The sequence below is a fragment of the Carassius carassius genome, chromosome 15 (assembly GCF_963082965.1).
Source record: "Carassius carassius chromosome 15, fCarCar2.1, whole genome shotgun sequence".
In the NCBI taxonomy this organism is placed as follows: Eukaryota; Metazoa; Chordata; class Actinopteri; order Cypriniformes; family Cyprinidae; genus Carassius; species Carassius carassius.
Window position 1 is genome coordinate 18,313,150 of NC_081769.1, and position 68,236 is coordinate 18,381,385.

The 68,236-nt window shown below is 37.1% G+C and overlaps 4 protein-coding genes across 5 annotated transcripts in view; 2 read left to right on the forward strand and 2 right to left on the reverse strand.

Moving 5' to 3' along the window:
- Window positions 1-916: 916 nt before the first annotated feature.
- Window positions 917-3,932, reverse strand: LOC132157752 (serine/threonine-protein kinase pim-2-like). Its single transcript, XM_059567040.1, has 8 exons — window positions 3,313-3,932; window positions 2,904-2,963; window positions 2,527-2,621; window positions 2,365-2,415; window positions 1,845-2,223; window positions 1,565-1,741; window positions 1,352-1,440; window positions 917-1,209 (listed from the first exon to the last, which is right to left on the reverse strand). The coding sequence occupies exons 1-8, from the start codon at window positions 3,614-3,616 to the stop codon at window positions 1,198-1,200; spliced, it is 1,167 nt and encodes a 388-aa protein (XP_059423023.1). The 5' UTR covers window positions 3,617-3,932; the 3' UTR covers window positions 917-1,197.
- A 4,101-nt stretch (window positions 3,933-8,033) lies between these two features.
- Window positions 8,034-33,395, reverse strand: LOC132158352 (cingulin-like). Of its 2 annotated transcripts, XM_059567731.1 has the most exons (22): window positions 33,199-33,395; window positions 33,058-33,118; window positions 24,613-24,891; window positions 21,938-22,595; window positions 20,431-20,531; window positions 20,282-20,351; window positions 16,693-16,808; window positions 16,441-16,573; window positions 15,645-15,857; window positions 15,334-15,482; window positions 14,352-14,472; window positions 14,059-14,271; window positions 13,759-13,980; window positions 12,788-13,036; window positions 12,516-12,686; window positions 12,272-12,433; window positions 12,101-12,190; window positions 11,079-11,162; window positions 10,792-10,910; window positions 10,200-10,308; window positions 9,955-10,118; window positions 8,034-8,797 (listed from the first exon to the last, which is right to left on the reverse strand). In XM_059567731.1, exons 3-22 carry the CDS (start codon window positions 24,888-24,890, stop codon window positions 8,653-8,655), a joined length of 3,567 nt encoding a protein of 1,188 aa, XP_059423714.1. In that variant the 5' UTR covers window position 24,891; window positions 33,058-33,118; window positions 33,199-33,395; the 3' UTR covers window positions 8,034-8,652. The 2 variants fall into 2 exon arrangements, with proteins under 2 accessions (XP_059423714.1, XP_059423713.1); XM_059567730.1 differs by lacking the exon at window positions 33,058-33,118.
- A 1,773-nt stretch (window positions 33,396-35,168) lies between these two features.
- LOC132158353 (SH2 domain-containing adapter protein E-like) lies at window positions 35,169-46,531 on the forward strand. The gene is made up of 6 exons (XM_059567732.1): window positions 35,169-36,185; window positions 38,398-38,521; window positions 43,206-43,424; window positions 43,656-43,857; window positions 45,060-45,179; window positions 45,280-46,531. The coding sequence occupies exons 1-6, from the start codon at window positions 35,715-35,717 to the stop codon at window positions 45,461-45,463; spliced, it is 1,320 nt and encodes a 439-aa protein (XP_059423715.1). The 5' UTR covers window positions 35,169-35,714; the 3' UTR covers window positions 45,464-46,531.
- A 4,997-nt stretch (window positions 46,532-51,528) lies between these two features.
- Window positions 51,529-68,236, forward strand: part of LOC132158354 (neuronal acetylcholine receptor subunit beta-2-like) — a 31,597-nt gene continuing 14,889 nt past the window's right edge. Inside the window, exons 1-4 of the mRNA XM_059567733.1 lie at window positions 51,529-51,856; window positions 62,646-62,791; window positions 63,928-63,972; window positions 65,203-65,312. Of these exons, the coding sequence (XP_059423716.1) occupies window positions 51,811-51,856; window positions 62,646-62,791; window positions 63,928-63,972; window positions 65,203-65,312 (347 nt within the window). The 5' untranslated portion in view covers window positions 51,529-51,810. The remainder of the gene's footprint in view (window positions 51,857-62,645; window positions 62,792-63,927; window positions 63,973-65,202; window positions 65,313-68,236) is intronic.

A 68,236-nucleotide genomic window follows, 5' to 3' on the forward strand; every position in this document is an offset into this window, starting at 1 on the left:
GTCACCAATGAATGACAACATTTAGGTCATTATTATTGTATCTATAAATTTGTTTTGAAACAATGCAAAGTGCTATATATATATATATATATATATATATATATATATATATATATATATATATATATATATATATATTGAGGTGGTGGTTAAATGAATTTGACTTCATATAAAAGACTCTGACCTTTACATTTTAATAAAGCTGCTATTAGAAGATACAGGAGTTTGAAACATGAAATCTGAAAACACTTTATCATATCCAGACGCTCACTGCAGGACAGCTGAACTCTATGGGCGCCGGCCACATCACTTCAGTTGTTTTCAGTTACTGTAAATGTAATGCAGAAGTAGAAAATATGGTCTAAGCCTATGCTCATATAAAGGCCTTTATTAGACAGATGCTATTAGTGTATTTAGAAGATGGGAATATGAAGACTAAAACACTTTGACAGTTCAGAGCAGCTCAATGCAGTACAGCTGAATATGAGAACAGGCCACAAGAACTTTTACATTAACACAGTTGTTTTTGAAGTGCCGAAGTATTGGAAATGTGATCTGTGTAAATTGTCTGAGACGTGCAATTTAGAACAGGTTTCAAAACAATGAATCAATTTGCTACATAATTTGGTATTATAAAAAAAACATAATAGTGTGAATAATAAATTCAACATATTTATATATAAAGTATAAACTAGCCCAGAGAATAATTTAAGTGTTTTAGTGGGGGAACAGGCAGGGCAATGAAGACAACGAAGAATTACAATAATCACTTTAATAATCCACTAAGTACAGAGAGACATGAGGATAATTAATCAAACTCAGGTAAACACAACAATTTCTAATAAATTAAATTATATTTCAAATATTAATTATCTGTAAATTATACTTATCTTTAACATCTACACCAGTCTACCTAATACACTTAAACACTTGTCTGTCTTATACACTTATCTTACACGCTTATGTCTTACAATTTTTTTTAAGAATATAATTTTAAAGACTATGCAAATAACTGTTACAAGCATTGCTGCTTCATGTCAAGGAGGCAGACACTGTCAGGACATGCCGGCTTTCACAAGACGCTAAGTGGAGGGATGGAGAGGCCACTCATATCATCCCGCCAGATGCAAAGCTGACCGAAGATCGAAAACTACAGGTTGGCCATGACAGGAGATATTTTCTTAGATTCTTCATCTCTTACTCCATGACCTGATTAAAAAAAAAAAAAAATCAGCATTAATAGTCTAAATACATTATCAATTTGATTTGGCAAATTAAACCAAAAATGTAAATAATAATAATAATAAAAATAAATAAAAATAAAACATTTAACTCATTTTAGTCTTAGTACCTTAAACCAGTCATGGATTTGCATCTTCTCCAGATCGATCCTCTGCTGTGGATCAGACTGCAGACATGAAGAAATCATCTGGCAGCATTCTGTCAAAAAAGATGAAAGATGTTTAATTTATTAGCTCATTCTTTACACCTGTTCTCTTTCAAGCTATGGGTCTTGTTTGTGTGATTTAGAAAACAGATTGTTCTTCTTTGATGAAGATCTTACCTTGTGACAGGCCAGGTCTGGTCCAGCTCCTCTTACTGATCAGATCCAGGTCGTATTCTGTTGGATAATGTCCGCACACCATCATGAACAGAAGGATCCCCAGCGACCACACTGTTGTTGGCTTTGCATGGTATTTGCCGTTCACGATGACCTCTGGTGGACAGTACGCTTTTGTGCCTGGAGGAAAGACATTTTGTCAATTTAACACATTTCCAAATCATGTTGACTATATAGGATGCAGTTCTGTGAGATAATTAACAAAGCAGTTCATAACACATACCACTGAAGACTTCATAGCCAAATCTCTTCATTTGCACACCACACCCGAAGTCAATGAGTTTCACCTCCATGGTGTCCTGGTTTAACAGCAGGTTCTCCATTTTTATGTCTCGATGAAAGACGCCACGCTTGATGCAAACATTAGCGGCTTCGGTGACCTGCTGCATGACCTTTCGTGCTGTCTCCTCATTGAGACGCTCTCCGTGGAGCTTTACGAAATTTCTTAACTCCATGCAGGGCATGGGCCGCTCCATGACCATAATGAAGTGGTCTTCGTTGTCCTCCCAGTCCAGAATTCTTATGATCTCAGGAGCTCTGGGGCTTTTATTGGCCATTAGTGTCAGGCCTATCTCCATTGGGATGCATTGGGGATGACCAGGCTAGAGAAAAGGAAATATAATGTTTAGATTAAGATGGTTTCCCAAATAATGACTTGGTTCACAAATCAGAACAGTTTGCCTACTGAGAAATCATTTGTAGTCTGAGAATAATATTAAATATAGAGAGTGCAGCCTACTCACCACTCTGATATATGGCATGTTTGGTGACTTCACTGAAAATTTCACAGCCACCTGATCAACAAAACAAAAAAATAACAATTAGCATGTGCACAGAGGTCATATCAGTCTAGCCATTAATTCTGAAGAGATATGCAAAGTTTTGTAAGTAAAACAAATTGAAACCTCAAGTTCATCCTTGCAGCGAGTCCCTTCGTAGACAAAACCAAATCCTCCTTGACCCAGTTTTGAGCCGATTTTATAATGGCTGCGGATGTGGCCTAATAAAAGATAAACAATTGCAGTCAGTATGAAATACAACTTTATATATACATTTTGTTTCATTGTAAAAAAAAAAAATAATAAATAAGTATAATAAACGTTATGTGTTTGTCACTTACAAATTAAATTACATTAAAATGAGTTGAATCTTGTATTACATAAAGAGCTGAAAGTTGCTTATTTTCATGAGTTAATGTAAAAACACGACTTATTGATGATTGTTTACAGTGTTTAGAATTCATAATAATATTTTATAATTCTCATAGGTTTATTATTCTTACCTTTGCCTGGGGCATTCTGCTCCAGCTGTTCCTCAACAGGGTAGACTTTAGGAGCTGGAGCTATAATATGAATAAAATAAAATAAAATATCAGAAGTAGAGTTGTTCTTCTTTTTTTGGGCACATGTGACTTGATATATTAAAATTAAACTTCTCTCAACAATGATTTAATCAGTGTTTAAGCTCTAACATACTGACTGGTTGGTAATGACACCTAATAAAGCTATTCTCAGATCATACTCTGATCAAAAACCTTTAATTTCATTTCTTAACTGTCACTGTAAAAGTTTGGTGTGATAATGACAGTAGTGCTTCTGGAATGTGATTCTTAATTTAAAAAGTAAGAACAGAAGAATTGTAATTGAATAATCAGCCTAAAATGAAACCATGACATGTTGATGTGATTGTACCATCACTAAATGTCCGATAATATCCGGCTTCAGTCTGGTGCTTATTCTCAGCTTTAGCCAGATCATATTTAGTGGCTCTCCTGTGAGGAAAGCGGAGAGCTGGCCACCTCCAGAAGCTCTTCTTTTTCTTTTTGTCTTCTCTTTCTGCCTCCTCTCTTCCATCAAAACCACCAGCAACCACAAGAGCCTCATCAGGCCAATGAGGAGGATGGTTCTCTGCGTTAAAGGTGTGTTTAAGAAGAACACATGGTTCTTGTACACACTCTTTCTCAATCATTTTTTTCAGTCGTGAAAATAATTTCATTATAACAATATCTGTCACTCGATAAAAGTCAGATAGCAATCAGTCGATCAATCTATACTCCGAAACTTCAACCCACAAAATGAGCAAGTTCTAAACCTAGGCGAGACGTTCTAAATGTGACGTCATAACAGCTTGCGCAGAGGATCTGAGATTAGACGAGAAAAAAAAACACTATTTAAAAAATGCATCAAGTGATTTGGTCTTTTGGGGTTTAGCCCTACTAATCGGTCAGAATTCAAGTCCACGTTCACACAGCATCAGAATAAATATAAGTTGACAGTCCATTTGAGTCTTTAATATGGTTACGTTCACACACACGACAGTAGCCTATTTACCGGCGTGACGGCCGCATTCACACACATATATTTTCAGGACTCAGAACATTCTCAGAAAACAGGCGCTGTGTAAACAGAAAAGAACAGGACTGGACAGTTCGGTCACATCATACAGTGCGAGAGAAAGTCGCTCTGCTTCACAAACGCGCGTCTAACGTGTGTTGCGTGTTTTCATGTGTGGTTTCGGTAACTTACAGACAGTGATGGAGAAATGAGCCGTGTTTTGTTTTCAGTTTTTCTCCAGCTCCTAAACGCAGGTATTGTGTTCTACATGTGACTCAAATGCTCTCCACCATAATATTACTGCTTGTTGGTTAATTAAAATTTGACGCAGGACTCGAGTCTCGATTGGAGTCGTGTCAGAAAGTAATGAGAATTCAGTTTTGGACGTCGCCATCTCTGACTGAAGGCTTTGGTTATAGGAACACGGGCTTGACACCCGTTGCTCGTAAAGAAAAGTAATATATTCACATAAGCTAAATGTGAAACACTGTTAAATATATTGAAGAATATTTTGAAAATATATATTTAAAAAATGTATAGAACATATAGCGGTAATTAAGGGACACGTGATCAGTCAGCCGTTATTAGAAGCTAGAATATCCTGCTATTTTAACATAGTATAAATATAATCTATATCCTAGCTATTTGCATTTAGTGTAAATAGCATATGGCTAAGAAAATATGCTATTTGCACTTAGCTATAGATTAAGCTATACTAAGTTAAGATAGGATATTCTACTATTTACTTGCAAATAGTGGCAATTATCTGCACCTCTTCATTAATACATTATAAAACAGTATGCAATAACTAATTGAGTGTAAATTTTAAATGTAGTTTTTAAATTATTTCAGGTGAGAATGTAGTTGTTTAAAACTCAAATCTGTGGTTTATTTATTAAGACAGCGCCTTTTTGAAAATGTGCTTTGCTGATTTCGGGCACGTGAGCTCCACACGATCAGCGGGCGCTCAGTGCTAATGTATCCCGACTAAAGCAGCCTCAAATCAGCTAGTCCTTCTGACATATTCCGCTGGCTCTGATGTCCCTGTGGTGGTTAAACATAAGATATAATTCATTTTGGGTAAATCTAACAGGTAATCTTTGGTCTTAATTCTATTATTCTATTAATCTATTAATATGGTAAAACAAAAATGAAAAGAGGCAATACTGTATGATATAATATTTATTTCATTGTAATGTTGGCTATGTACGTTCCCTGAAGAGGTCTACATTTCTGCGGCTATTAATATGTTTAAAAGAAAGTACAGTGAAGTATATTGCAGTAGCCATGGCGAGCTGACTGATGTTATCAAGTACGCTGCTGTTCGATTTGCAGAATTACTGGATTTCTGTCGTCCCGTCCCCAGGAGTTCACACTCCAGAGTCGAACTTGGGAACTACCGAGGATGCAAGTCAGAAATTTGCATACTTGGTATTGAGAAACTGGCACAGACCTACCTTCATCATTAGACTATTTGCCTAATATTCTCCAAAATTTAGAGAGCGCAGTCAGCAACAGGTCTGGGGGGAAAGAGCTCCTGGGAAAAAAAGTTCCAGGGACAAATTGTTCCAGGTAATTGTGGCGGGAAAGACTTTTGTGTGAATAATACTTCCTGTTCATTGGTGTGTCTTAAATGAGTAGTGCCACTGACAACCAGCTTGATGACTCAAACTAGAAATATGAGATGAATTTCCTTTTGTTCAAATGAAATAACTTCATTGCTAAAAAGCTAAAATGATATTAATCCTGCACATTTCATTGAATAAGTCATTTTGCAGTTTGATCATGGCATGCTTTGATAATCAAAACAATTGCCAATTATAGCATTAAATTTAAAGGCATGCTGAAAAAAAAATCAATTTATTATTGTTCTAAACCCATAATACATTTGTTCATCTTCAAAACAAATGAAATATTTTGAATGAAACCTGAAATGTCTGTCCTTCCATAAAAGTCAATGCAGATTTGCCCCATGAGGTTTGTTCTCACGCATTAACCAGATGTGGTTAAGCTTTAGTTGACTACAGTTTATTTAGTGTATGTGGGTTGATCAATGTTTGTATGTAAATAAAAGCCTAAAGTAAATCTGCTCATCATATAAAGTGGTCATGTCACTTACAAGAGACGTTTTCATAAAAGTTTTAAAGCAAATTATAGTTTTAGGAAGGGACTTTAAATGGTTAATGCAGCCAAAAAACACAAATTAAGATATTTTTGATGAAATCCAAGAGCTTTCTGACCCTCCCATAGACGACAACACAAATGACACATGAACACACGAAGAAAAGGCTGACACAGAAGAGAAGACATTGTTGAATACCAAGTAGTTATTTTTGTTTTTAGGGTCTGCATCCACTGTAAAATCCATTTGAATAATAATTACTGGAGTTTTTCTATTATACTGCTTTGAAACTAAGTCCATGCCACATTTACACACCCATATTAGTTTGTATGTTGGTTATATTAATTTGATTTCATAACGTTGACACTTACCTTTGCATTCAAATAAAGCTGCTATTAGAAGAGAAAGTAGTAAGAAATATGAAGAATGAAAACTCATCATATGCAGATGCTCACAGCTCAACTCTATTTGAGCGCAGGACACATTACTTTCAGAGAGTTGTTATATTATATTAGAAAGCTGCTATTAGAATATTTAGAAGATGGACATATGAAGACTGAAAACACATACATCACATGACATTAAAAATATCACTCACTGCAAAACAGCTGAATATGAACTCAAGCAACAAGACCTTTTACATTCCCACAGCTGTTTGTGATCGGGAAAAATGCAGACATACAATTTTGAACGCATTTCAAATCACCACATCAACTAGCTACATGATTTTATTATACAAAACAATATATTATATTCTACATGATTAAAGATATAAACTTGGCCAGAAAGTTTTAAAAATGTTTGGCATTTATTGTTGCTGTTGTACCAGTTGTCTGTACCATATGTCCATGACAGCTACAATATGTCCAAAATACAAGTACACCATAAGCACACTATAAAAACACAATGGAGAGGAACTACTAAAGTACTGAATTTATTTCTGATAGAAAAGGTTTTGCTTACAGAAAAATACAAACCTTTGATTTGATCAGTGCTTAATGCAAATTCTATTAAAAATAAATACAAAATACATGTACATAAATCATTCTCATTTACTTTGGAACAAGAACAATTACAAACAAATAATTATTAGATTTACAAGGCATTGTAATGGTGTACCATTCACATGAATCAGATGTTGTGTGCATAGATAAAATCCTATAGATATAGAAGAGAACAGGCAGCTTGGTATCAAAAAAAATAAAATTAATGTGTCTGCTAGAGGATTATGAGACGACTATTGTAGAAAATATCAGTTATTTTATATAAGATTTGCTTCAATGTTATTATATATTGAAGTAAAAACAGTAAATCATGTGCTGGTAGACTAACAAAATAAAATTAATAATTTTCATAGTTTTACCATCAGGAATGAACAAACACTGATTTGTCTTTAAGCCCGTCGGTCAATAATTAAGTTTTGTGGAAACACGAAGGCTAGTTGTGCATTTACCTAAAAAATATACAATAATTGCATAACTGAAAAGACTTTCACAGTGCAGTTGATTTAGAAACACTCTGCTGTTTTACAATGCTAAATTACATGGTACATCAGCACTCTTTCAGTTCAGGATTTGTATGGAAATAGAAGTAATGTAAATATGGCTGAAATGTAAATGTCTTTATTGTGATTATGTTGTTATAAATTGTATTTTAGCATCACTGATTCCTCTGTGTTGTGCTGATTCACTCGTACCTGGAACTTACTGTAAACATAAGGAAATAAGAGCTGGAGTCAAAACAGAGAATGAAATATAATCTTTCTTCAAAACTAAAACTTGATTTTCCTATTTCTCGTCTATTCACTTGGATCTTGGATCTGTGTTTTGAACTATTAACTGTATTTTTCTTTGTATTGCTATACTAATAATTTTACTACATTATAGTGACATATACTTTTTATTCTTTTCTTCCCCCGTTCAGATGACTGTTCTATTTCTCTCTCTCTCTCTCTCTCTCTCTCTTTCTGCTAACTGGATTTTTGGAGAAATCTCTGCTGTGTTCATTTCTTCTAATGCCCTGATATCCTTCAACTACCATCAGCCTCTTTTAACACACTTCTAATGAAATCATCAGTGCTCATAATCGGTCACAGGACCCTTAAAACAAAATTAAATCCTGTTTCTTTCCCTCCATCTCTGTTAATTCGTTTTATTATTTATTTCTTCTATTAACCCATAATTACTTTTTTTTTTTATTCTCAAATTGTCTTTGCTAATTTGAGCTATCTAAACAGCTTCAACTCTGAACTGATCTCCTCTAAAAATATACTTAAGTGATCATTAAGGCTTTCCCATAAAAAGTCTCTAAGGTGGAACTGATGTCTAGATAAATAAAGCAATGTCTGAAATCTATTTGACGCACTGATAGTGAAAATATCAGGTGTCTTAAAGTGTGTGAAAAGCAATCGTCCTGTTTTATAGATGCTTTAACCTCAATATATCTATATCTGATTGATAATTATGGTGCCGTGGTGTAGCAGTTATAGCCCAAAGTAGGAATTTTAGAGCAGCACTTGTTGTGTGTCCAGGAATGAAGCGTCAGTGATGAGGAATTCCAGATTCCTCTCTTGGTCTTCAGCAGGAACTGGTCTGTAGGTTGCTCTCAGTGAGGATGGAGGTTATACTTGAAGGATCATACAATCCATCATCATCATCATCATCATCAGAGCTGAGCACTGAAGACTCCAGAGCTGACTGTCGGGCCTGCTGGATCTTCCTCCTGAGGGGAAAAAAACAAAACACATTCATACCAAATATTTTCGATACAGGTCTTTCGGTTCGGTACGCATGTGTATTAAACAAATAATTATTTTTTTTTTTTTCAGGAAATTCGGACAATAATTGCTGTTTTGGTGCTCCGTGAAGTGCGCGACAGTTGTGTGACAGCTGTATAATCACCTCAGTTCTAACGGCAGCACAGGACGCCAGTGAGCACGATTATCACTTCCTCTTTATTACTAGTTTTAAAGCGAAGTAAACATGAATCTCACCCTTCACGTAATTGCTCATTTAACGTCATTAAAAGTCCTGCAGAAATACCATGTAGCATTTCATTTACTTCAGGCAAGTCAGCAGTGTTTATAGCTCATTATTTGCTAGAGAAATGAAGTCTAGTGAAGAGCATTTTGCTAAATATTGGACTTAGATTTCATTTTACCTGGTAGTGTTGTCTTGTTTAATGTATGTTTAAATAAATCGTTTATGAAACAAGTTATGGAAGCCACTTTAAATTATTATGCTTTGACAACAAACTGAAATTGTATAATTTAGAACTGCATTATGTGCAATTTGCATGTTTACATACTTTTTTTTTTAGTGTTGATTATTATAGTTTAATCTAAATGGTAATTTAATTTAAGCTCGGGCTCCGTTGGTTACTGCAACCTTATAGTAAAGTAAAATGATTCACTATAGTTTAGAGACCATAAGGTAGATTTTTATTATAATTTAATTTATTTAAAGAAATAGGAATTTGTTCAGTAAACCATTGATTAATTAAAAAATATATTTATATTTGTTTAGTTTTTTAACTCGCGCTGTACCGAAACCACACCAAACCGTGACATCAAAACCGTCATGTTTGTGTACCGTTACGCCCCTATTATAAATACAGTTTATTAGTCTTTCCATTATTTTATTTTAATACTATTATTTGGAAGAGTGGTCTCAACCAGTGGGCTATATTATATATTATTATTAATAGTATTGATATGAAAAATACTAGGAATAGTTTTCTTAACGCAGTTTTGGTTTGTTTTTTGGCCACTTCACACTGAACAAAACAGCAAACCAGCCATAACTGACAAAAAGCTTATTTATATGAAAAAAAAAAGGGAAATACTTCATCATTTTCAACTCTCAGTCAAACACACATACTTGAGTTCATTCTCTAGTCCCGTGACTTTGGACTGCATCGCCTCCTTCTGTTCCTGCATCTCCTCCATGTCTCTGATGGCTTTCCTCCTCAATCCCTCGAGCCGCTCCGCCTCGGCCTCTCCTTCATCCACCTGCCTCTTCAGAGCCTTCACACGCAGAGTCAGCTGAAGAAAAACACATGCATTAAACACATGAACACTCGTGGGTCTCTCACACACATGTTTTGTGACGTGTGTATTCTTCACCTGGTCTCTCTGCTCTGTGTGCTGATGTCTCTCCTCATCAAGGGTGATGTTCAGCTCCTTTAGTTTCCTCTCCAAACGCCTCTGAGAGGACACCACAGAGTTCTTCTCTCTGTAAAAACACACAACTATATGCTTGAAACTCAGGACTTCCTAAACTTGGCATGTATTGATTTTTCTTATTGCTTATGTGATGCAGCGATTTTTATTTTTTCATTTAATGAAATGTATTCTGGTACATATACAAATACATAGCTGGAATAAAATGTGAGCCAGTGAAAATATTGGTAGAGCAAATTAAAATCTAATCAGGCAAATAAATCTACTGACGTTTCCCCCAGCGTTATTTTATAAAAGACTCAGCATCCGAAATTAGTAGTAGTTCTGAAGTAAAACCAGTAGTTATTGCAAAGCGCTTTATGGCCTGCATTGGCTACAGTCTGTGTTTTCTAACAACATAAAGTGCTTTCAATTAAAGGAGAGTGCTTTTCTCAAGCATTCTGTAGTGCTTTGTGGGTAATGTAATTGTTTCTGCCACTTCATGGTAGTGGCAGTTTTAGAAGCGCAATTCAATAGGACTTCTTTTTTTATTTACCTCTCCTCTGCACGCAGTCGTTCCTCGAGGTCCTGGATTTTGCTCTCCAGCTGAGACACACCAGTAGAGGAACGTGACTGGCCCTCCATCTCAGCTACACGAGATTTATAATCCTTTATCTGAAAGAGATGCAGATTAGATGAAACCCTGTGGCCAATTTGAATGAAAGCATTGTACAGTTAAAAAAAGAAACACTTTTATCATGTTTGTTTTCACAGAAACTCAGACAATGCAGCGCACAGTATGACTATAGATCTGTCGTAGTGTTCAATAGTCATGTGGCAAACCTGTCTCTCCAGAGCGTTTTTGTCCAGCTCCAGGTCTTGTTTGGAGGATCGTTCTTGCATGAGCTCTCCACGCAGCTGTTCAATCTACAAAGGGAGTAGAATTACCACCACATTCTGATTAAAGCATTCAGCAGATCACAGACCTGAATGTCTTGTAGAGGCACAAAGAAAATGGAAGGAACTTTAATCGACTATTAATTATGGGCACTACAAAATACAAAATTCTAATAACATTACTTGTAAATTCCTAAATGATCATTCTTGTCAACATTTAACATCTCGCCAAGAATTTATTAATAAATATCTATAGAATTAGATATAATTTAAGCCCTTTGCTACTATACTAGCTAGTCATATTATGGTACATATATTTTCATATTTCTTTCTGTATCTTTATTCTTATTTTTTAATTAATATTTTATTTAACTGCATTTAGTAAACAAAGGCAGCATTACAGCTGTGTATACACTGCTTTTCAAAAGTTTGAGGCAAGTAAGATTTTTTTTTGGTAACACTTTACATCATGGAACACATTTTCACTATTAACTAAGAGTTTTCCCTCAATAAACTCCTAATTTGCTGCTTATTGATAATAAGCAAGGTAGTCTTGTACCAGTTTTCTTTAAGTATTGGGGGTAAGGGATCTAAAATGTGGTCTTTCAGAATAAGGCATTGATATGTGCTTTATAAGTACTCATGAACATCCAATATGTTAATAGTTAAAAGTGAATAATGTTCCCTAATCTAGTTTTATTGATTAATAATGACTGATATTAAATAATATTGACTGATATGTTTTTTTTACAGACTAAAAAAAATTTGAAAATACTCAAACATTAAAAATAAAAACATTTATCTTAACATTTATTTTATGTTTCTTGGGCACTAAATCAGCATATTAGTATAATTATTGAAGGATCGTGTGATGTAAAATTCAGCTTTGCCATCACAGGAATAAGTGACATTTAAATTAAGAATTCAAAAAATTAATACCAACCCCAAACATTTGAATGGCAGCGTACCTGATCTCGGCTCCTGGTGATTCTTTCTGTCAGCATCTCTGCAGTGTTCTTTTCCTCGTCTAACTCGAGCTCCAGGTGCTTGATTTTGTCCTGCAGGTGGAGACATAGAGTGAAGACTAGCTCCATTACACCGTTTCACAAAAAAAAAACATATGTGAAGGTGAAACACACCTCCAAGCTGCGGATCTCTCGCGAGCGGTCGTTTTGTGTGGTACGCTGTGTCTCGATCTCACTCTCCATATGTTTGAGACGGTTGGTGAGCATCTCTTTATCTAATAAAGCATTATCTCGATCCTCATAACTTGAGAACAGCTCCTTCTTTTGACGGGCCAACTAGAAACAAACAAAACTGTATGACCACAAATTGAAGACAGATTAAAAAAGGTTTGGATTTTTTATGAGGCCAGAGTTGCACCTCTTCCTGTAGGGAATGGATGGTGCTCTGAGCTCTCTCCAGCTCACTGAGCTTCTCTTTGGTGTTTTTATGTGAATCCTGCTGCTCTTTCCTCCATTTCTCTTTCTGTTCGTCCAGCTGAGCCTGCAGGAGCCGCACCTCCTCACGGGATGCTGCAGACAAGCGCTCCATCTGACATGGAGAAACAGAGAAAAAGGGGTGTGAAGAAGCAAGAGAGAGATAAGGACAGACAGAAAGTAAAATGATTCAAATTTGTGTCAATAAACACATACCTCTTTATTGAGTTTGTCTAGTGCTCTCTCCTGCTGCCTCTTCTGGTCCTCGAGCTGTGTGTTCTCCTTTCGGACAGCATCTCTGTCCTTCTCCTTCTCTTCAAGATTACGAGCCAGCTCGTCCCGCTCTACACCCAGTCTGGAGTTCTCACGTCTGGACTCCTCCAGCTGCTGTCTCAGTTTCCTGGTCTCCTCCTGCTGTTCCTGTTCAGCCTCAATACTCTGAGACAGCCGCTCCTGCAGCTGAGACTACAGACACACAGATAACGCATCAGAGAAAAACAGAGAACAAACAGAAACCTGTTTGTTTTTGAAGAAAAAATTCCAGGATTTTTCTCCATATAGTGGACTTCAATGGGAGCCAACGGGCTGAAGGTCCAAATTGCAGTTTCAAAGCAGCTTCAAAGGGCTCTACATGATCTCACCTGAGTGATAGTGAAACTATCAGTCAAAAAATACTAGTTTACATACCGTTTAACCACAAATGCTTGTTTTACACTAGCTCTGCAGTGCACATGCTTGACATCACACATTACAAAATAACTTTGGAAAAGTCTCTAATGATTAGTTCTTTGTCTGTGTACTTCAGTTCAAAAAGGTAGTGGCAACTTTGCATGCAATTGACAATTGAGCTAATGCAAGACAAGAATTTGTGGTTAACAAATATATATATTTAAGCACTTAAATATATAGTCCCATTGAAGTCCACTATATGGAGAAATATTCTGGAATGTTTTCCTCAAAAACCTTGATTTCTTTTCAACCCTCTCTGTCCCCCTCTGGTGTAACGTGCTGCCAATCTCCACCTGAGCCCCCAAAACTCCAGACCATCACATCTTTTAAAATGCAGCTGACCAAAAGCACTTAACCACCCCACACTCTCAAACCAATGCACTTACACATTTATTGTAGTTTAATAAGAGGGACAATAAGGCACATCATTATATAATTATGTAAATCTGCATCCTAACCTCCAGGCGTATGATTCTCTCCTTCATACGTGCATTGGTTTCCTCGAATTCCTTGTGCTCATGTGTCAGATTATTTACTTGGGTCTGAGCAGAGCTGAGTTTGTCTCTCTCCGCCTGCAGCTCTTCTTCAGTTGAGAGCAGCTGACTACGCAGTCGTCCCACCTCTTCTTGCATGTCACTCAACTCCTTACGCAATGCCTCCACCAACGAAGGTTCTGCTAGCTGCCGGAGGAAAATAAAAATTGTAAGTAAAACACAAATGGATGTTAGCTGCTTTGAAGCTGTAATACTGTATGGTACCTGTTTGGCCCTCTCATGAGCTTTAGTCAGCTCTTCTTTATCTCTGCGTGACTGGTCCCTCAATCTGTCAATCTCATATTTCTGCTCTGCTTCAAGCTCCTGTTTGCTCTTCTTTAATAACACAATTTCCATTGTCTTCTTGTCAAGATCTGTTCTTAATTTATCCATATCTGCCTGGGCCTTCTGTAGGTCAGCACGACAACGCTCTAGTTCCTATAAAAATACAATGAGTATTTTAAGTCTTGAAAACTTTTTTTAATTTAACCTTCATAAGCAAAAGAGTGTGTATATACCTGGCCGACTGTCTGGGTCTGTTTGGGATCTGGTATCTGCTGTTTCATTGTGTTGATTTTCTCCTGCAGATCTTTCAGCTCCTCCTCAAACTCCTCTTTCTCCATACGAGCCTGGAGTAACCTAACACACACATATATAGACACATAATACAAAGACGAACACCATTTGCAAAACACAAAATAGCTAAACCGTAAGTGTTTTAAAATGTGAGAATTTATTGTAATCAGACTGAACTCCTAATATTTCCTGATGATGTTAATTTAGGGTTAGGGTTAGGACAAACTATTGATTTAGTGTCCAGATCCAAGATCCATAATGTGAAATGATGTTGCTTATGTGTATTTTTTTATTGGACTCTGTTTATCAATTAAGATGCCATTCAGAGGTGGAAAAATTAGTTTGGTGTATTTAAGTTTGTAAATTAGCAGAATTTTTTCTAGAAAAAAACAAAAATCAAGCAGCACAATTGTATTTCTTGATGCACAGTATTTGTGATGATGAACTAGTGGTGTGGTAAATATAATTGTCATACAGAAGGTATCACAATTTTAAGTAATGTTTAGTAATGTTAAAACTAGTTACTTTAAATTAAGTAAGGATATTATATTTTACATTTTTGATTTAGTACACTTAAAAAAAGGCACACAAAGCATTCAATAATTTATTATTAAATCATTAAATGAATTGTTTAAAAAATTTAAAATAGTTTAAAATTATAGTTGTGGGATTTTAGACAAATCAGACTTACAAATACTAATTGGTTGAATCACACATCTACATTTAAATCTACTATTTTCTCTCAGCTAATCTGAGAGCATTTCTCACTCTGCTTTGGGTTGAACCCGTTGTCCACTGCCCCAATAAAATGCATACAACAAAAAAAGGAGAGACAAATACACAATAACCAAAAACACAATACTAGGGGTAATGCAAAAATAATTAAACCATATACCTAAACTTAATTGTGCAAATATGACTTACTCTTGTTTGGTGTTGCGTAGCTCTTCTCTGCTGGACTGAAACTGCTCTCTCCAGTGGGTTCCCTCATCTCTGCTCTCCTCCAATTGCTGCTGAAGAGACCTTACTGTAGAGTTTACACGCTGACGCTCGGCTTCAATACTTGACTGAGACTGAGGCACAGAGAGATAATCATGTTGTGCATATGTGCAACATAATTCCTATGCAAAGTGCTGCGAGTTTAATTACTTCTTTCTAAACTGCATTATAACAGGTGTTCAACAGGGTTCTGTCTTGGGTCCCATTTAATTTCCTGTACAACATTGGGCGTGTACCTGTGAAACCTGCTCCATGCTTGCTCGTAGTCTCTCCATGTCTTGGCTGTATTGCTCTCTGAGAGCCTCTATCTCCTTGTCATGTGTCGAGACCTCATCTTTCAGTGCCCCTTTTAGAGCAGTCAGCTCCCTCTCTCTCTGCCTCAGAATGTCCTCCTGCTTTCGACACAGCGATGCAGCTTCGGCCAACTCACCTCTCACTGCCCTCAACTCCTGTACACAAACAAATCATAATTATTTTTAAATACCTCAATACCAGAACAGCAATATAATTCTACTACTAGTAATTTGCAGTTTTTTTCTGCAGCCTAATGTGTGCAGTACAGTATGCATGAATGAAATATTTTAAGGGTTTTCACAGGTTTAAAACCACTTTGAACTAAGGTGCTGATTTGTCATTACAAATTAATTTGTTGCATTTGTGACCTTTTTTCATCTCAGTCTAGTGTGTGTGCTCTTGTTTTTGGGACATATCAGGACACAACTTTGTATAATGACATGGGTAGGACACAGGTATTACAAGGAGAGGGTGACTTATGAGGACATAACCCATGTCCCCATTTTTCAAAACGCTTATATATATCTTACAGAATGAGTTTTTGGGAGAAAGTAAAAATGCACAAAGTTTCCTGTGAGGGTTAGGGTTAGGTGTAGGGCGATATAATATACAGTTTGTACAGTATAAAAACCATTAGGCTTATGGGATGTCCCCACATTTAAAAAAAAACAAACAAGTGTGTGAGTGTGTGTGTGTGTGTGTGTGTGTGTTCAAGCATATGGGTCTGTGTGTGATCACCATGTGCATAGTGTCAGCCTGAGCTTTGTTGTCTGTCTCTCTCCTCAGCTCCTCCTGTAGTCCTGCCAGCTGATCCTCCAGCTCTCTTACATGCGATTCTGCATTCTCTCTGTCCATTCGTAACTGAGTTAGCCTGGGAGAAAGATAAGCAAACAGATAAAACTTAGTTTCACTATACATTACTTTGTAGATCTTATATAATTCTCACCACAGATGTGTTAATGTCCATTTTGGTATTTGGGTTTGTCTTACTCTGAGTGTGTTTGGTGCAGCTCTGTATTCTTCCGTCCCAGCTGTTCCTGCAGATGTACATTTTCATCCAAACACTTCTCAAGTTCCTCCTTCAAGGAGTCATCAGCTATGTTCACCTGAAATCCGAGGGAATGGTTATTCACCCATGCTCTTAAGTATACATACCCATTTTCTCGTAAGTTTAAGAATATTTAGAAATTAGAGATACTTTTTTTAGTTGCATTTGTGTTTCACATTGTATCATGTGTAGGGATGGGTATCGTTAAGGTTTTAATGGCATTACTACTCTTACCGATACTGCTTAACGGTCCGGTACTTTAACGGTATTCTTATCGGTACTTTGTGTTGTGTTACTTTGTGTTGTGTTTGGCATTCGAAAACTTTGAATTTCTCTGTCTGCACATAATGCTCTTTTAAAAGATGCTTTGACAGATTGCCTGTGTTTCCGCCCTTACATGCAAAAATTTTGTTGCACTTATGACAACCAGCGTTGTCTGCATCAACTCTAGTGAAGTATAACCATCCTGACCACTGTACTAAATACAGATAAATCTACGCCAACTTGAAGCTATCCTAACTGATGCAATATATGCTCCTAACTATGCTTCTAACAATACTAACGTTACACTAACAACTATGCTAATTAACTACACAGGCTACACAAAATAATCTAAACTATATAAATGCTATGCTAAATAGATGCTATAATAGTCTATCCTGGTAGTTTTCAATACTCGCAATTCCAACTCCTGACTCACTACAGTCAGTGATTTTGACGGAACAAGATGGTTTTATACTGCCAAGGGCGTGGTAACTCGTACAGAGGGGCATGGTGAGCTGGAAACTGCTTACGTCACCTGCCACCGCTTACGTCACCTGCCACCGCAACATCCAATAGGAAAAATCAACTGCAGTAGCCACCGTTCAACCTGAAGAGGGCAGCACTCAGACGTTTTTACACCATATATTGTATAATTAAAACACTTTATACTCAAATGTCAAAAAAGTTACTCGAATCAATGAACAGCACTAATAAAGCCCCATTCTTACAGATCATTAAGTAAAAAAAGTTGGTTTAGGGTTTAGTTACTCTTTAAGCGGGAGTTTTCATACTGTTATGTCTGTGCGTGCGCCGCGCTCGTTGTGGTGTGTGTGTGTGTGTGACTGACAGACAGCCTCCGCGGCACGCATGAGAGATCTCACAGATCTCACAGACAAAAGTCTTAATATGATCGCACATTAGAAATGTTGGGTGAGATAAAATGTGCACGATAACATTATTAAGCAAACATACATAGTACATTAATTTTTTTCCCTCCAGTACCGAAAGCAGAACCGATAGCGTCAGATCTTACTGATACTACGGTATTTCATAATTTAGCCCCGGGGCCACTTTAATACCGGGTTTCGGTACCCATCCCTAATCATGTGTTGCCCCAAGCATCAACTGTTTGCAGTCAGTTGTGAAAGTTACTATGGGGAAGAACCATGGGGAATAACTCAAATATGCAGGGCACGCTAGAGCCTTGAACCGGAAGTATGTAATTTTTTTAACAGGATAGCTTGTGTAAATTATATTGACAGTACTAAATTATAACTTTATAATTGTTACTTTAATTGCTAAATGGTTGCTTTTTATAATAGTTAGAATAAAATATAAAATTAAAAATACAATACAAATTATTACTTCATTAGGACAGTACTAAATAAAAACATCTTGCGGTAAACGTATGAGAAGAGCTTTACTGTATATGACATCAAACAGGTTTTCATGTAAACAAGGCATTACCAGATCATGCTCCAATAAGCTCAAAACACTATAATCCAAGTCCACCTCTATGATAGTATTTAGAAGACAGTAGTAATTAGTGGTTTGCTGCCCATGCTGAGACATATTGTAATAGGCTTGAGGATTTAATCCTGTCTACTAAGTAATTGTTCTCAGAAAGAGACAATACAGTCCTTACCTATAAAGCAAACAAGAAAGCACCTATGAGAGTTTTAAATAATTCTCAAAAGCTCAGCACTGAAGACAAAGAATGGTTATAATAATAATACTATGCATACACACACTACTGTTCAAGCATTTGTGGTTAGTACGTTTTTGAAAGAAGTCTCTTATGCTAACCAAAACTTCATTTTGTAAAAAAACAACAACCTTACAACTGTAATATTGTGAATCACATTTTAAAATAACTTTTTATGAGTCAAAATCATCGATTTTTATGCCAAAAATCATTAGGATATTAAATAAAGATCATGTTCCATGAAAATATTTTGTAAATTTCCTACCATAAATATATAAAAACTTAATTTTTGATTAGAACTTCATTTGGACAATTTTAAAGGCAATTTTCTCAGTATTTAGGTTTTTTTGCACCCCCTTTAGATTACAGGTTTTCAGATATCTATATTATAGTTGTATCTCAGTCAATTATTCCTATAGTCCTATCCTAACAAACCAAACATCAATGGAAAGCTTATTTATTCAGCTTTCAGATTATGTTTAAATCTCAATTTAAAAAGAAAATGGACACTTAAGACTGGTTTTGTGATCCAGGGTCACATATAAGCTATACAGAAGGCATCACAGGATTTTTTTCTCATTGCCCATTTACATTTAATTTTTCTGATGGTCACTTATTAGCATTTATAATTTTATATAATTTTATTACTTTAGATTGATCTATGCTGTATTTTTTTTATATTGTATAATTAATGAGCTTTTGTGTGGTGGAGGTAAACACTCCTTCCTCCTTTCGCTCTAAAATGGGCTCAGCTGTTGTAAGTGAGGTGGGATCCACTGCCAATTCATTATAGCTTAGCAAGAGATGCCAACACCTAAAAAGCCATCAAATATAATGCCCATTTTAGCAAGGCCTGTCTGCGCACTAAATATAGTGCCAACTGAGCCTACCTCCAGAGCTAGACTGGGTGATTTTATCACTAGAGTAAATCATCTCACACTGCGGACACTTGTTTATAACTGCTTTTTAAAAATGGCAGATTTATTTGCAGCTGGGTTTAGTCAAAGACAGATCACTCTGTGGCTATCTTGGTAACACCCCGGGCAGTACTTTTCTAAGCATATAATACAAGGATATATTTTATGTACTTGAATAAGGAATGATGGCAATATTCTAAACTGCCTGTCAAGATTATGCCTTAATAACAGCTCAAATCACCTATGAAATCAGCAATTCTATATTATATTTTGATTCTTTAGTTTAATGCACACTAAAAGGGCATTTTAAAGTAAAGTAAACAAACAAGCAATATTCTAAAAACAAGCAATTCCATCAAAAACACTCACTTGCACTTATAACTGAAGGGCAGGACATTACACAATAACGGTCTTTGATTTAGTACACTTAAAACACTTTTCATAATTTTTATCATTTAATATCAAAGCCTGAACAGAACACGGTGTCTTTTTTGCTTGAACAGTCATCTACTGTGTTTGGAACTGGTTGTGTCATTCTGGTGAAAGTATTTAATATTTTGTTACATGATCAGGTGTTGACATTTGTTTAATGTTCAAAAATGTAAATGAAGAAATAGCAATGCTTCGAAATGTGACAGTCTGTACCTTCAGTCCTTGAACTTTATTACAGATGACTCGAACTCTGTGCTTAATGACGGCATCTCCCTCTGTACTCCTGCAGAATTAGGAGAAACAAAAGGTTACTAACTGTTACTCTGTATGTATTGCTGTTATGCATCAAAACAATGGTTTACCCCTGACGTAGAACATCATAGATTATCTGCTGTAGCTGATCTTCAGTTGAGAACTCTGACCCTGAACTTTGACCTTGGTCCATCAAAAGGTCAGGAGTTACCTAAATGGAGATAACAGTTTATTAAGAATCAAACACAACCCATATAGAATATGTTCAAAACAACAAAGTAACAATTCAGTCTGAAGAGTGGGCTACAACTGATACATCTGAGTAGTAATATAAGTGTGTACTCTGTCAGCTGACACACCAACAAGCTAAATCAAGCTAAATGACATTCAATGCCAGAGAGAATAGAGTATCGGGTTGATGAATACTGTAACCTTCTCAAATTACACCCCTCCAAAACTCTGACAGCATTTTGAAGGAATGCATTTAGACAGCAATGCAACTACAATGTTCAAATTAATCGCGATTAATTGTTTGACAACACTAATATAAATACATACATGCACGCATGCAGTTTATTGTTTGAGCTACATGAATAACATTAGCATTTCATTTAAAAAGTGAATTAAATTGGTTTTCTATTTACTTAAGTTTTAATTCATTTAAAAAAATTATATTTTACACAACATTTGTTTATTATATTGTTTTATTCTTAGAGAAACAATGTTAATTTGCTAACACCAAAATCTATTGGAATCAACTGGGAGTTGAGCCTCAACATGTTCATCAGAGGAAAGCAGTCTAAATAAGATTGTAATGATGTTCTTCATCATTTAGGATGCTGCCTTTTAAGACAGTGGCCTACTGACAGCAAAGCACTTCACTAGATTTCAGAACAAGGCCTCAGAAGGGATGTTTGTATCTCTAATGCACAAATTTTCATCAGTTGGAATAATTCCAATCCGATTTCAGATTCTGAAAGTTATCAACTTTGTGGATTCGCATATTCATTTACATGTACACTACAGGCATTCAGTACAAAATTTAAGCTTGAAGTGCCCAGTGCTGCAGTCAAGAGCTGAGAAAGTCACCAAAAACATAACGTTACTGTTGCTACCACAAGCATGATGGTAGTTTTTACTTTAATAACATAACGCAAAAGAATGTCTACCAGAAAAGTTTTTTAGTAAATATTTAGTAAATATTCATTTTATTCCACTGACCATGAAAGACAAAAATAAACATTCGTAAGACCTACAGTAGATTGATTAGATGATAAAAGATTGTGGTGTTCAATTAATCAGTCTTTCTTCTAATGATTATCTGGTTGCATGTAAAAAAGCCAGTGAAAACATGATAGATGAGGCAAAGCTAAGGACATTTTATGTGAATGCAGAACTATCCAGAATAAGAAAATTGCCCTAGACAATATTTCTATGAAAACAAACCTGCATTTAAGAGACTGTAAAGAATACATGGTATGGAGGTCAAAAAAAGAAGAGAAATGATTTATTCCCCACCAGGTTCAGTACTTGTTATTAATTTCTAAGTGAATGTTAAACACTAAGAGTAGTGCATACTTTAAAAATTGCAAACCTCTTTATATAACCATCACTCACATGTCCATCAACTGAAGCAGATGTAGAGACAGCCGTGACCTTGGCGACAGAACTTGAGCCACGGCCCAGGCTGCTGTAGGCAGAGGCAGGTGAGGAAGACTGCGGTGAAGAGGATGTGTTTAGGATGAGAGATGGAGTGGGTAATGGTGAGGTTGAGGTGGGTCTTTCATCTGAATTTGGGATGGGAAAGCGCCCCTTTTTGTTGGTCCCAGTGTTACCCGCCTGTGCTGCAGAGCTCCCTTCAAACTTGTCGACGAGTCTGTGGGCAGGCGTCTGATGGATGGACTTGGGAGCTGATTTGCTGTGAGTGTGCTGGTTGTATGGAGATACTTCGACTGATTCTGAAGAGGTGTAGTGACTGCCACCAGCTCTCCCTCTTCCTAAAGTGCCATTCAGCCCTGTCTGGTAGGATCCACCCCAATGATTTCTCTCCATCCTTTCTCTGGGCTGTTCCCTGTCTACTCCCATACCAATACTTCCATCCAGGTTTCCGTAGCTACCAGAGCGTCCATCTCCAAGCGGACGTCGGAGTTGATCTGTGAAGTCATCGCTGCCGTTTTCTCTATCCAACAGGGAACCATGAGATTGAGCCCGACGCAGGGGGATGTTCTCTCCAGACGAGAAATATGGCCCCTGGATTACCCCATCCTCTCTCCTCCTAACAAACAAATAGACACAGTTTCGATTCAAGATGAATGGCATGCTCAATTCCTTTTAGGTTTGATTTGGGTGCTCTTCGGTCCAAGGTAGAACATTTAAAAAGGGCATGCCCTGAAGAAGGCCTCATGCCGCTACGCGTGGGCATTTTAAAGTTGTCCATTTAGGACATGTCATTTTTTCATTAAAGACATTTTAATTAAGGAGTGCCTCGGCTATCAGAGATTTCTTTTCTCTACACGCCCTTTTTAAACAAACAGACACAATTAGAGAATTACAAAAATTAAAGATACAGATTAAGTATTGTTTTCTATCTTATAAAATTAACCTATACTCAATTTATAGTTTTTGCATATACAATTTATGGTTTATGAAGATTTTAAGTTCACTATTTTTAAATGTTAAAATTAATGGCTTTCAGTTAAACTGTAGATGTCAAATGGCTATAATTAATTGCTAAAATTGAGGAAAACGCATTTAATAAAGACATCGATAAGAATATCGGTATCAATGATTCTGGCTAGGGCTGCTCCGATCACGATCGGCCGATCGTTATGCGCATCTCGTCAGTAAAGCCGGTTCTCTAATCAGCGGTAAATTCATAGAGCAGCTGTTACTACACAGAGCCGTTGTTAACTGAGAAGATGCGCAAATCCACTTCATTATCAGCGTTTATTTGCGCATCTTCTCAGTTAACAACGACTCTGTGTAGTAACAGTTGCTCTATGTGAAATCACGCACCTGAGGGAATTTACCGCTGATTACAGAACCGGCTTTACTGACGAGATGCGCATTAACGATCGGCCGATCGTGATCGGAGCAGCCCTAATTCTGGCTATCATTAATAACATGCTACTTGGTAAAAAGATGCCATTACACACAGATTATATATATATATATATATTATTTCTACATTAATTTGAAAATTCAATTGAAATTATGAGATGAATATGCAATCAAATCATATTGTACAGTATGTAACACAATTACAGTATTAAGTAACATTTGTAATTAATTAGTTAATTTTTGCAACCAATTGTTAATTTCTAACCTTTAGATCTAAATGACTATGCTTAAATGCTTAAATTTTTACATAATATATACGTGTAGTGTGTATATATATATATATATATATATACACACACACACACACACACACACACACATTTTGAAAATATTTACATACATTTACATGTGTGTGTATATATATACATGTGTGTTTATAATTTCACAGTATGCCTACTGTGAAATTACCACAGCAAACTTGACATGCTAACATGGATGCAGCTAAGATGCGGCTGGGTTTGCTACAGGGAAATTTTTTTTAAAGAAGCTTCCCAATGGAAACCTCGACAAGATGCACGCATGTTTCACACATAATCCGTCTGCAGTGCGTATGCAGTCCGTGTGCGTTACGTATGTGGTGCAGAAGCAGCACGGACTCATACTCATTGTGCTTTCACACAGGACGTGTTTGCAGTCCACTACTCGGTACGCAAACGATCGCTGCACTGCTGCAGACGCAACGCTCCTGGAACGCACTGACGGACCGCAGCCGCATGGACACTGGAATCCGTTAACATGGGTGCTTAAAAAAATTTGCAACGCATACGCACTGCAGACAGTTTTTTGTGTGAAACAAGCGTAAGGTTGTTTGCACCTTGTGCAATTCGTTTACAGCTTTCTCAAGCAGTTTGTGATGCATTTTGGAAACAGGAGATGAGCCCCTGGTCTAATGCACCACCTGTCTTGAGAAACCTGTTCTAAAAGAATTAACGTTACTTTTAGTCATTATTTTATTTGGGTAGCACACATATTCTGAATGCCTTCGGCAGAATTCAAGTGAGCCATTTGAATCTAGATTAATCTAGATTAATTCCAAGATTACAGTGAGATTAATCTAGATAAAAAAAAAATAATATATGCCCACCACTAATATATATATATATATATATATATATATATATATATATATATATATATATATATATATCTTTAAAAAAAATATAGGAGCATACCTAGGCAGGCTGCTGTAAGCAGGTGGTTGGGTTCTCAGCTGTACTCCATATGAATCTCCTTTTTCTCCCTCTTTCAGTACAACATAGGACTGCCCACCGATGCCCTGCACCCTCACTGCCACTCCATATCGAGGAGGTGGCTTTTTCGGTGGCTTTTTTGACGGCTCTTTCCGAGGCTGCCCACTTACTCCCCCTCCAGTGTCCTGCAGGTCATTTATAAAGCGAATCTGTACGCCATAATCCACGGGGGTCTTCCTACCTGAGACAGGATCAGACATCCTAGAGGGTAGATAAAGAGAGACAAACAAAGAAAAAGTTTATATATTTAATATATATAGTACCAGAACTAATTTATCGCCTTCAGTTTTAGAAAAATCTTCAATAAAAAGTTCCAACCCTTCAACCAAAGCAACCAGCTCAGAAGTTAATCACAACAGCACAGAGAAACAGTTTTTTTTTTTTTTTCTGTCACAGCCCTCAATGTCCTTTCCTTCAAATTAGCTCCGACAGAAGCAATATAATGCCCTTCAGATTACACTCCACTGCACAACCTGATCTGAAGTCACTTCTCCCTCTACGGACACTGCTCTCTTCTCCAAAAAAAGCACTTTACTTCAACAAGACACAATGGTGAATTCCTTTTTCTTATTGTTGGATATTGTGCCAGATTTGGGGGCAGTGTCCTACTTGACTTATTTGACAATTAAACAAGCTTTTATTTATCATGACCTTCATGATCTTAAATCCTAAATAATTAAATGGCCTAAATAATTGTTTTTGTTTGTATATAAATGACTTTTTACTAAACTAAAATAAGTTTAAAAAAAACATTTTTAAATGCAATTTGTCAAAATCGGTCCGATTAAAATCCAGGGTTTGCTCTCCAAAATGAAGCCACTAAAAAAGGAACAGGCATAATAAAGGTGGAGCAAGTTATTACATATTAACAAAAGATTATAAAAGACACATTTTTTTCTTTGTTATAATGTACACTTATGAATCTTTTAAGATAAGATCAGGAACATGCATTGGGTTCGATTTCATACTGACTTCAACATTCTTGTAGACATTGCTGGTCTGTGTTGAAATGTAGGAGAATTTGAATGAGATTTTTACAAGCAGAACCCTACTGTTGTGCTCTATTGAGATACAGACAGACACAGACACAGTTGAACGAGGCAGGATTGAATTACACACATCCATGCTGCCCTTTACCTCTGACTCCTGGCCTTCATTATTCATTAACCTGAACAAACACACACTTTTTTTTCCCACAGATTCCATTGACTTTCCATCCTAAACAACCTTTTCATTGAGAATATTTCTCAACAAAACCCAGGGAAGCTCTAGCATTACTTATGATGTAATGGAGTAGAAAAAAATGAAGGTGTGTCTGGTGAGATGGAATGGAAATATTTCAATAAGGAACAGATTAGTATGAAGGGTGTGACAGAGGAACAAAGTGCATTCTCAGACATTGGTACATCTTTACCGTTTCTCTTTCTGTCAGTCACTCTTGCATTAGTCGTCCTCTTCAGTAAAAAAACAGCTCTGCAATACACTAAACAGACTGCAAACTACAAACACATTCAGTCTAATCAGTTCTGCTTCTATTACACAGTTGTTGAAGAAGCAAATCCTGTAAAACAAACACTCAGCTTGAGATGAGCAAGACAGTGTTGAGAAACATAATTACTGTGTGTCATATACCGGTAAAGGAGCCATCATGACTAGTACTGCAATGTGAATACAAAGAATGGGCGTTTTATGTGTTTTGTCACCAGAAAGCTGTCTGAGGCGGCTGACATGTCAATGTCAATGACTAAAAGGAGACTGAAGAAAGATGGACAGACAGGTGGATAGCTATACAGGTGTAGCGAGAAAGCAGAAGCAGCACTTCAATGATCATTTCCCCCTCTCAGAATCATTCTTCATCTGTGTTTATTGTAGCTGCAGCAGTATTTATGTACTTTTACAGTGACCACGATTAAATTCCAGATAGGTGGAGTTTTGGTCCTGACAACAGACTTTGGACATCATAAAAGAACTATAAATCTGGACATGCTTCTTTATAGCAGGGGGACATAGTTATGTTGAATATGATGAACATTTATCCTGAGGGCCTAGACCAAAGCTGTCAACAATTTGTGCAGCAGCCAGTTGTAATAAGGCAACAAATCTCATAGTATCTTTCAATTTTCTCCATAATTTAAAGATATTGCATTTTGAACCATCCAGTAATGCTGGCACTTTGATCAAAGTTCCTTTGAGGCAAGCCAGGTCTATGCAGTTACTTCCAGTTATGCTCCAATCTACTCAGAGGAAAAAACCAAAATCTCCTGAACTGCTGGTCAAGGTAACATTCCAGTTACAAGTATCAAATCAGGAATAAAATCTGGCAATCAACAAATCAATTGTGCTTTTATTGTTTGTTTGTGTTTTTTTTTTTTGCTCAAATTCACACACAAATAACAAACAGCATTTTTTTTATTTAAATATCTTAATTTGCATTCTGAAGATGAACAAAGTTCTTATGGGTTTGGAACAACATTGGGGTGAGTAATTAATGACAGAATTCTCATTTTGGGGTGAACTATCCCTTTAACTCTCATCACTTATGATTTTCCACAGGATGACTGTCAGATTATTTATTTTATCAGTGATCTGGTCAAACAAACAGCCAAAATCCGGTCACGGTCTATGGTGATCCATTTCCTCTGTGTCAGTAGGCCGACAAACAGAGGCACCATTTAGCCGCTCAGTACTGCATTTGATAGGCTGAATGGAGGGAGGCCATGAGTGAGATGGAGGGGGTGTATGAGGACCCTCTTCCCATTATTACAGTGAAGTGGGGCAGAAAACAAGGGCAGCTATGCTGAGAACACTGGCTTCTCTATCACACTTGCTCTCTCCTGCTCACATACACGGATCCAAATCAGAGAAGTCACTGTTCCCTTCATAGGCAATAGTCTATGGTATGCAGGGGTTTACTTATCCCAAACAAACACTTGATTTCAACCCCTCTAGGAGCAAGTATTTGTGCTTTAAGGGCAAAACAACATGAATCAACCCACTGCTTTTTCTCTCTTCAAAATAAAGCACTGTTAATTATATCTGCTATATCATTTTCTCTTATGATAATTTCATGATAATGTCGCCAATCTTAAATGATTTTAACACCGGATTTAACCACAGTTAATTCCACTTTTAACTATGAATGAAGGAATTTCCTCTCAATGTATTTTTGTATTTTAATTGATTTAATTATTTTGCCGTATTCTATGTTTTATGCCTGCTGCAATGCCAGTGAAAAGCAATGACAAAAGCTATACAATGTGAAACAATGGTGTGCAAGAAGGTCGCAGCGAGTTGTGTAGCTGAGAACGAAACATAAAACAAACAATGCTTGTCTCATTATACATTCATGGATTGTGTACAGTTGCAAAAACTTTCACCTTTTTTCAGTCCTGTTCAGCTTTCACACATTTGGAAATCCACTGAAAATGTTGAACAATTTGAACATTTGAAAGTGTAAACATTTGAAAGTATAAAATTACTTCTGTTTTTAAAAATGGACAAGCAGTTGCATTCTCATGTGCTGGAGCCGATCTAAACAATATTAATTATAATAATAATAAATAGGCAAATAAGAACATTTACCCCACAATCCTTTATTTTCTTTTACATAGGCTAATATACAGTATATATGCACCACTGAATTACCAACGGTGTTAAATAACAGGAGATTAGCAGATGATTCGCAGATTCTGTATTTAAAAAAGCAGCCGTACAGTACTGGTTTACTACTTTCACTCTGATGGACAAAAGTAGAGACAGACAGAAAGGTGAAGGGTGAATACAAATGGTTTCATATTTGCAAAGTTACATTTGGTTGCATGCCTATTATTTAAGATTTGCACTTCACTTGTGTTCCAATATCCACATAAAAGATTTTATACGCACTACAACTTTTTTGTGTACTATCACCAGAGGTGCTCTACACATGGTAACATATAAAGTTTTAGTAATCGTTATAATTTCTGAGAATAATCCACACACAACCACAGCGTTAACGACACATTTTACGTAAGTGTTTGTTCACCACAGAATATTTTGGTCATCCCATTAAAAATAACATTCAAATTGGATAATTTTGGAGCTTTAATTTGCTGGAAACAGATGGATAAAATGATCCCCAGATCTCACAGCAATCTTTATTCATTCTTCTGCAAATTTCAAATTGCTTTTCACTGGAGCTCGCAGCGCTGTGCTGCTTGGTTCAGAGGTAAAGCTGTTCTGTGCTTGGACCAGTTTGTTTGTGTCGCGGTCCGAGCTGATAAACAGTCTGCGCTTAGCATCTCAAACGTGTAGCGGGATTTTATTAAGCTTTTGTTTAATTTGACGTTTGATGTTTCTCATATGTAACAGAAATTGCACATGCAATGGTCGCGCCAGTGCGACCTCTATCAATATTAGTTTCACTGGCAGAAAAACAGGTCACAAAATGCGAGCATTTTGATGCAGCCTGGAGCCTTGAATCATTTACCAAATCAAAAGTGTCTGTCTCTAACTCTAACAAATCTAATATTATACACTTACACATTAGGACAGACACATACTGTACTTTCCATGTCTCATTTCACCAGCTCAGGGAGATGATGCAACAACAAACAGTCCAATTGTCAAGTCTTAATGAACCACGTTTCTTAAAAAAAATTAAACCCTCACACCAGACCCTCCAGGTACACCTGTCCACAGCTCAGAGTCTGCAACCTCCTGTTCTCCCATCAAACTGATTTCTCTGATCTTAAATTGAATCAGGACTGCTGAGCTCTCAGATGTGGAACGTCTAATAGAATTAGCAGGGAACTGAGGCAGTAGGATTCAGGAGAAGTCTGTGCAGTCAGTATAGTTTGTATAGTCTCTGCTTACAATTACAAACCAAATCAATGCGACTACAATCAGTGCATCAGAGCATGTTTCATTTTGCTCAGACATGCATTGAATCAGACTTTATATCAATATAAAATATTAATTCTGACACCTTTTTTTCAGGTCAAAATTCACTTAACACAGGAAGTAGAAAACAAGCATGCTTAGCATTCCCAGATTCCTTCAGGTTTTCAACAACAATCTTTCAGCATACTTCAGAACACTTTTGAAATCATCGGCGGTGTATATTACAAGTATGACAAGCAGTCTGATGGGATACACAACCTGAATCTCTGAGAGTTTCCATTAATTTGAGAAGGATAAACCAATCACTGATATTCGCTCTGGGGTGATTTACCTGACAGAGGTGAGATATAGAGTTCATCTAGATTACTCTACAAATTAAGCACTCAAGTTGCTGTGAGAAAACATCTGAGAAAATGTAGCCTATCGTAAGCTTTCTTGGAATCCCTCCATTAGTGTTTGACTCCCCTTTACATTCTTGGTCTCCTGCAAACCTTCCTCTCAGTCTTCTCTTTCCTTTCTTGCCCCACTCCCTTTCTGAACTTCAGTCGCTCTTCTTGTTTCAACCGTAGACAAACAAGAATTTCTTCTTCTGTGAGTCTAATGGATCTCACCCGCATGACTAAAACATGCTTCATTGTTGCCAAACACAAATCGTACTTTCAGAAACCCACACAATAATATACAAAGAAATCTTATCTAATACCTGCATGTGATGTGTTCATGACTCCAAGTTTTTCAGCTTGGAAAAACTGAAGCACGATATGACTCTTAGCTGTTAATCACACTAGGGGATTAGCATCTCATAAAAAGGTAATAAGTTATGTTTGTCTGTGTCTCAGCACAAAGTAGTCATAGGTCAATAACCAAGATGCCAGCGTGATACGGGAGATGCAAGAACAATACATTTTGGTTTTATAATCTAATATGTGCAAACAATGATTCAAATGAAAAGTAAGCTTTTAATTAATTCCAAAGATATGTGCACCACTGAGTATACTTTAGTGGGTTCAAGGGGGTAGTTGGAAAGATTTTGCTTAAAACCTATAAAACATAAATTACTACTTTATTGGATTTCATATTAATAAATTGTCTATTAGGTATTTTTCTGGGAAATTACTCCATGTTTGCAGCCAGAATCATTAAAACATACGAAAATCAAAAGCTCATGTATATCATTAGGGAAAGGCTACTTAGCAAATCTTTCACACACAGAACTGTTTTTCATGGTTGCAATGAAATGGCAGTGAAAGTAGTGACAGATGTGTTCACATCTATGTGATGTGCATCTGAGTGAAACGAAATATTGAAAAGGAAAAAAAAAAAAGCAGGACTGGCTTGGTTCAGTTCAGCAGCTGATTGGAGGGGAGGCAGATCTGAATTCGAGCTGGCAGTCAATGTTAGTTGGTAAAGGTGGGGTTTAAAAACATTACAATGTTAAAAGAAGTCCAGTATATGTCTCTTGAGAGAAATCCGTCATTTCAAGTTTTAGAGATCAAATTCACTAAAAATATGACACAAAAAAGATGATGAAAACAAATGTACTCTTAAAGGGATAGTTCACAGAAAAATGACAATTCTGTCATAAATTACTCACCCTCATGTTGTTCCAAACCTGTGTATCTTAAAACAAATTAAGATGTTTTTGATGCATTCCCATGATCAGCCACGCGGCTGAAACAGAACATCACACCAGTTTGTTCAGTTGATACTCTCCAAAATTATGCCACGGTGACGCGGAGGAGACAAATAGTTGAATAAAGTCATAATTTTTTTTTATTTTTTTTTAATTTTGCACACAAAAAGTATTCTCATAGCTTTGTCAAATTATGGTTGAACCCCTGATGTCACATGGATTATTTTACCAATGTCCTTGCTAGGTTTTTTGGCACTGATTGTGTGAGGACACTTGCTGTCTGAGAGGGTCAGAGAGCTCACGGGATGCATCAAAAATATCTTAATTTGTGCTCCAAAGATGAACGGAGGTCTTACGGTTTTGTAATGAAATGAGAGTGAATAATTAATTACAGAATTTTCATTTTTGGGTGAACTATCCCTTTAATAGACACTAACATTTTCAAGATTCTCAGAAGTGGAAGTTGTCATAGTTCGGTAAACTTTTACAGTGGTGAAAAGAAACTATAATAAACTTATTTTTTTGCGATTTTTTGTCAATCATTACAATGATTGGAGCTGTCCAGTATAAGTCACTATAGAGAAATATGTCATTTCACAAACTTTATAGATCACAAAAATCACAAAAAAAAAGAAAAGATGATGAAAACACAAATGTACTCTTCTAAATAGACACTTCTTACATTTTCAAGGGTTCTCAGAAGCGCAAGCAGTCATAGTCGGGAAAATTTTTACAGTGGTGGACAGACACTATAACAATTATTTTTATTTTATTTATTTTTATTTGTATATTTTCTATTCCCATTGCATTCCCAAGAAGAATTTTTTTTTTTTTAGCATTTCTATTACTTTCAAAAAGAGGGGGAAAAAAAATCTCAGAAATGTATTACGTTGACCAAATGGTAGAAAGATGTCAAATTTGCCCTCAGCTACTGTATTAGAAACACTCATGCAGCAGCGTCAACTAGTTGTAAAGTTTATATATAAACTTTGCTAGATTTTCCAAAGTTAATAATAGTGGAAGCTTGTCACAGTCTGTGAAAAGGGTCCAATAACAAAAATTTAGAAAACAGGGTGAATATTCAATTCATCTTAACCTTAAATCACTTTAATAATATCAATTATCATTATGCTGAATTATATCCAACATTAGATAAAAATAACACATATTTCATATTGAGCCTTACCAATGGAGTTATGGGGGTACACAAAACAAAAACAGGTCGTGATGCAATTATTTAAATGTTTTTGAGAATGAGTAATATTGTAAAGTTTAAGTACCAATGTTCAACCCAGGCCTATAAAATTCTTCTGCACTGAGTCACCGGTTTCAAATCTCTAAAGATCCTGGCGTCTGGATAACACGACCACGGAGTTACCAAACGAGCTATGTATCAAATATAACACTTTAATTTACTTAAAAGTTTACTGTTGTTTAATTTAATAGCCCCTTTAAACATAAACACACGTTTGACAGCCTACCTGACACAGTAACCTGATCGCTCACGGCATGTTTGACACAAACTAGTTCTCCATTTGAATGAAAATTGAGCTATTCAGACAAGACTTTAAAGGTTTAGCGGACTTTCGGGGCTGTGGTGGGGAGGTTAAACATTGTTAAAGCGGGATTGTTTGCCACGTCAAGCTTTTCTCTCATGAGTTTGTTCCCAAAGCGAGAAGCGCAGGTGTACACCTGGCGATGCACCTGCGCTATTTGCGAAACTTAATGGGTTTTGAAGTCTCTAGGGACGAAGCGCTCATTTTCAGCGACAATAATCCTCTGGGCAGACTTTAATCCATCTTCACAGAAGACCACTTAAGAAAAACACAAAATACAACTAGGCTATTGCCTACCTCACGAAACAAGTGTAACTCCCAGAGGAAGAAAGCTAAGCTCAAGAATGAGTTGGAGCATCTGCTCGACAAACATATTAAAATCAATTTCTAATCACAGGCTAACAGGTTTAGCAAGACAAAAAATAACATTTAACATACCTGATGTTAAGGCAAAGTTTATATTTCTCTCTGCTGAATGTTCCTCTGTTTCCTCCTGTGGTTCTCCTGCATGAGAACTAATAGCGTAAAGTTAAGAAGGTCACTTTTAAAACTGACAACTCTAACTAATACACTCAAGGGAAAACATTTGCTAAAGACAACCTGTTCACTTTCAGACCGATACCACATGCCCCGCCCACTATGCGCGTGAGAATAATCTCATTGGCTGATAGTGGCGTCGTGGGTGGAACGCGTCAAACCATTTCTGCTTCGTTATTGGTGTTTGGTGAGCTTGTGTGTCAAATCACAATTAAATCTGGAACTAGTTTGTCTGTGAATCCCTGAAACGTAAATATAATGATATGATTTAAAGACAGGAAAGTTTCGTTTTTGTCGCTAAATTGATACAGTGGGCTTAAACTTCTACGCGCACGTTCATGTAACTGCTTGTTGCGCAATTCGATAGGCCCTATGTATCCATTTAGAGTTGAAAGTGAATGTTGTTTATACTGACGTGGTCTTGAAGATATACTATTAGATAGGATCAAATCTGATATATCGAGCAATTCCGTTGCAAAACAGGGTTTGGATTTATTATGAAAATATCTGGTTTTGTAAATAAAATACTTTATAATAAGAATGGAGAAATGCGCATCATACAAAGTGGCCTACAATCAAAAATAGTGCAGATTCTGAGTGCAACTGGTTCTACTAGTTAGTTGGTCCGTCGATGAGTGTAAATGTCCCGTGTACTAACGTACTGTCTTGTAATCCAGTAGCATCTGGATTTCAGTTTCCTTTGATCTTTTTTCAATAACTGGAAAAACAGGTTCAGATGCTTTTCAATATATGTTACGAGACGTTCGATGAACTAAGATGACTGAGTGTTCATAAACTCTTGTAAATACTGTTACTCTTCACCGTGGTAACCACCACGCGTGCGCAGAGTATCAAGGCCTATTCAGTTTCCAGTATTTGTATTCACTTATCTTATCAAAACAATGCAAAAATGGAAATGTGTGTATAACCATATACCAAAGTAAGTAAAGTCGATCCCAATTAGATCAATTTTTAAACTTTGCAAAAAATATATATCAAGTTTTCAAGCAGACAGGTGTATTGTGTCTAATGAATTAAATCAAAGCGTAATTAAATAATTAATGTTTACGTCTTATCAATGAATTATGGATGTTTTTTAACCAGCCACTAGATGGAGGCAGTATAACTTTAAATCGCCCTTGCGTCTGCCCTAACTTGGGCCAGTTACCCGGTGTAAACTGCTGCCCCTCTGTGGTAGTGCCTTGCACAATAGACCTAATTTTTCAGCATTTAGATGTTTATTTATAAAAAATTATCACTCAGATCATATTTAAATATTTGTTATATTTTACTTGTTTTTGTTGCTTTTTCATTGTTATTAATATATATATATATATATATATATATATATATATATATATATATATATATATATATATATATATATATATATATATATTACAAATTTTATTTCACGTTTAGCTACTGTTTAAATTAAGCTAAAAGTTCGAGGCCTATTATTTACAGATGTGATGTCCTGCTATTAGGGCAACATGTGATCGATTATCTTTATTTCGTGGCCAACTACGGTGAAAATGTTAAATAGTTGTTTATTTTAGTATAGTTATAGATTTACTTGCTTAACCATAAATGGACCTCTGCATTAGCATCGAAGACAACGATGTAAATGTAAATAAATAAATGTATTTATTTATTTATTTGCCTTTACCAGAAATTGACCTTCAATTGAGTAAAATAGCCTATACTGGAAATGGAAACACATGATAAAAACTGAAAATGTAGTTACTGAGCACCAAAGTAGGTTTGCATCTACAGGTGGGCAGTGCCCAGCAAATGAAAAGTTCCCATTTAGGGGAAGAGTAGCTGCCAGCAGAGGCACAGAAACCACCCCCACCCACAGCTGCAGCACAAACGCGCGTACACGCACATCCTCTTCACTTCATTTAGACTGTCGCTTAGAGTGGATATACCGGGAATGGGATCTTCACCGAGAGCTAAGAAAAACTTTCAATTTTTCCGCGTTTATGCCCTTCAGAGACTCCTCTTTATCTTGCGGGAATAATTGGGAGCAAACAAAAACAAGACATTGTATTCCAATGTGATGAATCGTAGTATAGGTGTGAGTGTAAGAAGTTTCCTGAAAAGAAATACGAATGGGATAAATTCTGTAAACAATATTGCATAGCATAAAAGGAATTTTAATATTCGGAACCTTTCCCTAAATCAATTTGACAGATTTTCCAAATTAGCTTAAATAAATTCAAAATATTTTTTTAAAAGCTAAACAAACAACCTTGCACTGAACAGCCGAACCTGAACTGTGCGTTAAAGTGTTGTTAATTTAGACAAAAAAAATAATTATAGGGCCATAGTCAGTGATATTGTAGAAGCTGATTATTCCTAAAGGAGTTGCGCGTGTGTATGGAGACAGGCGCGGACACCTGTGCGTATTCACCATGGCGAAGTGGTTTAAAGATTTCCCAACTAGTTTGAAGACTGGATCCGACCGCATCCGTTCTGCTTCGGAATCGGGAACTCAGTCCCGACCCAAACCGGTTCTGACTGTCGGTACTGGTTCCAAGGGGAGTCTGCGTAAAAATTCTGGAGCGGAAAACGGTGGCAGTGGTGGTGGTGGTGTGGGTTCGCTTCTTCACGGGAGAAATCGTAAAAATTCGGCCATCGAGCTGGGACGGAACCCCTCCAGCACCGGCTCGATAAAAGACGGGAAGATATGGGAAATTCTGATCCCTGGGAAAAGTAAGAAACACACCAAAATGGAGGGCTTTGAAGACCATCGCACTCTGCGGACCACCAGTCTCGCTGACGCGTACATGAGCAGAATGATCAAGGTTAATGATCCAAAATCCAGTGCAGGAGGATCATCTCCAGACAGCGAGAGGGCCAAGTCACCAATCAGAACAGAAACGGTAAGTTAGAGACTGAGGCAACACCACTAAACAGGCAAACCTCATATACTCTTAAAAATAAGTGTTTATATGTGTGTTATAACCATTTATGGTTCCACAAAGAACCTTGAACATTTATGGAACCTTTCAGTTTTACAGAATATTCTTTATACTGGTAAACAGACTTTTAAAAATGTTCTTCACACTTATGAGGGAAAATGGCTCTTTTAAGAACTGCTCACTGAAAAGTTCTTTGGGGAACCAAAAATTGTATGGCATCACTGTTCTTTAGCTAGTTTTGGGGTATTATGCACTTTCATGCTAGTCTACTGATGAACTGAAATAAGACCAGCTCAAACCAACTGGGACCAGCATCCTTTGCTGGTTTTAGTACGGGTTTTAGCTTGGATAAAGGAAGAATAGCCCTGATCTGAGTGATAAAGTAGACCTCAGAGAGGATGTTCTTTTTAGTCCATGACATACTCCAATTTTCCCAGTCACCCTGTTGACTGTGAGAACCAAACAAATGTCTTTGTTTTGAAAATTGAGATCAGTATCTCTCTACCAGTTCTTTGTCTAAGCAATATCTTCTCCCCTCCCTCAGCCCCCTCTTTTCTCTTTCGTATCTTTCTTTCCTCCCTCCCCGCTCTCTCTTTTTCTCCCTATATGTTATTTTCATTGAACTGCTGTATTATAAGCAGACACAGTGGAGCTGAAAAGCAACAAACACAATGAAAGCCCTTTCCTTGCCTCTCTTCCTGTCTCTTTTCCTAGTCATGCACGCACTCTTCACTCTGTCTTTGTGGGAAACACACTTTTGTGCTCGTATACACACACACCCTTGCTCACAAATACGCAAAGAATACAATGCATACATAGCACAATAGCTCCATCCCATTCTTCCAGTCCCTGGTGAAGGCAGTCTTTGAAGAATTATGTCACTTGATACATAGACAGTATCCTCTCCCATTTACGGACATCCCCTCCAGCTACACTTTGAACATAATAGCATAGAAATCAGAATCTCATGAGGTCACACACACAAAAAAATAAGGGTCCAGAGGGAGAATCAGAGAAAGAAAGGGGAAAGATGGGCTGGAGAATAAGCATAAGCTCTTCAGCTAAAGAAGCACTGATTCTTCATCTATGAGTTGTAACAAAGAATTCCACCCAATAAGATGTAATTTAACTCCAGGTTTTGACGAAATGGCCTTTTTTTTTTAGCTGGGTTTGCATTATTTCTGAAGTAGATGATTGTAGCACGTCCGCTAGTGACACTTTGTATCATAGTATTTACAGAATATTGTAAGTTCCTGTAAACTTAAGTGCAATCAGTAGCACTTTTTGCATTATATTGATTAATTTGCTATGTAATTCAAAATGTTACATTGATATGTAAAGAAAGTAGGGTTGCCATGTCTGCATAACAAAACCACCCCAATGGTACTCAAAACTAGACCAACTGGGTTGCAGGAGAAATTGACTATTAAAGTCACTTCCTGAGGGGCATCACTTTAATCTGAAACAAACAAACAAACTTTTTAAAATTTACCCAGTTTCCCGGACTTGGCAACACTGAAAGAAAGATAAGGAACAGAAAGAAAAAATTAATTTACACATTTTCCTTCTTTTCTTTAAAAATTAAAAAATAAAATAAAATCAGGGTTACTGTGAGGCATTTACAAATTGAATTGGGCAGAAGCAACACTTTAAAATATTCATCAATACTAATAATCACTGTTTCAATAGTATAGTCTCAATCAAGTTAACATTATTTTAGTTGGAAACATCATTTACTAACTTTTTCTGTGTAGTAATATCCAATTTTAAAGTTCATTACCATGACAATGCAATGCTTAAACCCTAAAACAACCATAAAAATTAAGAGAACAAATTTACAGCTCAAATAATACATAGGTTTTAACAGAAGAATTAACAAGTGTTTTTACAAATATTTTAAGCTTCACATTTCTCCAGCAATGGGCACAACTTACTTAAATTGTAAGGGCCACACTGTAATCTTGATTTCTGTTTTGTTTTTTTAAGAAATGAGGCATGAGTCAAAATAGTTTTTTGTTGCAATCAACATTATGCCACAAAGGCTTTTGACTGAGCCAAACTTAATCTAAACTCTGAATATTTCTTTACTTTTGAGGGTGTATCTTCTTTTGTAGATATGAACAAAAATCATAGATATCCCTTCCTATTCTTCTTTTCTTCGGACTCGTAATAGATCATCCTGGAGGACTATGCTGACCCATTTGATGCTGAGAAAACGAGGGAACAGAGAGAGGCTGAAAGAGAAGGAGAGAATGATGGTTACATGGAACCATATGATGCCCAGCTCATTATTACAGGTACATCACCACTTCTTTACTTCTCTTTCTTATAATCATTTATTCGTCTAAAACATTTCTTAGACACAGTATTTGTAGGTATAACAAGTAGATTTTCAGGGATTCGAAGGGTATGAAAAATCACGGCTCCCTCTCTCTCCCCTCTTTGGTGGTTTCCACGGTGACAGTGTTGTGCTGGGACAATGGGTGCAGTTTCCTCTTTCTGCTTCCTGTTTCCTGTCTGTGTTTCCTTTGCCCCATTCTATGGACAGGAAGTTGACCCCTGCTGTCCCCCTAGTATGCCTGGCTATGTGAGAAAGACCCCCCAACACTCCTCACTCCCCCCATTCACTTCCCAGAACTCAGGAAGTGGCCAGCTAAGCCAGCCAATCACAGACTCGGTCTGACTTTCCCCTGGTATGACCATTGTTTTCTCACACAATAGGCCAGACACAAAGTGACAGCAAAGAAACAGTGAGTGAAGGGAGAACGATGGAGCTCCAGGCAATGCTTTGTTGACGTTGAACTTTAAATCTTGAGGAATGAATTGGTGCATGAGTACATGAAGTTTGAGATGAAAGTTAAATGCGCTAAACTGAAAATGTTATACAATAATGTTTGAGAATAATATAAAATGCTATATTTTTGTTTTTTTCCTTAAAGAAAAAGTATTTTATATACTGTACTATATATAAGATAGGTTTCTAAATAATTTGTGTCGTGTATTAAGGTTTAGTTTATCCCTTTTTCATGTTTTAATGTGTAGCTACCTAAATTATTTATAGGTTAAAAACATTGAAATATTCAGTCTAAATGTAAAATCTAAACTAAACCAAATAATTAGCCAAAACGCAAAAGCAAGTGATTACAGAAACTCATGAGATTAAGTTTTAACTGAAAAGTTGATGTACTGTAAATGTTTAAATGATAAAATGTTTAGCTTCACATTGCTGCTACAAAAAAACAGCCCTAATGTAAGTGCCTCAAAATAGCCTTGATTTGATCTCTTTTGTTGTAGAAAATGAGTCCTGTTTTTTGTTTGATGCCTGCTGCGTATGCTTACAAAGACTTATGAATTATCTTGGTATTTGTTAGTATACTACAGTTTCATCTTTGACTTAATCATAATTTCCTGTGGTTTCTCTCATTTGTATGAGCTCAAAAAAAGGTTGCTTCATAGAATAAAACTTCTACCTAGCTGCTCTTTCACCAGTTATACAGAGGTTTGTTAGGAATGTGTCAAATATATGTAGGGGAAAAATCAGTTGGTGTGTGATGTGACTGACAACAGTGCCATTCGCTTTAAAATCTGTTCAGTGTCATTACTGTTTCAGTTTTAACAATTATTGCAATATGTAACACATTGGATAGAAAAGGTGAGAGACAGAGAGAGAGAGAAAGGGAACTCACTAATGTTGACACCTTGTTCTGCATCTTTACTGCATAAGCTATTTACTTGTAAATGAAGCATATGGATATGCATATTAAGTAGTGATATCTAGGGACAAGTAAGGCCATCCTTTTCCACTTTCAGTGAAACAGAGCCATTTTTTCAGTCCTGTGTACTGTACTCAGTGTTCCTGTGGCTTAGTGGTAGAGCATTGTGTTGGCAGAGCAAAAGGTTGTGGGTTCTATTCCCAGGAAACACACATACTGATTAAAAAAATGTATAGCCTGAATGCACTGTAAGTCACTTTAGATAAAAGCCAAATGCATAAATGTAATGTTTAATGATAAATTTGAAAAAGTGGGCAGTGATTGGCTGCTCACATGCAAGGCCCATAACAGAATGTGTTATATCATTATGGTTTGTAAGTATGATAATATGTGGAAGCTTGATAAATGTGAGGCTAAAGGTTCAGTCACATTTACTTTTGTTCTGCAAAGTTTTCACAAAATCTAGTCAATAGGAATCTACATGATTTGCAATTACACAAGACTGAAAGATCTCCCCACGCAAATGCAAATTTGTACTGACCAAAAGAAATCTGCTTATTTTTTAAAATAACTTCTATGTGATTTTTGCTTTATACATCTCTACACTACTGGCAATTGAGATTTGATTTTGCTAATGTGACCACATTGTAATTACAGCCCAAGAACAAATAGTTTCCTTGGGCAATGTTTCACAAATAACCTTCTAATAATGTTCCTACTGTACTGTGGCGAGTGGGGCGGGGCCGAGGGACGTGGGAACAAGGAGTGAGGCCGGCAATGATTGGGCAAATCAGTGGCACCTGCGGCCCACCGCCGGTCTCGAGTCCCACGTAGGAGATGGAAGGATATAAAACTGGAGCGACGACAGTGAAGTACGAGAGAGGACCTGGCCTGGGCTTTTAGTTGTGTTGTGGTTTTATTTTATGCGCATCAGTCGCCCGTGAGGGGCTGATGCGCGGTTTTGTGTTTATTTTGAATTATTAAAGTTTCATTTGATTGTCCGCCGGTTCCCGCCTCCTTCTTCCGGATGAATATGAAAGGTTTAATTCATTACACTGGTGCCGAAACCCGGGAAGGAAGTAGGACCGCCGCCGCCATGCAAAGCCCATCCTCCACGCCGCTTGCGGACGTTATCGCTTCCCTCGCGGTCCTGCACCGCGAACAACACCAGGCCCTGCTGGACCTGAGGACCGATCAGGAGAGACGATTCCAGGCCATCGTTCAGGCCCAGCAGGAGGACCGCGAGAGGTTCCGGAGCTGGATTGATCGGGAGGTTCGCGCCGAGGCCGCCGGGCCGCCCGCCGCCCCCTTCCACCTGCCACTGCACAAGATGGGGGCCCAGGACGATCCGGAGGCCTTCCTGGAACTGTTCGAGAAATCGGCGGAGGCCTGCGGGTGGCCCCGCGAGCAGTGGCCGGTGCGCCTCATTCCCCTGCTCTCCGGCGAGGCCCAGGTGGCCGCCCAAGAACTTCCGGTGGCGAACCTCCTGGTCTTCAACGACCTGAAGAGGGCCATCATCCAGCGGGTCGGCCGTATCGGTCTAATGGCCCGATGAGGTCCATTCCAATTCTTTCGAAGGGGACCTGCATTAAGGGAAGAGGGCGCAAAGGCGCCTTTGGGGCGGCCGGTGGGTTCACCAACTGACATTCCGGACAAGACGCGCACCACTTGCGCACGTTGTCATGAATGCCCGGCCAAAAGAAACGGGTCATGAGGTGATTTAGTGTTGCGGCTTGTCCCAAATGGCCCGCCATAGGATTAGAATGAGCCGCACGGAAAAGCATTTCCCTGCGGCCCTTTGGAATTAACAACTGGGTTGTATTTACTTTTGTCCGAGCGTCTTGGGTCACTTGATACAACCGGTCTTTTAAGATGGCAAAATATGGATAGGAGAGCGGGAGGGCAGGTTGAAGAGACTGGCCATCGATGGCGCGGACCTGTTGAAACGCATGTTTTAGTGTCTCATCCTGAGGCTGCTCCCGAGGAAAGTCATCATGCTCCGAGAGAATCAGTCTCTCGATTTCGTTCAGTTCCCCTGAAGCAGAACCCAGCGGTCCCGGCTCAGTTTCCCCCACCTGTACCCGCGCGGTCTCCTTCCGCGCCTTATTTCCCCAAGAGGCATCCGCACATAACGACCCCAATAAAACCGTAAACGCGGGCCAATTCGTTCCCAAAATTATCGGATGCCGGAGGTGGGGACTAACCGCCACCTCCACACTATGCTTTTGTCCCCGGAATTGAATTATAATCGTATTCCAATGCCCCCGGTTGAATCAGGCTTTGATGGATCGAGGTTTGGTTGCATCCTGAATCCACCAAGGCCGGATATGTACCCCCCTTGATACTCACAGGTATTTGGTACTCGCCAGCCTGATGGGGGTGACCTGTGGGACGTCCGGGACCCGGATCATCGTCCCCACCTCCATCACTGGACACCTGTCCACGAAATGCTCCGAGTCCCCGCAACGCCTACAGGCCAGCCCAGACCTACCCGCCGCCCCAGTGGCAGGGAGTGGATTGGGGAATTGGCGCGGAGAGAGCGGAGAAACGGAAGCACTGTCCCCTCCGGCAGGCACAAGGCGGGGCCCTGGGACTCATGAAGTGCCCTTGGTCAAACCCACCCCGCCCCCGGGGCCTCGGCGCAAACCTCCCGATCAATCCAGCTCCGGAACCTCTCGCGGTCCTCCTGCTGGGCCTGAACGATGGCCTGGAATCGTCTCTCCTGATCGGTCCTCAGGTCCAGCAGGGCCTGGTGTTGTTCGCGGTGCAGGACCGCGAGGGAAGCGATAACGTCCGCAAGCGGCGTGGAGGACGGGCTTTGCATGGCGGCGGCGGTCCTACTTCCTTCCCGGGTTTCGGCACCAGTGTAATGAATTAAACCTTTCATATTCATCCGGAAGAAGGAGGCGGGAACCGGCGGACAATCAAATGAAACTATGAAAATGAAATAATTCAAAATAAACACAAAACAGCGCATCAGCCCCTCACGGACGACTGATGCTCATAAAATAAAACCACAACACAACTAAAAGCCCAGGCCTGGTCCTCTCTCGTCCTTCACTGTCGTCGCTCCAGTTTTATATCCTTCCATCTCCTACGTGGGACTCGAGACCGGCGGTGGGCCGCAGGTGCCACTGATTTGCCCAATCATTGCCGGCCTCACTCCTTGTTCCCACGTCCCTCGGCCCCGCCCCACTCGCCACATGTACCCAGTGAAATCTTCTGGAAAGAGTTCTGATCCTGCATGTTAATTTGTGCCTTTACACAGAGATTCGCCGACGAGGCTCGAAGGACTTGCTGAAAGTGTGTGTGGTGTTGAATGGAGGAGAAAGCGAAGGCTCTGGACCCCCTCAGATCTATGATGTCCCATATGAGGAGGTTCTGGAGGGAATCCCCTTGACCCGACCTGAGTCTGACCCCAGACCACCGGCAGAGTATGAGCTGCCCTGGGAATGGAAGAAGGAGCAGATTATTAGAGCGCTGTCAGGTAACAACCCTCACATTCATATTAGAAGCAGCTTCTTTATTTAACATTACTGATGCATAGACACAGTATAATGAGGAAAATGATTAAACAGTAATTTAGAAGTCAGTTCATGTTATTGAGGTACTTATAGTGTAGCAGTTGCTCAAAACATTTGGGATAGCAGGGTGGGGGTCATTATTACCAGATGCCATAATAAACACTGTGGTGGTTGATGTTTCTTTCTATACACAGCTCAGTTTGATGGAATAGACCGCATGTCGAAGGAAGAATCAGGTTCTCCTACTGTAAAACAGCAGACACTGAGACATAAGAGCTGGACCCCTAAAACCATTCGACCGAATCCCCCATCCCCGACTTCCCCTTCATCTCCCAGCACCACCCCAGACACTGAGACACCAATAGTTGATCCCACCCTGCCCTTGGAGAAACAGAGGTGAGTATTTGTGTCTTAAAAATGTGATTTTTTCTGGAACTCAAAGAATGAAATGAAGAAAATAAAATTGTAATGAGAATATGTGTACAGAAATGTACAGTATATTAACAGCAATGACATGAAAAACACGATCACCTAGCTACTGTGTATATTAGCACTTACAATAGAGGCCAACTTAAGAGTTTACATGTCAGGGACAATATCAAGAAGAATGTTATCACTTAATGTCATCACTTAGAATGTCATAACATTATGTTCTAATGAAAGTTTTCACTCTTTATGTATTTATTTTGTAATGTATATTTAAAAATGCTACTTTATATATAACATTTGGAATAATTAATTATGTTTTTGAAATATTTTCAGACTGCAGTCCATTACAGAAAAAAATTACATTTCAAAATATATTCAACTTGTAATAATAATTTTCAACATTACAGTTTTTTATTATATTACTGATAAAATAAATGCAGCCTTGGTGATCATAAGAGACTTCTTTCAAAAACATTACCATTTTTCAATTATTCAAATTTTTGGGCACAAAATAAAACAAAATAAAAACATGATGAGCACCCATCATGTTTTTATTTTGTGCCCAAAAATTTTACTATTAAAAATTTTACTATTTTACTATTAAGTTTATTATAAATTATTATTATTATTAAGGCTATTACATGCCTCAAAAAGTGAATGTAACGTCACTATATTAACAATATAGCACGGCTGCAATTTTGCAAAAAAGTGAACATTTTATCATAATTTTCTAACCCTCATGTCATTTCAAACACATGACTTTATTTATTCTGTGAAACACAGATAAAATATAAAATATAGATATTTTGAAAAATGTTTTTGTCCATTCATTGAAAGTCAGTGGGATTATCAATACACTGAACTCCATTGACTTCACTTTATTGACAAAAACACTTAGACTTTTTTCCCAAATGTCTTCTGTTGTGTTCCACAGAAGAAAGAAGGTCATACATTGTCATTTGAATTTTGAGTTTCAGTTTAAAAATGTTCCTTTAACACTTAAAATGTGTTATTAGGCAAATGTATCCATTTATAGTTTGCCATCTTTCTCAGTGCCTCTTAATTCTCTTTTTATAAATTCTGTACCTTCTCTTATCATATTACATAATCAAACTGTGTAGAAATAAGAATCTCCTGCCCCTTTCTGCCCTCTCTGTCTCTCTCCTCAGTTGGTATCATGGCAGTGTGAGTCGTCAGGAGGCAGAGGCTCAGCTGCAGCACTGTAGGGAAGCCAGCTTCCTGGTGCGAGACAGTGAATCAGCTACCAGCAAATACTCCATCGCCCTCAAGTAAGTGCATGCTTGTGTATCTCTGAAATCAAGAGAACAAGAAATGAGTTGGCAGTCCTGAAAAGCTGACGTAGATGATATAAGATCCCTCTCTCGACAGGACGAGTCAAGGGTGTGTGCACATCATCGTAGCGCAGACTAAAGACTGTGGCTACACACTGGAAAAGAGCAGCTGTGTGTTCCCAAGTATCCCAGAAGTGGTGCACCACTACTGCACCCAGCGCCTACCTTTCACCGGGGCAGAACACATGACCCTGCAGCACCCCGTGCCACGCACACACTAAAAACACACACAAACACATGCTGAACTTATACATATTCACAGCGTTCTCTGGTGCAAAGATGTGAATGTACAATACCATGGAGCCTGCCAATCAAATGCCAGCAAAGCACAGCTTAAAACTCTTTGTCTTACTGTATGTATGTAGATGTGCGCATGGAAAAGAATAAGTGAACAAGTGGAACTTGTGTTTTAGCTCATTTGAAAACAGGGTTTTCCTCAAATACGACACTAAAAAGGAGGAAATGTATTTCAAAGAAACTAGTTTAAACGCAACAGTTTACGTAATGCGTATCTGTTGCATACTTGTGTTTTGTTATTTCCTCATCCCTTGTTTGAGTGTGCTGGGACTGTGGCCTCATAAGTTCATTCCCAATCATTTTACTGATCTAATTTTGTGCCTGAAGGAGTGACTCACATCTTGACTCTTCCTGCTGGCAGCAGCGGTAAACTGCAACAGTATCACTCCATTGTGTTACTTTCCCGAAAGAGAAACACAGTTTACTCCCTTTAACAATGCGTTTAAGTGGCCCGAATCTGCACAGTTGATATTTTTAGGATCCTTAGTGTAGATTTTAGTTTTTAATTATAGCTGAATTCTCATATTATTTTTTCTTCTGAGAAAAAAAAAACACGTCACCATACATTGGCAGTTCGGTTAGATCATTAGTTTGGATCAATACAGCAAATTGAAGCTAGCTCGTTCATCAGATAAATGAGTCATTGCCGTTGATTGGCTAATGTTCTTGTCTGTATGTGATAAAACCTTCTATTGATTGGTATGAGTTTGGAAATAGAGGGATGTCGAATGGATTTACTGACCATGCAGTCATACTCGGATTCATGGCGTACCGAATGTGGCATCACTTGTCTTGGTGATGGGAAGTTACGTTTAAATGTATGTCTTTTTGTTTAACGGTAACAGGTTCCATTTTAATCTTAACGGATGCTAAATTTGATTCTTGTTTAATCTATATGAGAGAAATGTGATGGGGAAAATGCATGTTCACTGAAGATTTTGCCTTTGTACAATGTAAGACTGTGCAAAGCCTGAAATAAAGCAAATTTGTTAAATTTCTCAGTCTCTTTCACATTCACACATAAATGTTCCTAAAGAGTTCCTAAAGAGTAAATGTTCCTGTCACTGTGCTTGAGTTTAGACATACTATAATGTAACCCAGAAGGAAGCATTTTAAACTCATGAAACAGTGGATGAGTATGATCTACAAGAATAGTTTTGGCTTTCTGTAAGACAAACCGCTCAAAATTATCTAATAACCCAGTCTGCTTAAAACCAATAATCTTACTTCCTTGGTTAACAATGCCATTCAATGAGTTCCGATTCTTCACGTTTAGATTACCATACCAACAACACATAGAGAAACAAAGTACTGATTCAATATAAGATCTGTAATACATGGTCATGAGAGTCCTGCTAATATTAAAAGTAGAAAGCCTCCGAAGACAGTACAACCGTTGCTGGCCTTTTTTGCATAGTACTTCGGCATGAAAATCAAACGGCAGTTTGTTGTCAATAATAAGCCCAAGATACTTATAAGTACTAGCCCATTCCACCATTTGACCTTTAACTATAGTTGGCTGAGTTGATGATGAATGACTAGATCTAACGTCAATAGCCATATGTCTTGTCTTCTTTATATTCACATGCAAAAAGGAACTATCACACCATGTTATAAAATCGTTCACTACTGGACCATGACAGTTCTCAGCCTTCCTCATGAGACTGACAATAACGGTGTCATCCGCAAATTTTAAAATTAACCTGTCTGTGTGTTTATTTACACAGTCATTAGTGTACAAAATGTAAAGCAAATGTGAGAGAACACATCCCTGTGGAGAACCTGTAGACGTTATAAGGGCATCTGAAAATGTGCAATTTACACCCTCTGCCTTCTGTCACTTAGAAAATCTAATAACCACCCCACTATCTTATAATCTAATTTAAACTCTGAAATTAATTTATTTATTAAAACATGGGGCTGAATAGTATTAAAAGCTGATGAAAAATCTACAAAAAGAAGTCTAACGTGGGTTTTTGGTCCCTCCAGATGTTTCATAATCATATTTAACAGGGTGGATGAAATCAACTCAACAAATCAACATTAGAATGATTTCTGAAAGATCATGTGACACTGAAGATTGGATTAATGGCAGCATTACATCACATGATTGAATTACATTTTATAATATTAAAATAGAGAACTGTTATTTTAAATTGATTTAATCACTGTTTTACAGTTTTTTTGTAAATAAATGTGATATTTGTAAGCATAAGAGACTTACTAACCTCAAACTTTGAACAGTAGTGTGCATCATTGGTGCAAGGATCTTTTGATATTACACACTAAGAATCATCAGCTGTTTACATCATCAGAGGCTCAAGTGTTTCCTAAACATTTATTAAACATTGCCAGGGCATCTCAAATTCAAGGGAAAAAAACACATAAATAATAAATAATAATATTAAATAAATAAAATAATAGGACTAATGCATAAGTAAAATAGCAAATGGAATATGTTTTAAGAGCTGAACTGACAGAGCATAGTGCTAGCCATGCCATTTCCCAGCGATCCCCCATACTAAAATATAAACCTGGAATGCACTGTATGTCAGCTCTGAGAAAAAAACATCTCCCATTTGAACAGTTGTAAATGTATGTATGTACTTATCTGATCAGATTGAGCACAGTATATATTGTCTTTGTGTATGTATGAATATCTTTTCACAAAGAAAATGTCTGTTTCTCGTATTTCATTATAGTTGACTGAGACCATAGAATTCCCTAGTTATTCCTTCACATTGCATTTAGAACTGACAGGAAAAACCTAATCAGTCAAATCCATGGCTAAATAGTGTTCTTCGTGACAGATGAAGTCAGTCAGTGTATCAAAATCACATAAGTTAGAGAAAGCTTCCAGCAGCAAATGGCAGGAGACAGAGAGGGAAGGAGAGAGGGAGGGGTGAAGGGGAAGGAGGGGTGACATAAGCACTCAGGGGTCCCAGTCTGTAAATAATTCAGCAAGAGACTCCAAGCACTTGGAGCACTGAAGTTTCCCTGTCTGCTCAACACTGCAGAGATAGAGAGAGGGAGGCACAAAGTAGTATACGAGAGAGAGAGAGTGAGGGAGAGAGAGAGAGAGAGAGAGAGAGTACAAAGATGCACACAGATTATGACATCAGAAGGAAAGACAGAACAAGGAAGGGAAAGAGTGGAAGGCTGTAAGGGAAACAGTAGAGGGAGATATGGAGGAGAGTGCGGAAGTTTAAGAGAATGACAAAAATATCAGCAGGAAAGACTATTTAGAGGTGGTGAATGATGGTGAAAAAACAGAATGTTAAGCAGGTAAAAATGTATGTGGTTCAATAGAGAAGAAAATATGTTTTTGATTATCTCTCTAAAAATATCTATCTATCTATCTATCTATCTATCTATCTATCTATCTATCTATCTATCTATCTATCTATCTATCTATCTATCTATCTATCTATCTATCTATCTATCTATCTATCTATCTATCTATCTATCTATCTATAGCTATAGGTTTATATAATTGTCTCATTTTATATATATATATATATATATATATATAGTATTACATATGTTATTAAATATATTATCTAAATCTATCATATTTCCATTTTTATGCATCTACTAGTGTGTGTATCTCTGTACTGTAATGTCAGTGTGTAATACAATGAAAATGTATTAATTCAAACTATATATATATATATATATATATATATATATATATATATTCATACTATCATACCAGCATCATTTTTATTACATAATTACCACTGAACGGCAGAGTTGGTACAGACATATCCACATTGCTATGATCAGATGCTTTCTTAACGGCTGCTTTCTCACCGCTGTCATTTTTGTGCTGTGTTTATTTCATTATTGAGAGGAATGTGCATAAGCACATATTTACATATTCATAATTACGTCCCTCTCAGCAGTGTGGATGTTGATATGTATTTCACTACAAAGGTATTTCCAACTTCTTTTTAGTTCTAAGCAAAGAATGAAAAAGAACTTCACCATGAGCATTTCGGGGTACCAAATCATGTTCAGTCTCTTGTACTGTACATTATGCATGGGCGAGGGCATGAGCAATAAGTTGCTGGCACACAGCCCCTTTAAATATACATTACATAAATATGCAAAAACATCACATGGTAAGGTCAAACATGGTGGAGGATGCTTTTTGCCCTGATGTTAATGATGACAAATATATTATTATTTAAAGATCTTTTTCACAGTTGCTTCTTATCATCTGTCCATTTGCAACATTTTCCCAATACTTTGTAGTAAATCAGAATATGGAAGACATATGCCAAGAATATTGCATATTGCGATATCCTCAGCTCTGTGTGACTCACTGCTCATAAAGAGCATATCTGTACACTATGGTGTGAATAGGACATGAATACCTACGTAATAGTCAACCAGTGAGTCACCAGTGACCAAGCTTTTGCTTTCCTGCACATTAATTCCACCTCCCTGCTCTCTCTTTCATCTCTTTTCTCTCCATTAATCCATTCTCTCTTCTCTGCCTCTTTCTTGTAATGTTTCCACATCCTTCTGTCCATCCTCCTCCTCCCACTAGTGTCTTTAGGGATCTAAAGCCGAGGTCATCTGTAGGGATCCCCCAAGAGAAAATGCAAAAATAGACATTTTGGCCAAAGGGTGTAAGTGAATGTGTAATGGAAGACAGAGAGAGCCATAAACATTGTGAGTGCCATGAGATGCAGAGAGAGTGAACTAGAAAGATGGGGAGAGCTTGGGAGACCCCATCATCTCCCTGGAAGCGACGGTTATTTCTGGAACGCTGAGCACTGAGTTTTGACACACGACAACTACAGAACCACTGGTTGAAAGGCCAGAAGTTACTGACACTCAGACAAGAGCGGTTGTGATGTGGGGACAGGACTCAGTCATACGGTGATGTTACCGATGCTGACTGATGGAGAGACGATACTCATCTCCTTGAAAAACTCACATTCAGCCACCCGCTCCCCTGGGGCAAAACAAATGAAGCGTTAGTCTCCATACAGAGGGAACTTCACTTCCAGCTGTTGGAGTAGTGTGATGCTGTCTAGAAAGAGCTGAATGGTTGACAGCAAAATGTGTATGTGATGTGTGAAGGTAAAGAGCAGTTTTACATGATTATGAGGGAAAAAAAAATTCACATGCTAAATGTTGATTATCACTGTAATAACAGTTATTAATTTCAGTTAATGACTTTATGTGGGCTACATATCCAATATAACTTGATGGCTGTTTTATAAATCAGTAGATTTTTATTATTATTAATAATATTTTGCACTAAGAAAAAGTATTTTTAAAGAACTGTTTACTAAACAAAAAACAAAACTCTCATTCAAATACTGAACAGATTCATCACACATTATTGAATATTCAAGGTCAGTTAAAATAATCACCGCTACAGTGCGTATGCAAGTTTACTGTTGGAGTCTTGCAATGTTCAGCAGATTTGCATCATTCGCTTGCAGTGTATTTTGGGAGTGAAGGTCCACATTTCTATCAAGTTCCTGTTATATCTAGACAAAAAGTTTTTTTCTGTGCTTATATAATACACAGTAAATACGATTTGTGCAATGAAAAGAACTGTCTGTGAAACAGAACTTCTGTGATTGCTTGCAATTCTCTACCACTTCTTAAAGACCCGTTTGATGGAAGTAGATCTACAGCTGAATGAATTACACCTTTCAAGGTTTTTTTTTTCTTTTTTTTTTCTGGAAACTGTAATTGTAATCTAAAATATTCTGATTACCTTTGAAGTCATAGTTCCTAGAAAGAGAAACTTTTTTCAATATTTTCACAGAATGAGCAGTCACTGAAAAGCCTCTTAATTCTGAGAGGCACTGCGAGTCTTCAGGTGGACCAAATGACCTTGTAAAGGAAATGGAAAGTGTCCTGTGAAAAAACACATTCTATGTAACCGGATGTAGAGAAGGGGAGTCTGAGGTATGCCTGCCTCCCCCGCCCCCCTCCCCTTCGCTGTTTCTGTCATCTCGTCGCATCTCCTCTCATCTCCTCTCGCGCACAGCGAGTAGTCCTTCGTCTACCTGGCTGCTAATAAAACTGTTCCATTTCCATCGCTGGGGAAAACCACGCGTTCAGCGACCTACAATCGCTGACGTAACGATGCCAGGTACCGAATAACGTCGAGAAGAAAGAACATATATTTAACCCTCGCGCGCGTCCACCTTGACAAAGTCACGCTACGATACGCACGACCACACGCGCGCACGGGAGAGAGCAGTTCACGCGCGGCAGATGCTTCCACGTCCTCGCTGAGATGATGGCTCTGTGGACGCTCTTCTGCATCCTCACCATTGTGAAAAGTAAGTTATCTGGTCAAAGCAGGGGAAACGTTACGCTGAGGCTATTATTCGCGAAATAAGCCATAGACTACGTAATGCAAGTTGCTGCGCGAGCACAGTCATCTAGGCTATATGATATTGTCATAGATGTATGGAAGCAAACCGTGGCTCTTTTGGAGATGGAGCGATGCTTGGCGGTGGACTATGAATCTATACAATCACCCTGGTTATATAATAATATTTCATGTGTGACCTGAGTGTAACGGATATATTATGTCCATATTCTCCTGTAAATTGCGCACAGCGCGTGCTGTAGCGCATTAATATAGAATCACGGCGGCGGCATGTTGGCTTTTTCTCATTGTGCGCAGAAGTGCTGAGCAGCGGTTATGGCACTATAAGCCTGAATGATAATACACATCATTATTGCAATGAGCCGCAACCGCCACAACTGCTAAGATGTAATTTTTACAGTCTCTCTGGGGTCGCCTCTTGACGGAGATAACATTTAATTTGTGTTTATCACTCAGCATTGCCTCGCAGAAATGGTTTGGATGGTTGCAAAGCTTGTGTTAAATTGTCATGTTCACAAAGCGAGGTTGCAGAAATGGCTTGAAGTGTGCGTGTGGAAACAGAAGGCATGGGTCTTTAACCCCCTGTTGCATGCATTATTAAATGACCACGGAAAAAGAAAGTTGAATGTTTTCTGTTCACGTCAAAACAAGAATGTAATGATTCCAACCCAGATGTGACTCATCTGTCATCATGAATTAAGGGTTGTATTCTAAAGTGATTTATGTAAATTACCATTTGTTGATCATTTGTAGATGAGTTTGTTTCTTCATTATAACAGATTTGGAGAAATTTGGCATTACATCAATTGCTCAACAGTGGATCCTCTACAGTGAATGGTTGCTGTCAAATGAGTTGAAACAGCTGATAAAAACATCACAATAATCCAGTCCATCAGTTAAAGTCTTTCAAAGTGAAAACATGTATTTGTGTAAGAACATTAGAATATGTTGTAAGAATAATTATTGTAATTTGCTGTAAAAAGTTACCTGAGGATCTACTGTTGGTGTAACATAATATAGTCTAATTCAGTCAATGTTTCATTTAAAACAAGATCATTAGATCTTACCACAGTTTAAAACATTTTGATGATGTAATGGTTACTTATGTAGAACTTGAGAAAATTTTAGCGCTCTAAACAGGAAAAAATCGGTCCTTGTACTGCAGGTGTGTAGAGCCAGGATACTTGAAAATGAACAAGAGGGTGGCTAACTTCACACTGATCCACTCAAGACTGGAAAAGTCTACAAAAACTTTTTTTTTTTTGTATAAATTGCATAGTGCAAAGTGCATGTGAATTAAAAACAGATGGACACAAGCAAGCAAGCAAACATTTCAGCACATATCTTCAGTGCTCACTTAAACAACATTCACACTTTTTAAGTAAGTCAGCAATTAAAAACAGTCAGCTGAATTAAATTATCTAAGGTAAACCTCAATTTCCACAAGCAGAATTCCAATAAAGTTTGATCATTCACATATACTGTATATAGCAGAATGTTACAAGTATACAACTTCAAAGAATGACCAAACATTACAAATACGACAAACACTGCAGGAGAGAAAGAAGATAAATCAGTAACGACAATAACAATTTTTACAAAAAACAAGAGAGTTCTAGTTCTTCATTCATACCCTCAGAAAATAAAGATTTAAGTTCAAAGATCCAGCAAGCCTCCCTTTGCAACAGCTTCTTATCTCTTCTATGAGGTAGAATCCTCTGTATGATGTAACCGTTGCAATTTTCCTGTTGGAAACACACTGATTGAACAAGAATTATAATTGAACAAGCTTAGCATGAAAGAAAAAAATAAATAAATATGCTTGCACACATACACACACATTGCAGGCTGGTGGAAATCGGCTTAGGTCCTCTTTTCTAAGTGTCAGACCCCAGAAGGCTAATTCAGTTAATTAACTCTGACTTCAAGCAAATGAGTAAAAGAACGAATGACCGTCAGTTGTGTGGTGAAAGGGTTTGTTAGGGTCAAAAAAGAGGAGGGACCTCACTCACACACCATCCCACATCCTTCAAGCCCATAGCCCTCTTTTGTTCTTGGTACAGTATAAGCATTTTCAGATTCTCTTCATAAGGATATATATAATACTAGTATACTAGTGTATAAGATTCACTAGACAGTTAATGTAGTTACCCACCCAATCATATTAGAAACCATTAACTGAAGAGGACTAAAAATGTTGTTATGGTGATGAACAGACATGCATCCAGTGTTGTGAGGGTTATGTAATACACACATAAGGAGTATAGCAGTGGCCTGTTCTCTCATTAAATGACATCAAGTCAGAAGCACTGACCTGTATTACATGTTTAGCTTTAATTCAGCTAAAACCCAACACTCTTTACTTTTGAGTTCATGTTTTGAGAAATATTATTTTAGATTTTGTTAGTTCAACTGAAGTCAAACATTGCAGATGGAATTTAAAAGGGAAAGTTCAACCAAAAAAATGTAAATTATGTTATCATTTATTCAGATGATGATAAAAAAGATGAACAAAGTCTTATGGATTTGAATGACATCAGATGAATACAATCAGCGTTTATATGAAAAATGTCTTTATAACGGCAGTGAATGGGGTAAAAATTTCAAAGCCCAAAAATGCACATCCGTCAATCATAAAAGTGCTCCACACTTCTGGCACTTTTCCACTGCGTGGTACAACTCGGCACGGCACGGCTCAGTATGGTATGGCATGGCTCGGCTCGGCATGGTTTGCATTTCCACTGCAGTTTAGTATCATTTTAGAGTGGGTGGGATTATTCATATATCATTATAGTTGCACCCCCTCTACTGCCGCAACTCCTAAAAAAAACTTTTTCACTCTGCGTTGCTCCATCAAGCTCTCGCTGGATCTGCTCTCCTGCTATCAACGAGAGGAAAGTCTGAACTTCCGCAACAGACATCAAAACTTTTTAGTTGAAAATGGTTGGAAAAATGGTGCGCTCGTTCAAAACAACTGCGTTCGATCCTTCGCTGGCTGTGCTGATTTAAATCTAGCGGTTCTTTTGTGTTTGTGTCACAAGTTCTGTGGGTGTCATATATATAGTCATATACACCTAGGATGGCTTGAGGGTGAGTAAATCACGGGCTCATTTATTCCTACTTACAAGATTGTCTTCTGAAGAGAAACAATGTTTATATGTGAATAAAAGTAAATCTATTGACCAAATAAAGCGATCGTGACTCTTCAGAAAACTTGGATTAAACTGCTCAATTCATATGGATTTCTTTTCTAAATGCATTTATAAATGTTTTGATGCATCAAAGTTTGGTGCAGTGGATTTTAAATCGAGGGACAAAAATGTCAAGTCTCATTTTTTTTTTTTTTTTAAGATCAGAACTGGCAAGAAGCAAAGTGGATAGAGAGATAAGGGGGCAGGGTTTGGTAAAGGTCCTCCAGTCAGCATTTGAACTCAGAATGCCCGTAGTGCATGGCTCAGGTTTAATATAAAATATCTTAATTTGTGTCGATGAATCAAAAAAGAATGGACGTCTTATGTGTTAAGAATGACAGGAGGGTGAGTAGATGTTCATTCATCATCAGAATTTTCATTTTTGGGTGAACTATCCCTTAATAGCACTACTTCCAACACATTTGACATAATAATGTAATCCGTTTGAGTCACAAATATTAAATAAAATCTAGTAGATATACAGATTTACATTTATCAGACACTTTTATCCAAAGCGACTTTGCGCAATGCACAAACGCAATGCTCTACCGCTGAGCCACAGGAGAAAGATAGATAGATATATAGATGAACTTGAGGCACATTTTTGTTACATGGCAAAAAATGTTTTGCAGCAAAAAGTGCTGTACAGGCGTATAGTAGTATAAGAAGGCACAGTATTCATAGGCACCCACCCAGCCAAAATATATGGTGAATCAATATTCAGCTCCTCTCACCTCGTCCATTCTGCCCACACATTAACTGTAATTAATGTCAGCAAGTCGGTCCTGGCTCTGCTTTGCTGAACATCTTTCTGCTCTGCCTCTCTTTATCAAAGAGGAGCAGATTTGGCAGTGATTTGGACTAAATACAGCTTCGGCCTTGAGGGAGCTGTAAACACAGACAAAACCTGTTGTGGAGTGACTTATGGCCCACCTTTATCTACCGGCTGATCGATGGTGAAGAAACAGAAGGTCAAGCCCTCTCCACCTCCTGCATTATAGCTCTGCTACAAACTCACACCCAGGAAACAAGACTTTACAACATACCTCTACATAAGCCAAAGATGTGATGGATGGATGGATGCTTTCAAACAGAGCACACTGACTGGCAGCGGACAGTGGAACAGGAGGCAGACTTTGACATGGAATAGTCAGGCAAGAATCAGTGGACAAGAATTCGGTGCGTTTCTTCAAGAACGAGACAGATCTCAAAGCTGCAGGCTTGCATACTAATCAAATTACATGTATGCAAACTTGCCCATGCGTGTATCACCATCTTTCCCATTTGCACACACGCTTAAAGAGATGCGCATTTTGAGGGGTCAATAAAGAGCAGTGAGTGTAGGTGCGGATGGGAGGTTCACCTCCTGGTCTATTTTTAGCGTTTATTATTCACACCTCAGCACACACACTCCTCTTCGCAGAGTCTGTCTCTCTCCCTTACTTTCGGTGAAACATACTGACTCTCAACGGTCTTTGGACGTTCTGGCATCTTCTTTCAGTACATAAACCAATCACAAACCCCACCTTGCCTCTCAGAGTGTTTACACACTTGAAACTTCTCCATCTAGTTTAAATGAACTGTTAACTCAAAAATAAAGGTTCTGTAATCATTTACTCACCCTCATGTCATTCCAAACCTGTATGGCTTACTTTCTTATGTGGAATACAATAAGGAGATTATTTTCCATCCAATTACCACACAATGATCATGTAGCTTTAAAGCTACAAAAATGAGCACAAAGCTTTGTGAAGATGATCCATACACTCGTGCACTGTTAGAATCCATACAATACCTGTGGTTCAGAAATAGATCAAATTTTTTTTTGGTCTAAAGAAATGTATACTTGCTGCATACTTCATGTTCAGATAAGAATGCAGCAAGGTTGCGTAAAACTGATTAACAGTGACAATGAACTTTGTGTTCAGATAACAATGGTGAGAAAAGCATTGTGGTTGCCACATCATGGTTAGCACAACTGTCTTCTAATATAAAATAATATATTAATAATATAAAATGTTTCTTGAATATCAATATCTATCTCTGTAACACTACAGAATGGAGTAATGATTGCTGAAAATCCAGCTTTTGCCATCACAGCAATAAATGATATACTTTATTTATCATATAAAAAATATACAATCAAAATTATGTTCATTTTATTATTATTATTATAAAAATATTGCACAATTTGACTGTTTCTACTGTATGTTTGAGCTAATAAATGCAGAAACAATAAAAAAAAATCTTACTGGCCTCAAACATTAGAACAGTAGTGTACATTCATTTCCCCCCTGACGTTCTCTTTTCTCTCTCTCCCTCTCGCTTTCTTTGCTGTTTCATGTAGATTGCGGCTTATTTGTGCATATAACATGCTTACATTGCACTCTTGTCATCTGATCTGTAGGTCATTCGTGCTGGCTCAACACTTTAACCCATCTAGATAAGGCAGATGTGACACTCTGGTCTGATCTCATATCTCTGATCCACAGACCATTTCAACAGCCAACAAATGATACTGAGGTTTTCCAAGTTCACACAGATATCCAACCAGCATGTTTCACATGCTAATCTTCTACAGTAGTTGAAATATCTGTCAAAAAAGCTTTTCATGCCTTTTCATGCCAGGGTCCCCTTAAACACAGAGAAAGACAGAGAGATGCATTTTTAAGATGGCTGCATGACAACAATGACTATGGTACCATATTAATGTATTTCCATACAAACAGTATTACACACTTTCATTGCAAAGCCATGAAAATAACCATTGACATGATAATATATATACTTGTATATTATACAGTTCTATATGTTACATTTAGCTTCTTTAGTTTTCGGTTGACATAAATGGAATATAGTATTTTTTTTAACACTTTTATTTGATTTAGAAAGAAAACATGAATTACCATATGTGTTATGTGAGGTAAAAAGCACAGATCTATGATTCAGCAAAGACCTTATGAATATTAATAACTCGTTACCTTATTTATTCTGTGTTGACATTTTGTTCATTATATTCTGTCATCAGGCAAAACACATGGCCAGATTATTTGTAGATAAAAATGGACTATGATGTTCTTGAGATGTCAAGAGTTTTCCTGGGGGACAGAAAGAGAAAACAAGCAAGTAATGTGGAGAGAAAAAGAGGCTTTATAACCTTTAGCTTTTTGGAGACTTTTACTAACAGTGGTACTTTATCATTTATTTTACAAGGACAACTTAAAAACAGCTATAGATTAATACATTTGAGAAAGAAGTTAATGGAATCAAATAAACATAAATATTTTTTAATGCAAATATGCATTATACATTGTTGAAGCAAAATAAATTAAATTATTTTTATTTTTTTTATTTTTTTTTGTGATCAACACTTTTTAATAATGAATGCATTTCATTACTTACAATATTTCAACAACACTCCAGGACAACAGGAACTCAATAGTCATGTGTATTCATTTCTGATGAGCTGCTGATTTTTTTTAATCCAGATGTGCCCATGTGTTGCCAAGCCAATGTTCATATTAGATAATAGCAAACAAGCTCAGACAAGCCATTACAAATCACCCAGACATAAACCTGCCAACACAAGCTGGAATAATTGTAAACACTCGATTTTCAGAACCATTTTGTGTCTATGGAGCATATAGTGATGGTACAGAACAAAGTCAGATCCAGAAACAGCACACAATGTATAAAGGGAAGCATAACAATAAAAATAGTTTCAGAGTGCTATCGATCCTTTTACATCACATTTAAAGAGGACACTGTGTATTCAAAGCTGAATAAGAGTGTTGTTGAATTGCTTAAAGGCTTAAAATGCTTCAGCCTTTAGAATATAGTGATGAGCACAAATGCTGTGATTACAATGTTTCATGCATCATACAGAAATGCAGATATGGTTTTATTGCACAGAATGAAAAAAAAAGTTTACGTATGTAATGATTCTTATGACATAATATGACATTCTGAAATAACAATATGATTTGAGCAATTTCTAATTCTGCTGGTAAACAGAAAAAGTGGCATCAAAACCATATTTTGAGAGTTAGAAATTGGGGACATATTGTCAGGCAGGATTATCCTGTAAAGGAGACAATGTCAGCCGACTCCCCTCGTGTCCTTGTGGAATGGATGCGGTATGTGTGATGCAATGCGATGTGTGGTAACACAATAGCTTTCTGTGGCCAGCAATTTGTTTGGCCTGTCTTTGGAAGCTTTCAGCGTTATGAGTGTGCTTTAGATGCTCAGATCAATACCATCAGCTCTAAGCATCTGTCTAAAACACATCGTCCTATTCCCCCTGAATCCACTTCTCTATTTCTTCTTCTCTGAAGGCATTTACTGCAGAAATGCAGCAAATAAATATAGCAGAAATATGTATATAATAGTCAGAATGGAGTCATTCATTCATTAAAATACTATCTAGTATGTGCATGAGTGAGCATATATGTGTGTATGTGAACTAACCTACATGAATGTGGTTTAAAAAGACTGGGGAAAGGGGTAAAGGGATAGTATACCCAAAAATGAACATTTTGTCATTATTTATTTATCCACATGAGGTGAATTTCTTGTTTTTTTCTGTCAAAAAATAAATAAATTGAAGAAAGTTGGTAACCAAGCCATTTAGTGTCAGTGGGACTTATCTCTTGAAAGAAAAAAAAACTGAAAAGTTATTTTTATTTTGTGAGGAATTTAAAACAAAGGTTCTGTTTGAGACCTGATATATTTTTTTGGATGATCTGTTTTATTTCTAGGTTATTTGTTAAATGTTATAATGACTGAAAGATACTATGTGGTCTTATAATATAGGATCATTATATTGTAGTAAAAAAAAGAGGTTTATCATTTAAAAATGTGATTATTTGCTTTGAAAACATATTATTCATGTCAGATCTATTTCTTTATATATATATATGGTATTGTTGCTTTGGGCACGTTTCGCATACCAAGAGATGACATGTAAATTTGTATTCTGTGAGTTAATGAAGAAAATATAAAACATGTCAGAATGGCCACTGGTCTCCCCCTTCAATATTTTTCTCTACACAAGCCGAAGCGCAAGGAAACATAAGCTCTTATAGAGAGAGCTGGAGAAGACAGCATCCCACTGCTTGGCTTTATATAGCACAGCAAACACACAGAGAGAGGATCAAAGAAGAAGAGAAAACATGCTGATTTATTAAAATACCTTCTGCCTCAACACAACCCCACACAACATTGTCTTAAAGAGTAGAGAGAGAGAGGAAAGGATGGATGGACTGAGAGAAAGAGGATGGAGGATGACAAGAGGAAAGAGAGAGAAAAAGAAAAGAGGATATCACTGCTGCATTTGCTGAACATTAAGTCATTTCATGGCCATAAATAAGGGGTTGGTATTATTTTTGCTGTTCTAATATGGCTTAGTCCTCAGGGAAGGCTTCATATTTGATGATGGAACATTGATGTTCCTATTTAAATGCAGTTGTGATCTGTTCAGGCTTTGTGAAGGCAAGTCGAGATCTTCCACGCCAGACTCAGTCAACCTTTTCTATGTGAGTCTTGCTTTGTGTATTATGATTCTGGAGCAGGACAAGTATGCCCAGTTCTACTAAAATGTTTGTTTTAGGAGACTGAATGGCTGTAGGATTGATTTTATGTACCCTTCAGTAGTAGGAGAAGCTGAAAAAAAAATCAGAAAGGTGGTGTCCACATACTTTTGACAATCTGTGTAAAATTTGACTCTTTTTGCACACTACTGCTGAATTTTTTGGGTAGGTAGGATTTTTCAGTGCTTTTAAAAGAAGTCTCTTATGCTATATATATATATATATCAGATTTATTCATGCGATGGCAAAGCAGAATTTTCAGCATCATTACTTCAGTCTTCAGTGACACATGATCCTTCAGAATTGAATCAGAAATAATTCTGATTTGGTTCTTATTTTTTGTGGAAACTGTGATGCATTTTGTTTTCAGGATTCTTTGATAAACTAAAGGTCCCCCCGTTTTTTTCAATATTCTTTTACTCTTCCATTTGTCCTGTTGTTGACAGACTCGAGCACAAGGAGAAATCTGTCAAAATGTGAACTTGCATCGGTATACTGTAGTGTAGAAAGCATCAGTGATTTAAATTTTTAATATGCAAATATATTTATGCATGTGATGTCACAGATCCCACAATAGCCATTTCTGGAGCTTGGTTAAATAAATGCTGTTATAATTTGATTTTATGAGATGTTATTAAACTTATTTTAACGAAAATTAAAATTCTGTCATTACTCAGAACACAAGGAACACAAGAGAGAGCTTTCTGACCCTCAATAGACTGCAACAGAAACAAATTGGTTCAAGGCCCATTGCTGTCTATGCAGGGACAGAAAGTCCTTGGATTTCATCAAAAAACATGTTAATTTGTGTTCCGAAAATAAACAAAGACCTTATGTGTTTGAAACGACACGAGGGTGAGTAATTAAGGACAGATTTTTTTATTTTTGTACTTTAATAGTACAAAGAAGATCTTACACCTATATAAAAAAAAAAATTAAGGTAAATTTGATTGGTCAAATCATGACCTCTTTAAGACAGGAACAATAAAAGAAGGGAAACTGAGCAGAAAAGGGATACGGCATTTAAACAGATAGAGAGATTTAGAGGACTGTATGTGCAGGTGGAGATCACAGAGGAGAAAAAGAGAGTTTATGGTGTGCGATTGGAGTCTTCATTGATCTGTGCCATAGAAACATCTTTCCTGTCCACTGAACACAACAAGAGCGGCAACAACAAGCCAATAAGAGAGGGAGACAGAGACGGAGGACAGAATGGATGAGTAGTTAGTGAGAGAGACAGAGACAGAAATTTATTATGCTGACCCTGAGAAAGGAGAAAACGGGAAGATGGGTAGAGACCAATATGCTACACAATCTCTCAGTGCAATATGAAAGATAATATTTGACTTGCTTGTGATATACAAAGTCATTTTATATTGTACCTAGTAAAGATTACAAATTGTACATTCTGTGTTGTGGTGGTAGTGAAGATTAGCATACAAAGGAATGTGCCCTATGTAACTAATGGACTCAAGTGGGGAAAACAGCTTTTACTTGATTTGATGAATAAAACCATTACAATGGATTGAGCTGTAGGTGCTATTAGTCAATTGCATGAAGCAAGCATGCGACAAATATTTTATAAGCACGCAGTGATGGGTGTGATTTTTTTTATATATATATATATATATATATATATATATATATATATATATATATATATATTATATTTAAATTTGTGTTACTTGAAATAAACATTAATTGAAATTATATATATATATATATAATAACTTTCTTCCCTTTATTATTTTTTTTTCTGTGGTTTCCATGAAAAGTTGCATGAATTTTAATATAACAGATTTCTGTTTCATAAATCCAATCTGTTCTCAAGAGGTTTTCTGTTTTGCAGCTGTGCCTCAGGTTTAAACAAAACTAAACAGTAGATGCCACTGAAAAATGGGAATCTTTTTTAAATGTGGGATGTGTATTGATCTATGGTGCTGTATATCTCTTACAGGCAGTGATGGAGCAGATACAGAAGAGAGACTGGTGGAGCATCTTCTAAATCCAGCCCACTACAACAAACTGATCCGACCAGCGACTAATGGCTCAGAACTGGTGACAGTGCAGCTGATGGTCTCGCTGGCTCAGCTCATCAGTGTGGTCAGTGGACATGTTTACATATTGTTCTCTCATATTTATATACAATGTGCATATGAATAAATGTTTCACTAAACTGATCTAGTTTTTTGGGCATGCTGTGCCTGCTCATGAATTGTACTTCACTTAATCACAACACTAGTTCCTTTCAGAAGATTTCGACCAAATATGTCATCCGTGACAGAGCCAGAGCATTAAATGAAACCCTCTTGTCTATTTAACATCTCTTCTGTTTTAAAATTTGGTCGGTTTTCAGTGTGGTATTATGTATCTTAGCTCAGTAAGCCTACTTAGGCCTAAAATGGAGCGGTGACATAATGCAATTAGAGGCTTCTGTATTAGCATGATTTTTGAAGTAAAATGATGTCAGTGTGCTGTAAGAACGAGTATGGACAACAGGAAATGGCCATCTCTGTTCCCGAAGGTGCAGCAAATTAGCCATGCTTACTGACCACTCATCGTTCTATGCTAACCGCTCAGCTGTCAGCCGATTACAAGCTTCCTTCATGCTTGTAATGCACTGTAAATCAACAGCTCATTTACCTGGGCTGAAAGCTGGAGGAAAGCGGTGTCATTCTTGTGTTATTCATCACTGGAGAGCAGGCAGGGGCTTCTCAACGTCCTTGATCTATATATAAAAAAAAACCATTATGCTCAAGAATGTAGCCTTAAAGTCAATAAAAAGAGATATTAAACCATGAAATAATGAACCATGGTGAATACTTTCTTTTTGTACTTGGTATTATCTTATATTATATTATATTATATTATGTTATATTATATTATATTATATTATATTATATTATATTATATTATATTATATTATATTATATTATATTATATTATATTATATTATATTATATTATATTATATTATATGTAACACTTAAATGTGTTGTTCAAAAACAGATTTATTTTTATTATGTTAAAAGTTTGCAGTTCACCTTTATTTTTACTTTTCTCTGTCAGCTTGGTATTATTATTATTTTTATATTACATTATGTTTACTATAATAATAATAATATAATTAATAAATGTAAATTAATGCTGAAATAAATAAAAATTATATAATTTATTTTTATTATTAATAAATTGTATCAACTTTTTAACATTTCTCTAACTGTTTTTTTCTTTTCACAGCATGAGAGAGAACAGATCATGACCACCAATGTTTGGCTTACACAGGTCAGTCAATACTTGCATTATATATGCCCCATTTTATTGTTTTTACAGACACATACTTGTTTTTCTGTCATTGCTGTTTATGTTCCACTGATTTCTATTAAAACGTACGTAACTATTATTAAATGTATATATATATTTTTAAGATTAACTTTAAGTGTGCATTCACAATTAAATAACTACCATCAACAGGTACCAATAATTAAAAATCTCCAGCCATAATTAAAAAACAAACATGTGGTTAAGAGTGTGAATATGCAAGTTTGAAATGAAATATAAATTTGAGCTTGTTTACATCATAAGTATCTCACAAACTGTTATCACATACAAAACAACCCATGAAAATCTGTTCGTGTAAGAGATACAGTACTCTCTTACACATCTCTCTTTTTCTCTCTCGTTCTTCATCTTTCTGTCACTCCCTCTCTGAATCATCTGCTCATTGTCACTATGACCATAGATGTCAGTTGGCAGGAGTTATTGCCGCTGTCACTACAGGTTACCCATAAAACTTTACCACTGTGTGTGTCTTTCCTAGCCAGAGTGTATGTGTATATGATTGGTGTGTCTGAGTAAAAAAATGTAGTATAATTACATTAGTGGTCACTATCTGGTCAAACCCAACAGGAAGTGTATTAAATGACCATCATTAGACATCTATCACTCTTTTGTGTGTATTAATATGACTACCATTAGCTAGGCTGTGACAACTCTCATTTGCAGTCTGTTTAATCTGTCAGCATTTATGGCCTCAAGTAATTATTTCTAATCTTCTAATCTAGTTTATTAGGACATTTCTATTAGTAATGAAAAGCGACAGATCATTTATACATATACTAAATATACTGCTAATTGACACCGAGAGCAGTGGTGTGTGTGACAGATGAACATGATCTTAACACTAACAGCATATGACATTGGTTACACCTCCTGTGCACAGGATAAAGAGAACTTACAATTTTATAACATGAGGTGGAAAATGTGGGGGGAAAGAACATAAATTAATAGTGAATTTTACTTTTATCCAAAGGGTCATGGTTTTGCCATAAACGTGTGCTAGTAGGTGTTGTAACTACATTATCTGGCTGCAAAACACATCTTTCTCCATTGACAGCCATTCAAAAGAATCTGTTTATTCTGCCATTGAGATGAAAGGAAACCCTAATGGATTGCTTTCTCCAGGGATCACAGCCTCGAGTCCACCATGGTTATTTATTTTCACTCTATCCTCAGGAGTGGCAGGACTACCGGCTAACATGGAACCCAGATGAGTTTGATGGCATGAAGAAGGTCCGTCTTCCCTCCAAACATATTTGGTTACCTGATGTTGTTCTTTATAACAAGTAAGTCTCAAGATACTGTGTATTTACAGTACTTATCTAGTTAGTTTATCACTGTCTTTATCATGTCTGATCCTTTCTTTCCATTACCCTTACCTTTCGTCTGTCATTAGAGGGTAGATAACATCCCTGCTTTTCAATCTTTGTCTCATTAGCTGTGTTCTCGTGTCACATAATATGACCTCATTGTAAAAAAAAAAGCACGTTCCTCCTCACTCACTGTCAGTGGAGGATGTTTTAAATTCAATCTAATTAACACCAGCCTCCCTCCTTTGTTTGTCTTTATGTATCATTGATAAACTCAGTGCAGAGACACAAACAGACCCCAAACGCTTTCAGTATTCAAGTTCCATTTTCTACTGTTATGATATTTTTTGGATTATGTACCTAGCAAATGTGTCTGCACCAAATGCCTTAACTAAACAGTTACATAAGGCACTTAGATTTGAAATGAACAGGATCAGGCAGTCAATATTAAAATACACTGTATTAAAACTATAGCCAAAAGATGTAATGACTGTGACTTGTGTGCTTTCATTTGTCTGGGTAACGTTGCTTAAAAGTTACAATATCCAGTCTTTCAAGGTAATGGGTTTGATTCATGCTGTAGCAAATGCACAAGCTGATAAAGTTGCCATCTGCCAAATGAACAAGATTAAATGTCTGTCGTCATGATTATGTAAACTTGCAAACATTCAAACAATACTGTATGTGCAATTATACCACAAACTGAAGTTACAAAACTGTAGAGTTGTAAAGCACTGCTTGCATGAAGCAATCTCCATCTACAAATTATAAAGAAATATAAATAAGTAAATAAATGTGGTTGCTTTTTATGTAAATGTATTAATTTGTGCAATTAAAAAATAATGACTGATGAGTCTAAGCAGTCTTTCACACTAGCACTTTTGGTGTGCACCTGGTTTCATTTGACATCAGAGTTCAGTTCATTTGAATAATGTGATTGCTGTTTTCTGATCTTTTGAACCATACACGAGTCTGTCAAAGGGGCAGTCTGGGGTGCAGTACATGCAAACTTTGGTACAGTTAACTTCTGATGTGAATACACAATTGTTTTAAATAACAGAAGTGAACCGCTATTGATGAAATACCTGTATGAATTGGTCAAACTATGTATTATGTGTTGTCTCACTTTCCTGACAAACTTAACTGAAGTGCTCCAAGCACAGTGAATTTATATCTCATTCCCACTCACCTTCAGCAGAAATTGACTTCCGCATTTTTTGAACCTTTGCATTACATTTGCGACAAATGATGCATGAGCCATTATGTGTTGTGCTTTAGAAACAAAACCAATTTTTCAAAATCCAAAGCACAAAAGTGAAGTGAGCAATCAACTGTAGGCTGTCCATTAATTTTGCCATCTTCTTCTGCTTAGTCATTTCTTAGAAGAAGCTGTAAATAGGTGCTACTATGGTGACACAAACACGCCAGGGTATCTCCAGGATTTTAAAACTAAAATTTACTTTTAAGACCTGCACAAATAAAATTAATCCAATGCGAGCAGGGTAGGGCATTGTCTATGGTAACCTGTTAAAACTGTACAATGACTATAAAAAGCATGATTTACAGTTCAGATACAGGTTTTTAACAAAAACAAAAAGTTTTATATAATGATAAACTTCAAATTCCAGCCTCTAAGCCATTAAGAAAATGGATGGGCAAAAAAAGATCCATTTATTCAATTAATTTAAACAATTGTTATCAATCCATTGAATTCTTATCCTATATTTGACTGTCTTAATTGTTTAGATTTTTATGATGCAATATCTATTTATCTATCCACCAGTTCACATTTACAACTGCAGCACTGGGTTGATTTTTTTGGAATTACATTTGGTTCAATAATAATGAACGAAACTTTATAAAACTGAACGTAACTTTTTCAGAAACTCGAAAAAAATATGCCATTACAAAAGAAGAAAAACACAATGAAAATGAAAAAAAAACGAACTCAGTCGCACAAATTTAACAGGCTCTTCAAATATGCTTAATTCTTTGTTAATGTTTTTCAAAGATTCGTTTTCGCTAATTGTGGATTCTGAATGCATTGCCACAGATTTCGCTTACGCTTCGCAGTTTTTCATTTGGTGTTTTGATTCAAACTTCCCGTGGGGGCGGGCTTAACAGTGATCTACTCTGATTGGATAGTAAGCTTTTGATGGACAGGTGCTCTCTGACCGGGAAGTACAGACGCCACTCAGTGATGCGCATATTAGAAAAAGTTACGTTCAGTTTTATAAAGTTTCGTTCATTATTATTGAACCAAATGTAATACCATAGATTTTCAGCAGATGGACTTATTGAAAATGCACATTCATTCTCTGCCAGCAGGTGACGCTTTCTGAATGGCAGAAATGTAGCAGTTTTCCCAATTCAAAAAGCAGCGCAGCAACTGACTTTGAAACAAAAGTGTTAATTTTTATTTAAAGGGGTCATATGATGCGATTTCAAGTTTTCCTTTCTCTTTGGAGTGTTACAAGCTCTTGGTGCATGAAGAAGATCTGTAAAGCTGCAAAGACTAAAGTCTTAAAACCGAAGAGATATTCTTTATCAAAGTTAAGACTCACCCTCCTAAAATGACTCGTTCAAACATGCCCCCACATGTCTACGTCACTATGTGGAAATATTTGCGTAATGCTGCCCAAATGTTCACGGAAAGAAAGGCGTGGTTTCAGTAACCACAGTTAGTGTTGAAGCAACCGTGTCAGGAAGATGCTGTGTGCTTCTAGGCGAAAGCAGAAGCACTTTATTTGGTCTTCAGCAAGCAGATGCATTTAGTAATCTTTAAGATTACTTACAACAGAACAGCAATGCATTTTATGGACAACCGTTTCGTGAAACTAGAAGAGGAGGTAATTCTGACGTTGCTACAACAAGCTTTTGAATCAGCTACTGTATGTTTT

Bases quoted from the DNA above. Each gene is read 5' to 3' on its own strand.
- LOC132157752 (XM_059567040.1), bottom strand. From the start codon at position 3,616: ATGAAATTATTTTCACGACTGAAAAAAATGATTGAGAAAGAGTGTGTA. The intron at 2,964-3,312 runs GTACAATCACAT...TTCATATTATAG, and splicing joins TTATCGGACATTTAGTGATG to CTCCAGCTCCTAAAGTCTAC. The intron at 2,416-2,526 runs GTTTCAATTTGT...TTTGTTGATCAG, and splicing joins GCTGCAAGGATGAACTTGAG to GTGGCTGTGAAATTTTCAGT.
- LOC132158353 (XM_059567732.1), top strand. From the start codon at position 35,715: ATGGCGAAGTGGTTTAAAGATTTCCCAACTAGTTTGAAGACTGGATCC. The intron at 38,522-43,205 runs GTACATCACCAC...GCCTTTACACAG, and splicing joins TGCCCAGCTCATTATTACAG to AGATTCGCCGACGAGGCTCG. The intron at 45,180-45,279 runs GTAAGTGCATGC...CTCTCTCGACAG, and splicing joins AAATACTCCATCGCCCTCAA to GACGAGTCAAGGGTGTGTGC.
- LOC132158352 (XM_059567730.1), bottom strand. From the start codon at position 24,890: ATGTCTGATCCTGTCTCAGGTAGGAAGACCCCCGTGGATTATGGCGTA. The intron at 14,473-15,333 runs GTAAGTCATATT...TGTGTGTGTTAG, and splicing joins CTACGCAACACCAAACAAGA to GTTACTCCAGGCTCGTATGG. The intron at 10,309-10,791 runs GTAAATAAAAAA...GTGTTTTTACAG, and splicing joins CGACTGCGTGCAGAGGAGAG to AGAGAAGAACTCTGTGGTGT.